At 41.7% G+C, this 63,660-nt stretch overlaps 1 protein-coding gene across 1 annotated transcript; it reads right to left on the bottom strand.

The window, feature by feature from the left end:
* Positions 1-31,779: 31,779 nt before the first annotated feature.
* On the bottom strand, positions 31,780-42,632 carry LOC135700686 (uncharacterized protein K02A2.6-like). The gene is made up of 5 exons (XM_065221264.1): positions 42,243-42,632; positions 39,552-42,045; positions 38,823-39,220; positions 38,623-38,769; positions 31,780-31,815 (listed from the first exon to the last, which is right to left on the bottom strand). Exons 1-5 carry the CDS (start codon positions 42,630-42,632, stop codon positions 31,780-31,782), a joined length of 3,465 nt encoding a protein of 1,154 aa, XP_065077336.1.
* Positions 42,633-63,660: the final 21,028 nt, after the last annotated feature.

The raw sequence follows: 63,660 nt of genomic DNA on the forward strand, positions 1-63,660 counted from the left end.
GAATTAATACATTTAGGACTTTGAATCTCACAATAGAACGGAAATTTTAATTAGTGTTCTAAACCATTCACACTATCCTGCAGTGTTAATTCTTGACAAAATAGCTGGATCCCCAGTCCCATAGAAAATTTACAAGCATGTCCATACAATTGTAACAAGTGTAAGCGTTGCGTCCAAGATTGGTGAGATTAATCGCGTGTAGTTTTCGTATATTTAGTTATTACATTCTAAGAAAATGTTTAAATGTTCGTAAAAGGTAAAACGTCCCAGAATCCTCACGAACGCAGCCAGTAGGAGACACTTCGCTATAAACTGTAGAACAATGCCACTAGCCACCACCAGAGCACGCTGTGTGTAGTCATGAATGGACGTCCATAGGGGTGGCGTAATCGGGCCATTGCGTGGAGAATTCGTGGCACGTACGACGGTTCAACGGTCACGGTTCGGGGTCATCGTCCACCAAGAGGCACAGTCAGAAGTCTGGTTATCATTATAGACTACGGTCACATAGCGTTTGATAGCGTTAATAGTTTGAAGGTGAAAACTAAAGCTAAAGTGCTAAAGTGAGCTAAGTTGGAAGTTGAAGTTGAAGAAGTTGTAGAGGAAGCTGCCACATACCATTGGACAGCCAGGTAATTACCATCGCCAAGAAAACCCCGAACCAGATCCAACCGTTGTCAGGTCGATAACCGCCATTTCAAATTCGCCTTCGCGCCCACAGGACCTCGCGGTTTTACCGTAACGCCAGTGAACTCAACGAATTTTCCGGAGTCGACCACGCCAATCGCCGATAGTGTGTCCGAATCGCAGTTCCAGAATCTGATCCCTCAGCTACAGTGTGCGCCACCAATCCAGGAAGTCCACTTACCCTTGTGGTTCGTTGAAACCCCGAGTCCGTCACCATACTCGAGGGACGCACGGGACAGGTAGAGGCGTCCACCCCTGGCCCAAGAAGACAAAGAAGAGTAGTGCTAGCACAAGGTAGGAGTAGACACCTAAGGAAGTGGGAGACCGTCCGTGAAGTGAGTGTCGTCAAAACGAATAAAGTGGGAGTTTATCTTAAGTGAACTTTGAGTGTTTTCTTGGTTCGCGGAATAATCACGAGCGTGTGCCGACCCTTAGGCTTGGAGACGGGGGTCTCATCAGTGCTGGGAGTAACACCGCACTGGCACGTTACACAATTTAGATTCATCATTCAAGATTCCATCAGTTTCTATTAGTTGGAGTACTTTTGAATACTGTCTGATAAACCTGCAGTCTGGAAATAATATATATGAGAGAATTCGTTTGTATTTTCTATCAGTTGGAGATCTTCAGAACTTGATAAACCAGAAGTATTGATAAAATACCCAAAGAACCCTGCTGCCTGCTGTTCAGGAAGAATGTCGGAAATAATATCCTGTAGCCTTTGCAACGTTCCCTTAACATCTTCAAAACTCCCTTAAGTTTTACAAAACTTCCTCAACTTCTACGAAGTTCCATGAATTTATTCCAAATTCAATATTTTTTTCCATCTCTTAATTCTACAATTACTTCTGGTAATACCCCCATCACCTACAATAATCCTTGAACACCTGGAAAATTCCTTGAAGTTTAACGAAGTTCCCAAAAACTCAAAGAAGTTCATTTGGGCTTTTTTGAAGTAAGGTATCTGACAATCTACAACGAAGCCCACTGGCCCCTTATAATACATTTGTTTGCAGCTTCTCAAAATGCTACGAAATTCCCAAAACTTCTACAAAGTTTACTGCACTTCAACGTTTCTCGTTGAGTTTCCGTGAACTTCCACGTATGGAATTGTTTGAACTTGTACGTAATTCCCTGAACTATTCCAAGTTAATGATGCTTCAAACAAGTAAACTAAAAGCATATGAAGATTCTCGAGCAATAATGAAACCAAGATCCCAAAACATAAGTAGAGTTTCAACTTCTACGCAGTTTTCTTAATTTTTTCAAAGCTCGCTGAGTTTCTGAGATTATTTTCAATGAAGTTCCCAGAATTTTTACTAAGTTTCATTAATTTATACGATGTTCTCTGAACTTCTTACAAGTCCTTAAAGTTTTGCGAATTTTCCTGAAGTTAGGAAAATCCCTGAACTCTTGGCCAATTTGTAAAGCCTGAAGACGTCATATTATGCTATCGATTATATGTAAATGCTTGACATTGTTTCTTCTAGTCTAGAACATGAAGATAAGTGAAGGAGTTGCTCACAACGCACAGTGTACCAAAAACACAGTTGGGCACACCTGGGCACACGCACTGGCACTGTTTGGCACGCATGGTTATAATTATTCATGATATTTAAAGTTCCTGGCAACACTGCTTCTGTGCAAAGCTTCGGGGGGCGTGCTGTCAAATCAGTATACTGTTCATTCTTGTATGAAGTTGGTTCCAAACGTAAACAAGCCATATAGGTTTCTTATGCCTTGTTTACATTTGGAACCAGTTATACGAGGTAAGCGACGATTGATCGTATTTGACAGCCACACCCCACCCCTGGTGCATACGTGTCAGCAAGCCCTTGTTTACATTTTTCGTATCATCAATTTTCACGAATCTTAACTCAGAATGTAAAAGATTTAAATCTTTGTTTATTATTGCTGCTTGCTGCATCAAATAAGCGAAGTAAGTGACCAGGCCTTCACAGTGTACACGGAATATTTTACGCACATTGCACACCCAGAACAAGTAGGGGAAATGACGGCTTCCGCAATACCTTAATCTATCATCGTCAGGGGGCTAAACAAAGTCCTAGAGCACTCAAATTTGCCCAATAGATGCTCAGAAACGCAATGTATCCATATGCCAACATTGAGCTCTCAAGGCCTTTGTTTACCCCCTGACGATAATAGAATAAGGTATTGCCGAAGCCGTCATTTACCCTACATCTTTTTGAAGATCTCACGATGGCAGCTGCAAGCAGATTAGACCATTAACAGGCTGAGCGTACGGTCCGATCCGGGAGATAAACGAGCATCTGGAAGCAGGCTGTAAGATTCAGTGCGCCTTGAATCATCAGAAGTGGGGTTTGACACAAAAAGGGTTCCAAGAAGTATTGGATAGATCGACTGTGGATTTGAGATATACTACCAGACCAGACTGTCAGTATCGGGGTGTTTTGAGAAAATTTGATCGCATAACTCAAGCTTTGGGGCTGTCTTTTTATTTTTGGTTTCTGGGGAATTCCACAAAGAAAACGAGTAGAGCTCGTTCGTATATGAGAGTGTAAGTGACTTTGAACGATTCTCTTAACCGACTTTCTCTTTCATTAATAATTCAGCTACCAACACATTCCTTGATTCGTGTGCCAGTCTGGATGCTAGATGAGAACCTCCTTTATCAAACTATGTGGCGGAAATAGCGCAAAATCTGTTTGTAAAGCTGTGGCTATCAAGAGAAAGTCGATGAAGAGAATCGATCAAAATCACTTACACCCCTTTCCTTCTAACCCCCTCAATATTATTTTCAACTTATAGGAGAGTGCACTGCTACTGAGTTGTAACTTAGCGCTGCTCCTATTTTTGGATGACATTCAGAAGTTCGCATCCGTTTGACAATTTGAAAGCTGTTCACCATAACTGGGGCTTTCATGTCCGGTTCCATATCATATCAAGCTGAACATTGCATTAGGTCCTAAGTAACACGGTCCCGAGGTACCGGTTTGGTAACTGCAATCAGTGGACTTTGGCCACATCCAAAGATGGCTTCAGGAACAATGCTGGGTGGCTGATATTATGCCCGGTACGAAAACACACTTTCCAGATGGCCTACGGGATATGGTGGCGTGTTAGGCTTTCCTAGACGATGCCACGCTCCCAAGATGGCGTTACTTTTAATCGCGAATGTTCTAACTTCCAATAAAGCACTTCCGAAATTTCTCGTGGATTTCACAAGGAAAAGTTACTCTTAAATGAACAACGGCGTGTACTTCTATTCTCTTTGGTAGTCTCGTACAGAAACAAGATTCTCGGCCTTGAATCAATTTTTCTTTATTTCGATTGCAAAACCGAAGATCCGAACTTTGAAAACATGTCACTTCGTGACAGTTGGCAACCATTCCGAACGTCGACTGTTACAGGACGGGTTAGCGTTCCGGCTCAAACCGCTGTCAATAAACGACAAGTAGGTGCTACGTAACAAACCCAATTAAAATAATCCGACGGCTCTGCGGATTTTAAGTGGCAGCTAAGGATGCAACCGCCAGTAAGAGTGTCCGATATACTACAGGGCTGGATTAAGTTTTTAGGTTCCCAGTGGCTAATAGACATTGGGATGCTTGTGGAGGAGCCCCAGAAAACCAGAAGTCGTATAACAATGTACAGAGACTATCGTAAATAACTACAGTTTAAGTCAAAATTGCTTATTAGTATGCAATACATCGCATTATGCTTAAGTTAAATCGTGTAAAGTCTGGAACGCGCAAAAATTGGTCAACTTCATTGGTGTATTTCTGTTAAAAATGCATTTAAAAAAAACCTGAAATGCTGCATTTGGAAGTTGAGTGTAAATACAATGGTTGCTATGACGAGTTTTCACCGTTTGCTCTCCAGTTTTCAAAATGACGTCCAAGCAAGAGGAGCAGCGTGACAATATTTTGCTCACGCAGCAAGAGAATCCGACGTTCTCACACGCCAAGTTGGCAAAATTGTTGGATGTGGCCAAGTCGACCGTGACAAACGTTTTAAAAGTGTTCGAGGAGCGTCTGTCGACCGCCAGAAAGCCTGGAAGCGGCGGCAATCGTAGTCCGGATGTGGCAGCGACGACGAAGAAGGTAGCGATGAAATATAAGCGGAATCCTAACCTCTCCATCTGGGACGTCGCTGGCAAGCTCAATGTCTCCCACACTACTGTGTAGTGGGTCGAGCCGGGTTGTCGACGTTTAAAAAGGTGAAGGTGGCGAACCGAGATTACAAACAAAACACGTTGGCAAAGCAGCGGTCCCGAAAGCTGTATACGAATCTGCTCACAAAGTTCGACTGTGTCGGCATGGACGACGAAACTTATGCGAAGGCGGATTTCAAGCAGCTTCCGGGACAGGAGTTTTATACCGCCTCAGGAAAAGGGTAGGTGGCTGAAATTTTCAAAACCATCAAACTATCGAAGAACCATCAATCAGGAGATCTATGTCCAGGAGTGCCTGCAAAAGCGGCTGCTACCATTCCTAAAGCAACATAATAGACCTGTGCTGTTCTGGCCGGATTTGGCGAACTGCCACTATGGGAAAAAGGCAATCGAGTGATACGATGCGAACAACGTGGTGGTGGTATCCAAAGACCACAACCCTCCCAACAGCCCAGAACTCCGCCCTATCGAACGGTATTGGGCCTTGGTCAAACGGAATCTCATAAAAAAAAACTAATAAATTTATGAAAAACGAGCAGCAGTTTAAGTCTAACTGGCGTTCGGCGGGGAATAAGGTCGATGAGACCACAGTGCAAAATTTAATGGAAGGAGTTAAGTGGAAGCCACGGCAGTTCGTAGTTGGCAAACCAAATGAATAAACGAACATTTTTTCCTTTAAATATATGAATTGAACTACCAGAAGAAAAACTAAGAAGATTTTTGCGATATGAATTTTAACTGAGAGAAACGATTTTTTTTGTCGACCAGTTTTTGCGCATTCCAGTCTGTAATAAAATGCATTATTTATTGTACTTCTCTTGTCTATCTACTCTTGATTTGTGCTCATGTGATTTTCACTCGATTTTACAGTCGACAGTGAGGCATCCATAAACGGAGTAATGGTGAACATTTAGGACGTAACCTCGTGTTCGTGGTTGTTGCCGCTGTTTAGGCACCATCCCAAGCGTCGGCGGGAGACGATCTATGGTCTGGCGGATCGATGGCACTGATGAATGTTGGTGGTGTTTGATGGCTTGGCTTTGACCGACTGTTGTTGGGCGGAATCGGTCGATCACGCGGTTCCTCGGAAGGACCCCTGTCCCTACGATGGAGTGACGTGGTGACGAATCAACTCCCTTCTGGTGGCAAGGTGGGGTAAGACAGGCAAATTTCGTACTAAGGGGAACGGCGGATAGAGGAAGTCGGTCGATCGATCGAGCGTGAAATGTTTCTCTCTTTCGTTGGGCTGTACCTTCTGTCTGATTTCTGATATCGCTCAAAAGCCTACGCACACATTATGAGTTTTTCCGATTATCATCTCTACGGCTTCCAATTTTTTGATCGAGCTTGAAGCTGTGTGAGGTATTCATGACGCCATCGTTTCCAGACATCCTGAAGTTGTCGCTGAACGAAATTGTGTTAGCCGGTTCAACTTAATTTTACCGAGATCTGGTTCTGGCAGAGCGTGAAGTGGGCCACCAACAATGAAGTGCGCCGGTGTTAGTGGTTCTACATCCAAAGGATCATCAATGGGCTCGAATGCAGGCATCCTTCCACCTTGGTTAACAAGGTGATGAAATCTTCGTGCTCCACTGGATTGCCACCAAGAACTCTTAGGAGATGAAAGTTTGCTGACCGTACCGCTGCCGCCCACAGCCCGTCGAAGTGTGGTGCACTTAGAGGGTTGAAATGCCAATATATTCATTAGTGTTAGCGCCATTAGCGCATTCCTTGCAAACCGTCTCACGGTGTGTTTTGTTTTTCAGCAGTGCAAACAACTCTTGGCTTCTCGCTCCCACGAAATTGGTACTGTTGTCCGAATAGACATGTGTACAACGTCCTCGGCGTGCGAAGAATCGACGTAAGGCTTGCATGTAACAGTCTGTAGACATATTCGACACCAGCTCCATATGGACGGCTTTTGTGGATATACATACGAAAAGTGCTACGTATGCTTTGAATAGTTTTCGACCTCGACCGGCCCGCAGGTATATAGGACCGAAGTAATCGACGCCGCCGGTCTTCGAAAACGGCCTCGAAACGGTTACTCTAGCAGTTGGTAGCTCCCCCATTTGCTGCTGAATGATCGAAGGTTTTGCACGAAAGCATCGCTGGCATTGATGAACGATCTTTCTTGCTATGTTTCTGCCTCCAAGTGGCCAGAATCGCTGCCGAACGGTACCCAAGAGTAACTGCACCCCAGCGTGAAGGTATTGTTGATGATAGTGCAGAATAACCAGCTCTGTAAACTTATGCTTAGCTGGAAGAACAATCGGGTGCTTTGTTTGCTGTGGTTCCTCGGAGTGAGCCAGTCTTCCACCGACCCGTAGAATGCGGTTTTCGTCAATTTGTGGATTGAACTAACGTAACGGAGAATTCCGAGCCACCGATTCACCCGACGACCGCTTCTTGATCTCGTCCGAGAATGATTCTACTTGAACAATCAGAATGATCGACCTTTCTGCATGTTGTAACTCGTTTGTAGACAGATATCCTGATAGTCTTTCTATTTCAGGGCATCGCAAGTTAATTAGGAAGCGCAACCAGTATGCGGACATCTAAATGATAAATAATCCGAAATGACCCCAGATTCCTTAGACGAAACACAAACAACAGCATTGCGTCGCACGCTATGTCTGAAGGCACTTTTTTTGCAACATTCATGTACCTCAGTTTTATCTTCACATGAAGTTAGTATTGATCCTAACAATCAAATCTGCGAAGATTTTAAAATATTTCATCTTGGGTTTTTTGAGAAAAAGTGTTTTGAAGTTTACTTAGCTGTTCACAAAGGCGTATACGGACTATTGATGATACAAAACTGTTACGGATCGAAACAAATTCAGCTGAAAATGATTCAAAAGGGGATTAAAGTTGCCAAAACACAAAGTTTCAATGATACAGTAAGATTCCATGATCCATGATTCCATGTCATGATCTCAGAATGTTTAAATTAATAAAATAATTAAAACAATGGTTTAGTCTCTAAATTTACTATTATTGAGCCATTCCATTGCAAAACGATATAGTGGTTCTCAGAATTTGGTAGGAAATGGTATTGAAGTAATGAAATTGGGTTGTTAGCGGAATGCTTTAATAAAACAGCAAAAAAAGGTTATCTTCCATTTAATTCCACTTAATTAATTTTGGTATCCATGACAGATACGTATTTCGACTACAATGTGCAGTCTTCATCAGTGTCATTCCCACTAAAGAACTTATCAAAATCTAACCCCCTTAAGTACTCATCCCCTAGGTATAAAAGTCAAGATCACAGGTATATAAATGAAACTACAATGTGTTGAATCGGAACCTACCTAACTAATTAAAACCAAAGATTTAAGTAAGCTAAAGGAGAAAAATCTATTCAACTCTCTAATAAGGAAAATCCCATAGGCTTGGTAGCCATCATAATGAAGTAATGAAATTGGGTTGTTAGCGGAATGCTTTAATAAAACAGCAAAAAAAGGTTATCTTCCATTTAATTCCACTTAATTAATTTTGGTATCCATGACAGATACGTATTTCGACTACAATGTGCAGTCTTCATCAGTGTCATTCCCACTAAAGAACTTATCAAAATCTAACCCCCTTAAGTACTCATCCCCTAGGTATAAAAGTCAAGATCACAGGTATATAAATGAAACTACAATGTGTTGAATCGGAACCTACCTAACTAATTAAAACCAAAGATTTAAGTAAGCTAAAGGAGAAAAATCTATTCAACTCTCTAATAAGGAAAATCCCATAGGCTTGGTAGCCATCATAATGAAGTAATGAAATTGGGTTTGTAGCGGAATGCTTTAATAAAACAGCAAAAAAAGGTTATCTTCCATTTAATTCCACTTAATTAATTTTGGTATCCATGACAGATACGTATTTCGACTACAATGTGCAGTCTTCATCAGTGTCATTCCCACTAAAGAACTTATCAAAATCTAACCCCCTTAAGTACTCATCCCCTAGGTATAAAAGTCAAGATCACAGGTATATAAATGAAACTACAATGTGTTGAATCGGAACCTACCTAACTAATTAAAACCAAAGATTTAAGTAAGCTAAAGGAGAAAAATCTATTCAACTCTCTAATAAGGAAAATCCCATAGGCTTGGTAGCCATCATAATGAAGTAATGAAATTGGGTTGTTAGCGGAATGCGTTTAATTAGTTAGGTAGGTTCCGATTCAACACATTGTAGTTTCATTTATATACCTGTGATCTTGACTTTTATACCTAGGGGATGAGTACTTAAGGGGGTTAGATTTTGATAAGTTCTTTAGTGGGAATGACACTGATGAAGACTGCACATTGTAGTCGAAATACGTATCTGTCATGGATACCAAAATTAATTAAGTGGAATTAAATGGAAGATAACCTTTTTTTGCTGTTTTATTAAAGCATTCCGCTAACAACCCAATTTCATTACTTCATTATGATGGCTACCAAGCCTATGGGATTTTCCTTATTAGAGAGTTGAATAGATTTTTCTCCTTTAGCTTACTTAAATCTTTGGTTTTAATTAGTTAGGTAGGTTCCGATTCAACACATTGTAGTTTCATTTATATACCTGTGATCTTGACTTTTATACCTAGGGGATGAGTACTTAAGGGGGTTAGATTTTGATAAGTTCTTTAGTGGGAATGACACTGATGAAGACTGCACATTGTAGTCGAAATACGTATCTGTCATGGATACCAAAATTAATTAAGTGGAATTAAATGGAAGATAACCTTTTTTTGCTGTTTTATTTAGGAAATGGTAGTTTTGAACCTTATCGTAGAATATTTTTTTCATTTTGTCATTAGGGTGACTATTTCAACGTTAGGGTAGTCCAAAAAAACTATTATTTTTTATTTTTTTTCAAAAATGACTTAAAAAAAAAATGTATAGCTTTTGAACAACTGTGCCAATTTTAAAGAACAAAATATCAAATGAAAGTTAATTAAAAGTACTTGTAATGATGCAATGTAATGATATTAAAAAAATTGGGATTTTATATTTGAAAACATTGATTGTATTCGTTTATTATGATTTTAATGGTTTGTAGATAGCGGGTGCAATGTGTTTTTATATTTTTCCTTAAAAATTTAGGCTTTTTTACACAACATATCGAAAAATCAGCGATGTGTTGTTTTTCATTAGCTGATGATTAAAATTTCATCCTTCAAAAACTGCACGATTATCAGGTAATGGCGTTTTTCAAGCACCTACAATGGCGACCAGTGAATCCAAATTGCGTATGCTGAGTCGCATTTGCGGCAGCCACCATATTGCGTTATTGCGATCATTCTTGGTCGCGTTGTCTTTCCTTATAGCTGATTTGAGGCCAATTTTAGCGTCTGTAATATAACAAAAGTATAGTTTAAAGTCATGTAAAATATAAAGTTATAAATATAACTGTTCCATACTGACCTTATTAACACTCAGCTTAAGATCTTTCTTAAAACTGAGTAAATCTTCGTGAGAAATCATCGGAGACGAGCCAGCCAACGGCTGAAAGTCTCCTTAATAAAGATATATTTAAAAAAAAAATTTGTGAGAAATCTTAGTTTTTTTTTCCTGACTGTTTCAAATTTAAACGCATTGGTCTTGCTGTGACGTTTGAAAAACTAACCTAGACTAGTTTTTTGCCTGCTAACTATCTAATGCTTTTGGCAAAGGAAGCGTAAAAGAGAAAGAGATATTGCAACAAATTCTCAATATTATACTTGTTTTCTAAGACATGGAGTGGGAGTTGTTCCACCAACGACCTGATGAGACAGCTTATAGAAGTAACATTCAAATTCAAATCCCTGTTCATATGTTTTTCCTTGATTTCGTTGAACTTCGATGAAATTCTTCTAACTTTCATGATGTTCTTTGACGTTCTTGTTTTTTTTCCTGAAATTCTCAGATATTTTTCAAAATTCATAGTACTTTCCTAATGTTATTAAATTTTCCTGTGGTTCACAGACCATCCTAAAGGTTGCAAAAATTTCCTCACGTTTAAAGAACTGTTTGCAGCACATCATTGAAATTCATATAATGTTGCTATGGTTCACAGAACTCTCTTGAAGTTCGTAGAACTTACCAGGATATCATTGAACTCCCCTGAAGCTCACAAAATATCCCTGAAGTTGGCAGATCTGGAGAGCGAAGCACACCTTTAAAGTTTGAAAAATTTTCCTGAAGTCTTTCCTGAAGTTCAATGAACTTCTCTGAAAGTTGTTGAATTTCTCTGCTTCTTTGGAGGAACTTATTTATAGTTTGCCGAACTTTCCAAAAATTCACTACAGTTCCCTATAGTTCGCATAATTTCCTAGAAAGTCGCTGAACCTTCCTGAATGTTTTCTTATTCAAAATATGGGAATTGCAATGAAGCTCTAGCAATTCTGTAGTAATTCAATGTTAGGACTACCTAAACTCACTGGGCAAGAGTAGCTAACCTCATGTGAGTTTCATTCCTGTATTATCGGTTGGACGATTTTCAAACCAATTCGTCATGGTTGCCAGAATTTATTTTCGATCTCGCCATTGAGTCAAACATATCTATTTTTTTTAATCCAAGTAAATTGTCCACCCCTCAGGATGTTTTGGTGGCAAATGCCACCTTCACCACCTGCTGAGTACGGGGCACAAAACTTTCAGATACCTACAATCTCCTTTATTGAACTCCATGGAGTAAAAATCTTTCAACGATCGTCGCTTCTAAAGTGGGCTGATTTTTTTTAACAGAGTCGCTTTTTCGAAGCACAGCAAGCAAACTCTCTATTTTCTTCATGAAGTTTATTTTTTTTTTTTTATTTTTCCAGATTTTCTACACGGTCTCCAATAAAAACAAAAACACTCGAAACAGGACGAAAATCAATGCCTACTATGATTACGTGGCTGCCTCAGACTGTCCTGCTCGTTTCTTTCTCTTCTACTCTTATGAGGAATTTATTAGAAGAGAAATTAATTAAGAAGTTGTTCTAGCAACAATTATTAATTGATTTTGGTCAAAGTCAACATAATCAATACGGATCTTACTTGAGAGTCAAAGAGAACTCTTTAATGCCATTTAGATTAATTCAATCATCATTTGAACATTGTTTAACTGCATTTGTTCAATTCTTAATAGTTTTGTATCGTCAATAGTCCATATACGCCTTCATAATCGGCTTTTTAAACTTCAAAACACTTTTTCTCAAAAAACCCAAGATGAAATATTTTAAAACCATCACAGATTTGATTGTTAGGATCAATACTAACATCCTGTCAAGGAAAATCTGAGGTACATGAATGTTGCAAAAAAAGTGCCTTCAGACATAGCGTGCGTCGTCTCTCCAATTCCTTGTCAGTAGGATTTCCCACAGATTTTGGCCATTCTTCCGACGAATCTTCCAACCAGATAGGTCCATGCCACCACAGATCGTTTCCTAGGATGTTGTTGGGCAAAATTCCACGAGATATTAGGTCAGCAGGGTTCGTACTTCCTGGAACATGGCTCCACTGTTTACCTTCCTGCAGTCCTTGAATTTTTACAACCCTGTTGGCGACGAACGTTGCCACGTTCCTGGCGGTGATCTGATCCAGTGAAGTACACAAGTCTACCTTCAACGATTCTGCTACCCTTTCCTAGAGTTGAGCTGCTAATAGCGATCCACATAGCTCCAACTGTGGTAGAGATTGCACCTTGAGGGGTGCTACCTTTGATTTTGAAGTCAAAAGGTGCACCGAAACCGAACCATTTTGTCCTTGACAACGAACATAGATTGTCGCACCATCGCAACCAAGCTTCCAGTGCGCGTAACGCAACTATCGAGGAATCTGAAAAACAGTGAAATTCTACGGATTCTGACGCTGAAGCAATGACACATCGTGGAATCCGCACTTCGTTGAGCGAAGGGATTTGCTCGTGGAATGTTCGCCATTCCTTACCGACCGTTTCTGTTAGTGGGTCATCCCATTCGAGTTTATTACCTTGTTCGTTCTTCAAACACCACAGCCGTTGCATAAAGATCTTCGCCGCAGTGATCGTTGCACCAGCCAGACCCAGCCAGTCGAAAAGTCTTGTGATGAAGCACAACACTTCTCGCTTCGTGAGGATTTAGGCTGGCGTGAGTGGCGGAATGGAAAATTTGAATCGGAAACAGTCGACATTGGGCAGTCAGGTTAAACCTAATGTTTTTACTTCCGCATCTTGATCCCACTGCCTTACCAAACAGGCTAAGGCCTTGTTGTCCTCTGCTGTCCGAATAAGTCGTCTCGATCCATGGCCACAGTTCGCCAGCCTCGTAGTCTGCGAAGGGTCCGCAGGTCACTTTCTACTTGGTCGATCTACCTTGTCCGCTGTGCGCCTCTTCTTCTTGTTCCTGTTGGGTCGCTTTCTAGAACCATTTTCACTGGGTCGTCGTGTGGCATTCTTACGACGTGCCCAGCCCACCGTAGTCGCCCAATTTTTGCAATGTGGACGATGGATGGTTCTCCCAGCAGCTGGTGCAATTCGTGGTTCATTCGCCTCCTCCACGTTCCGTCATCCACCTGCACTCCACCGTAGATGGCACGCAACACCTTCCGTTCGAAAACACCAAGGGCGCGCTGGTCCTCCACGAGCATAGTCCAGGTCTCGTGGCCGTAGAGGATAGTCAACTTTGTGCGGCGGCGAATTTTATTCGACCGGAGCGTCCTCCGGAGTCCAAAGTAGGCACGATTCCCTGCCATAATGCGTCCTTGAATTTCTCTGCGGGTAATATTTTCGGCGGTCAGCAGTGAGCCCAAATACACGAACTCAACGACCGTTGGCATCTTGGTCCCAATCGATTCCATTTGGATCTGGTAGTGCCAGATTCTCACATGGAATGCCCGTGAGTACGTCAGGGTAGTTCGATGCCCACTTACGTAGTTTTAATCCACCGCTGATCATCATTGCGTCGATTTGTCTTCTCAATTCGACAGCAACTTCAACGTTGTCTGCTCCAGAGATAACGTCGTCCATGTAAACGTCTTCTTCGAGCGTAGTTGCTGCCAATGGAAACTGCTCTCGTTCGTCGTTGGCTAGTTCTTTCAAAGCACGAGTGGCCAGATACGGTGCGGACTTCGTACGCCACTACCCTTCCATCAGGTGCCGTGCGAAGTATGCATTGGAGCGGTGCATCCTCCAGACTCGTCCAGAACTGTCGATACATCTTTTCGACGTCGGCTACGACCATCACCTGACGAATTCGACTTCGAAGAACGATCGACCTTAAGTCTTGTTGAACTACTGGCCCAGCATACAGTGCATCGTTGAGAGATACCGCATGCGTGATAATGTTTGCACCATCGTACATATAAGGTTCCCGTTTCACCTGTGCATACAATGCCTCATACCGTAGTAGGCTGTGTAGAAAAGAAAATGATTAACTTAGTTTGACAGTTGCACCATGACGAAGTGGCAGCGTATTCGTGATTTGTCCCACGCGCAAATGTCGCAAAAAGACATTTCAATCGCCGTGGGAGTGTCCCGGTGGACCGTCAAAAGGGTTTTAGACCGAGAAAAGAAAGGACAACTATCCGCGAAGGTGGCCACAGGTCGTCCGAGGTCCGAGGGTTATCGCTGCTATCAAAAGGAAGATTTGGGTGAATCCAGTGCGTTCAATAAGGAAAATGGTAAAGGAGCACGGGATCAGTGACTTTACGGCACGGAAGATCGTAAAGGAAGATTGCGGGTGAAGTCGAGGGTACGGAAAAAAACTCACATGATCACCAACCGCATCCGGGAGCTACGAGTCGAACGATGCAAGAAAATCTTGAACTTCCTTAAGCGAAAAAATCCGGTAATTCTGTTTATCAACGACAGCATGTTTACTGTCGATCCCGTATCAAATTCCAGAACCGACCGGTATATTAGTTCTCTTCCGGTAAAAGATGTGGCCGTCGAGCACAATAACGTGTATCTGACCAGACCAAGCATCCTGCTAGCGTTATGGTGTTTGGATTGGTGGCTTTCGATGGCAAAAAATGGACCCGGTATTCATTCCAGAAGGCAACAAGGTCAACACGGAAGCTTACATCGGGATTTTAAGTAAGTATGTTTTGATTCCCGTCTAACTGTGTTGCTGCTAGGGTGGGGTACCTAGGGGGCTACCAGTGGTGGTGGTTGATACAGCGGTTGTGATGCTGTACGGGCTGGTGGTGGATTCGGCGCTGTTAACGTCCGTCGTGGCGGCGATTATGCCGGTGACGCTGGCCGTGGTTACACCGGAGACTACGGTGTTGGTGATGGTGACGGTGGTTGAGTAAGGTCGTTTGGTGGCGCCAGTAGGTATGCCAAGTCACAATGGTGGACGGTGGAGAGGTGGCTTCTTCGGTGGGAGGTTATGTCCCGGCACCTTACACGAGGTATTGGCGGGTCCCTCTCAGGATTCTGTGACCCTGCGGGAACGATCGGGGTACGAATCCGGTTGGAGCTCGTTCAGATGACATCGAGCTTCCAACCCCTGGTCGGTGAACTACCACTGGTATAACGGAAAGGTCCAAAGTGGTCCTATCCTCCGGGCCGTCGAACGGAACTGGCTCTCCAACGGTCAATCGCCCACGGAAGACCTGTCGGCGTGATCTGGCCGAACATCTCGATCGAGCGTACTTAGTACGAAAACTTAACGGTTTTTATTTTAGCTTGTTCAACTGCTCTTCTTTAAGGTTACTTGGCAAGTCGCGGAAGAAGTTTCCGTGCTACTCGCCGTTCCCTTTCTCTGTGCTCTTATGTTCCACTGAACTCAAATTGTTGGCTCATCACCTATCCCAGCAGTTGGTAGTAAACTATGGTACTGTATAATGTACTAAAACTAGGGTTGCATTTGGCAATTATTATATAAATTCAAATGGACATGCAGAATACGATAAACATACAGAAATACATCAACAAATGTTACAAACGGTAACAACTGTACGCGCGAACAGCTCCTCACAGCGCAGTATTTGTTGACAACACCAATTTCTTCGCAGGACCAAAATTATGCCATTAACTGCTCGAGATTATCCGGTACCGCCATGTTACAAGCGTACTTGGTATTTCCATAGAGGTAACTCTAAGACCACTTGGTCCCGAAGAAAATCATTATTATTTTTGGCTCACTCAGTACCAGAACAACGGTCCCAAGCAGTCCCAAGCTATTTCACTCACCCCTGCATGTTCTGCATGAATCCACACACCCCTGATGTTATCTGTCAAACTTTCATAGCGAATCAAAACAAACATAGTGTAGTAATAGAATTTCAACTAGAATAGGGTACGTTACTCGTTTGCTTGGGTCCAATAGGCTACTAAAGTGGTGAGCCAATTTAAAATCGTTAGTTTCGTATTGATTGTTGGTATTTCTACTTTGTACAGTGACTTCACCTGACACTATCCAACCGAAAAACGATTCCGTTAGTACGGGTAAGTCCTTGTCAACTGAATCTCCCTTCCAGACGGGAAGTAACTGAAAAAATGCTTGGATCCCCAGAACTAAATCGATCTTTCTTGACCGGAAAAACTCCGGATCCGCCAGTTCGATCTCTACCGGTATGTTACATCCATTTGCCTGAACTGTAGAAGTTGGTAGACAAGCTGTAACCTTCGGTAGGACGAGAAAGTCCGTTAATCGAGAATACGATGAAATTCGAGACCTGACGACAGCCTTGATTTTACGAGTTGACTGCGTGTTCGATAGTCCGATACCAAGGAACGATATGTTGGTCTTCTGATTGGAGACATTCATCTAGACAATAGATCCCAGCTCTAACTTTCTTTGTTCTGCCCATCTTAAACGAATCCTCTTTGGCTTCGACCTTCAAGAAAATCTTCTTCGCGATTTTATTTTTGAAATTTGCAAATTTGCGACATCTAATTTGCATTCGCAATTACGTATCGATTGAGGCGTTATTATTTAGAAGTATATCGATCGGCTATTTTTAACACGGTTGGTTTAGACTATGAAAAAAGTTTTGGAAAATTTGAAAAATAATTAATAAAGAAGGTTTTTAGAGCTTTTTCTTTTCGATTGGTGTTTTTGGATTTCAATTTCATCTATAAATGACAAAGTTATAAGCGTTCAAAATCTAACACCTTTTCGTGAGGGTCGCAATTTTAGATTTTCGATTGATGTAGTTTACGCCAAGAATGTTTTTTTTTGTAATAAAACACTGTTTGAACGTAAACGAGGACGAGGTGACTGTCCCCATGGCATTGACTCGATCATCCGTCTATACAATTCATCAATCCGAAAACTGACAGCACAATGTATTCAAAGACGCGTTTTTTACATATTTTAATCCGACATTTTTCAAGCTCCGGATAATCGAGTGCCAGATTAGCGTGGGATAGGTACTGTGGTGACACTGTTTTAAAATCAAATTTCAAACTTGTGTTCTCAAACCACGTTTCAATATGGGAAACGGAAATTATAACAAGCAAACTTTATCCATTTTGCCCCGAACCGATGCCTTCATCGGACAACATCAATCAAGGCACCAATCCGCCGACGGCCAGCGTCGTTAAGGTGGGCCCTCATTGTTTACTCATTCTTAATTCAAACCAAGTTTTAAAACAGCTCACTTTTAATGGCAAAATGACCATTTTCCCTCGCCCAATAGAGATTTCACCTTCCGAGAAACTCCAATCCGACCACCGCCCCTACTTTCGGGAGCCATAAAAACATTGAACAGATTGAACCGAGCAGCACGCAGCCTTCCGAGTAAGTTGCATGGTTGCTTGGTCTGGGTTGCTATAGGTACGACAGCCCTCCATCCGACTCAGCAGTATTGTCATCTCTCGGCGCAGGCAACAACGGAGTGCTCGGTGTTTTCGGGTTCCAGGAAAAACTGAAAGAAAGCTGCCGACGTGGCATGAAGAGAAAAATGCCATAGGAAAAGCTGCCTTTTCCAGGTGCGCGCCTTGAAAGGAGATTCTTTCTTCAATCCTTTCCTTTTCCCCATTGTACCAGTGTGGCACGAACGGAGCAAGAGGACAGAAAAAAAGAACCACAGTAAGCGCTTTTCTGGCCGTCGTAAATTGTCGCTCCTTCCAACCAAGTGCTGTTCATAAAGGTGGGAACTGTTCGGCGGGGGGGTTTGGTGGGCAATAAAAATGAAAAGTTATTAGTATAATAATTTTTATAATTGCGGTGTGCCAGCAAGCATTCAGGTGGTGGGGCTGTTGCTTCCTGCTTCGGTGGATACGTTTTGGGAAATTTTCGTTTCTTCTAGTTTAACTTTTGTGTAAAGTCAGCGCTAGCAGGAATATACTTTGTCGGAAGCGTGAGGCTCAGGCCATAAAATTTCAAGATGATTTTATAACGACATTCACAGATTTGGTTTCGTGGAAATGCGGCTGAGTGTACGGGGGTAGTGGGGCGTTGAATTATGACCAACAACATCCAGTTTGGGAATGGTTTTATGTGGGGAAAAACTGCTTGAGGGTAGAAGCTACACCATTTTAATGAGGATTTACACCAATAAACTACATCCCACAAAATTGGATCCACTTCTAGGTTCGGTATAAAGTGATTTTTCCGTTTCTAAATTGAAAAGGGAAGCAACTTGAAAGTTCTTGAGAAATGATTGGCATAATGAAGCATGGGTTTTCTTGGAGGAACATTAATTATCAGTTCCACGAAGAATAAACTGGAACAATAATTCAATTACCTCGGTGGTGGATCCAAGCAACCGCACAGTATCACTCCTACACAGTTTTAATCAAATTACTTCTTCGCTTGCTTTGATCCTCGCTCTTGAAGTTACTATGAATTCTATTCATCGCTTCAACACTGAAACAAAAACCGAAACATAATTAAAATTTAAACCATCGCCCACGGGATTCTGAAGAGGGGCGAGATGCAGGGAGCAGGAAAACACACAGCAAAAGGAGATTCGTGACCATTCCTTGCTTTTTTTCCTCCCGGAGAAATAAAAGTGCACTTCGTTTTGTTTGTCTCTACTCGGCGTTGTTGGAAAAAAAAACCTACTCTTCATTGGAGCTTTCTTTATTTCAAAAGAATGTTTTTTCAAACATCTTCCAGCTGTGGTTTTTCTTCGTCCCACCTCCCGCTGCGTTGGCTGGTTGCAATCCGTTGGGTAAGCAAGAAAACCAAAGGATTTTCTGCCCTTTTGTAGAAGTGTTAATGGCGTCTTTCTTTCTTTACGCTTTTTTCCTATCCCTTGTGGCAAGCACACACACACATTCTAGTATACATATAGACCCGTTTGAAAGATGAGAGCCCTTGCCAAGTCGCCTTTATGGCGGGGAAATGGACTTTCGTTCTTGTTTTTATGCTCCCCCCCCCCCGCCCCCCGCCATCATCCTTTCCAGCGTAATGAATGAACAAATGTCGCCGCAATCCAAGCGCCCATTGACTGCGGTTGGTGTCGCACAGCAACCAAGAGTGCATGTTGCTTGATTAATTCCCCCGCCTACTACGACACGGCCTGCAACGGACGATGCGATGATGAGGATAATCAACAAACATAATTATCCTCATCATGTGTTATGTATAATCAGTCTTACACACCCGTCCGGATGACGTGGATTTGTGTAATCAGGGCCGTAAATTCATCAGAGCAATTTCCACTCCAAAGGAACATGACCAGGATGTCTGTGTATTCCTAACGCTAATTGCACCAAACTGCTGCTGCCGAACCGGCGCCGTAGACACCATTAATTAGCATAATTGATAGTTATCACCTCTGATATGGCCACGTGTCACTCATGAACTTCTTCGACATCGAGGGACCTCCCCCTCCCAACTTTCAACTGAAGTTGATCTTGCACTTTAGGCAAACAAGAAAAAGGTCGTGGCCTGCTTGGCTTGTCATCGTCGTTCTTGGAGTTTGTAATCAACTCACTGTTTGCTAATAACTGCTGTTGCACAACGCTAATACAGCCATAATCCGAGGATTAAAATCGTGTTTACCATGAAGGAACAAAACGAGCAAACGAACGCTCCTCATTCCCTTTAAGATTTTCATTAGTGTGCCAAGGAAAAGCTCGCAAACAAGGAGCGAGCGAATAATTGGAAACTGCAAGCGGATTAGTGTTTGTTTCTGTTATGGGGACATGGTGCGGTTCTGGAAAATTGCAACTTTGTGGCGGTATTTGAAGATAAGTGGAATGTGCTATGAGTTCGGTGCGCGTTGGGGGGTTTTCTTTGCGAAGTTAAATTGGAATAGATTTTATGACATTTGCCCAAAATCCATTCTTCAGAATCTATTTTTCAGAACGACAAAGTAACGAGAATTCCAGCAATCCATAATGAGCTTCCTAGGCTTATTTACACGAAGAGTCACGTCACACGAGGGGATAATTGTCACTTCATTAGTGACAGAGAGTCACCTCACCGCGGAATAGGCCTTTGACGAAACGATTCCGGGCAGTTCCTGACGGAGCGTCCTGACGTTTCCGACGTGTGATTTCGGACATTCCCGACGAGAATTACAGTGGTGCGTGGTGAGTCCAGAAGCCTGCCCCTACTGACTGGAAGGTGTGAATTTCCAAATTCTGAGAATTATTCCAAAAGGTTTCTTAATGAGGAGAATTTCAAGGTAATCCCGCGGATAATTTATAGAAATTGAAATTCGGAGCATATTTCCAATGTTTTAAGGAATACTTACTTACCTTAACAATCAGGCTAAGGCCTTGTTGTCCTTTGCTGTCCGAAGAAGTCGTGTCCACTCTAGTCGATTCATGGCCACATGTCGCCAGCCTCGTCCGCAGGTCGGCCTCTACTTGATCGTTCCTGTGGTTCCTGTTGGGTTACTTTTGAGAACCTTTTCACTGGGTCGTCGTGCGGCATTCTTGCGACGTGCCCAACCCACCGTAGTCGCCCAGTTTTTGCAATGTGGGCGATGAATGGTTCTCCCCCAGCAGCTGGTGCAATTCATGGTTCATTCGCATCCTCACCTTCGTGCGTTCGTCCTCCACGAGCTTCGTCCAGGTCTCGTGGCTGTAAAGGACCACCGGTCTAATCAGCGTCTAGTAGATAGTCAACTTCGTGCGGTGGCAAATTTTATTCGACCGGAGCGTCCTCCGGAGTTCAAAATAGGCACGATTCCCTGCCGTCATTGTCGATCCATTGTCGCCTTGACCAATCGGAAGGAATACTTCAAAGAAATTTGGATAGTTCCAATGATATTCCGGTGGTATTTTTAGAGACTTCCCGATGGGCTTTCGAAGATAATTTCTTGAATATTTCCATGGGAACTTCCGGAGGATACAAAGTGAACGCTGTGGAGAACTGCAAGTGAGTTTTTTTTGCGTTGCATTTGTAGCGGAGTAATTCGTAGATTGCATACTAGCAACTGTCATGTATGTACTTTAACGTACATATTTTGATTGCTTAAGGAAAGCTATTTGGAAGTGAATAGCTCTAGAATAAAAGTTCATAACAGGAAAAGCACGACAATTACCATTGACGGCCACGGCCCAGTGTTGCAAAATCTCGACAATACACTGTGATATTGACAATTCTGCTTTGGTCACTCATTTGAGTTAACAGTCATAGTTAAGGCAAACCATGTCAATTGTCAATGACAATGCTGTCAGTGACAAACATGTGTAGATTTTTATATTTATTAAATTTGTAACGAAATTCAATGACTTGAGCAACACAATTACATGGAGCCGTCAAAGGGAACAAGCATCTACGCCATGAACTACTTGGATAACAATAATGTGACACAGAATGTACGAAATTACACTTTTTGTTACGAGGTGAATCTTTGTCATTGACGAAAAAATGAATGATATTTTAACGAAGGTTTGTTTGAGGATCAAGTCTGTCAGTGACTATGTGACGAACAATTTTGTCAATATCGCACGAAAGTCTGTCAATGACAATGACAAATCTCAGCACTGCCACGGCCATCTTCTCCGTTACGGAGAAAGGAAGGATATTGTTGATGTAGCATCTACTTAACGGGAGGCCTGCAACTCACCGACGCCCCCATAGATGCTGCGGAGTTGGATACCCAAGCAACATTACAAGTTTTAATGAGGTTTTATAGCATACTACAAGTCTAAATCATGGTCTACAGAACCCTCATAAAACCCAAATTGTTACTTGGGTAGTTTGGTAGGAGATGGGTCAGGATGCGCTTAGGCAGGCGGTTTTATTGTTTGATTTTGGACGAGCCTGGGAGTAAACCCACGATCAGGGTTGCTTCCACTCACTTGCTATAAAAACTGGGCTTTTGGAATTTTGAAATCGTTAAATGTTATAATGATGCCTGCCCACGATCATCTACTCAGTAAGCAAAAGCGGCAACGATCAAGCTAACCGAGCTCCTCAATACGCCTTTTTAATAGAAACTAAGCGATCGATTCAGCCTCTGGTGGCGAATAGGAGAACGTCAAAAAGAGTGTTGTGAGCAGAAATGTCTACCGTGAGACAGCAAGCGAAACACTTTTTTACTTTTCCTGATAAATTGATTCGTCTGAGATGCTCCAAAACTTGATTTTCAGTTGAAAAATTTAATTCTGTATCGGTTTGGCAAAAATCCTGCTGTTGTTCAGGAATATTTTTGTTGAGAAAATGCTAAATTAGAATAGTGCCTTAAGGGTTATGATCTTTCGGATTTCTTGTGTGTACATAGTTTGAGTGCAAATTAGTTCAGATCAGTGTAAAATCATACAATAAGTCAATTACCGATGGAAACTGGCAAGATGTTGAATGAAAAATGCTTTAATTTGCGTTGTGAAAAATTCTTATTCTGATGTACACAAACGGTTTGCTTGACGTTTCCTCTCGAACTCGCGGGGCGCACTCTACGTTGGTGGTGTATTAAAAAGGCCTATTTAAATATTGGGACTTTATTTGTGAAGTTCTTAAGAATACTGATTGAATTATTTTTTTCCATTGATTTGTTTTCCGTCAATCTTGTTTTCCGTGCTGAGCACCAATGCTACCGACGCCAGGGAGGCAGCTCCCACACACCACCTATCGATCCATCACCTATCAACACATGAACCGGGGACCAACGGCTTTGCTTCCGTTCCTGTCATGCCTCAGAACATCCCGGCGGCGCCGACTGGGATTGAACCCAGACCTGCTGAGGTGAGAGGTAATTACGCTTACCACTACACCACCGGCGTCGCTATAATGTAAACAAATAAAAGTTAAGAGTCTCATCCGAATCAAATGATTCCAAATGCTACGGATTCATAGAAACTCTAGCGAATCACTAATGTGCCGGATATCCTGGCGACTGCGTGGCGATTGCGTGGCGAGTCGCCCGGTGCATGCAGTTCTCGGAGCGATATCTACCGGTATCCGCACAACTTGTGTCGATTTCTCGCCGGTGGTGGCAGCACGAACAACATAGAGTGTGGCAGAAGAGAACGAAGCGGGACGATATTGGCTGTTTCTATGCATCACCAATGTAGAGGCGATAGGCGATTATGAGAGGAAACGTCAACCAAACCGTTTGTTTACATCAAAATGACATTTTTACATATCAAATAAATGCATATTTTTATGCATATCATGCATATTTCCATTGGGAGGGGTCTTATTTTATTATTTTTTACATATTTGAACAGATGTACAGCTTAAATAACACCACATTAAAAATCCGAAAGATCATAAGATCATGATGGTTTCAAGCATCTTCGATGGATAAATTAATCAGATATGATAAAAATATTTTCCTCTTCCTATGCTTCATGGCGAAAATTTCAGCCCTCATCACTATTTTGAAGGTTCCCCTATTCACCGCCAGAGGCTGAATCAATCGCTTAGTTTCTATTGGATTTGCTTATAAGCCTTTTTGATGCACCACCAACGTAGAGTGCGCCTCGTGAGTTCGAGAAGAAACGTCAACCAAACCGTTTGTTTACATCAGAATAAGTATTTTCCCCAACGCAAATTACAGCGTTTTTCATTAAAAATCTTGCCAATTTCCATCGGTAATTGTCTTATTATACGATTTTCCACAAATCTGAACTGATTTGCACCTTAACTATTCACACACAAGAAATCCGGAAGATCATAACCACTAAGGCACGTTTCTAATTTTCCATTTTTCTTAACAAAAATATTCCTGAACACCAGCAGGATCTTTTCAAAAACGTTACAGAATTAAATTTTTCAACTGTGGATTAAGTTTTGGAGCATCTCAGATGAATCAATTTATCAGGAAAAGTAAAAAAGTGTTCTGCTCAGGGCAAAAATCTCTGCTCACAACACTCTTTTTGTCGTTCTCCTATTCACCACCAGAGGCTGAATCGATCGTTTAGTTTCTATTAAAAAGGCCTATTGGCTCGTTGGAACGTAATCCGGATGGAAATAAGGTTTGTTTCGGTACAACAATCCAGCTGTAGCGAATGCTGCACTACTCCAAACTGGTTCTATCGGAGGACCAACGGGGATGAAAGCGTGTCTCAATTGAATTTCCGCTGCAACATGGCCTTTCTAAAATGGCCTAGCCAATCATGCCGGGCTTGTCTTTTGACCTAGGGCACAATGGCGCTCGCTCCAGGACAATCACGTTTTCTTTTATCGGTATCAGTCAAACGTCAGTTTTGGGCGACAATTGGTCGAATTACCCACTTTTACTAACGATGTTTTTAAATTAGAATGACACTACTAACTTTTCGTTTTACTAACCCTAGATCTATTCCCGAGTGCAGTTGGAACAGAATTCAACTCACTCCTGCTAGCATGCCAAGTAATAACCCACAAGAAACCATGAAGTACTAGCAGACCCGAAATGTTGCTGTATTTGGATATTTACTTCACCCGTCGTTGTTTCTCTTTTTTCCCCATCTATGGACAACCTTTTTGGCAGAGCGCCTGCTGTCAATTGGTTTGATGAGAGTGAGTGGTGCCGCAGGCAAATGGAAAGGTATGGGAAAGTGAGCGACCAAAGCAGAGTTGGATTTAGGACCGAGGGGGGCGACACATCTAAATCTCAATTCTAGATGCTCAAAAAATCTCACACTAGCGAATAAATCTTTCAAAAAATCTTCTTTCATTTCTCGCATCTACTTGCATCGCACATCATATTTTTGCAGGAAATCTTCAAAATCGTAATAAATTTTCTTTCTATCTACTCAGCGTACGCGCAGCTAGCCACAGCAAAATACAATATTTCTTGCATCGTAGATAGAGTCGTCCCCCTCGTTTAGGACGACCATTCTACAACACTGTTATACAGTCAATACGGTGATCCAAGAGACGTTTCTCGGTGGAACTGACAGCTAGAAATCTAGAGTGTGTGAGTGATCTGGTGTTAATGGTGCTGAATGTAAACATAAACAAAGCAGAATTTCATATGAGAATAAACTACCAGTTCTACTGTGATCTGTCAAAAGTTCTTGGTAAACAAAAAAGTCAGCTCATCGCAACTGTCTCGTAAACAGCCTTATTATGAGTCCGCTTATAATAGAGTCACAAGCCCACATTCTGGAACCATCGGTTACAACCTTCCTTAGGCTGTGTTCCATTTGGCGACTTTTTACTTAAATTTGACAGATGGAAAATTTTCAAATAAACCTGCTATTGTACCAGACTTATTTCTGACAGACAGAGGGATTTTCCGAACATCTTAATTTATTTTCAAAGTGTCAAATTTAAGTGAAAATCAACCAAATGGAACATAGCCTTAAGCCACCATGTACATCTTTGAAGTTCTCGAAGTATTTCTGAAGATCTCTGGACTTCCGTGAACCTTTTGAAGTTTTTCATAAATTTCTTAATTACATACTCTGAAATATGTGGAACTTTTTAAATTTCCCTTCTCTTCTGGAGTGATGCCTGTGTACTTGTGACTTCCCAAGTAAAAATTTCGGTTTGATAAGGGTTCTGTAGACCATGATTTAGACTTGTAGCATGCTTTAAAACCTCCATAAAACTTGCCATGTTACTTGGGTTGTCTTTCATAAGATCTTCTCCTGCCTCGCTAAAAAAAAAGTGAAAAATTTTCACTGACGTTCTCGAGATTTTCCTTAAAATACCTTGAAATCGATAAGTTCATGGAACTGCATTTGAATTATCCAGACAAATTCATAACTTTTCTAATATTCTAGACTTTTCTAACGTAACTTAAACTGAAGATTTTTGTATTTACTTTGAAACTTTAGTTCTGTAGATTGACCGGAATGTCTAAGTATTTTTTATCTTGAATTACCATGATATTTCCATACTTTTCTCAAAGTTTTGAAATACTTCATAAACGCTCACGGCTTGAACTAACTAATTTTCTCTGAACTTCTGTGTAACTTATCTTATGTACTCGGGACTTTGCTAAATATCATAAACCTATCTAAAAGATTCTAAATTTCTTTGAAGGCCTCTGGAATTTTTTGAAGATGTCGCATTTTTTTAAATAATAGAACTGCCGTGAAGTTGTCGAATCAATTCAGTAAAATTTTCACCAATATTTAAAGTTCTTGAAATTCTCATGATATTCATAAAAGATTCTTTAAATACTCTCACATTTTTCTGGTCTTAATGTAACTTCCCTTTGAAATTTGCTGAAATGCCTTTCCATCCCTGAAACTTTTGAAGCTTGTTTAAATATCGTCAATTGTTCTGGAATCAAAACGGAAAAATTAATATAGATCTTACATTTTCAACGTAGTTCTCATATCGATCACCATAAGACTGATGCAAAATTTGACTTTTTCGCTCCACAGTGCTTAAATAGTTTCAAATCGGGTCCTGATTAGCCTCTCAAAGTTACAACTCATTTGGTTAGAAACAGACTTCGCACAAGCCATTTGAAGTTTACATGTAAATTACTATGGGAAATCTCAACTTTTTGTTCATTACCTTCTAGTCTTTTTCCATATTGAGCTGCGAAACAGTTCGATAGCCATTCTTATAGAAAATTTGAAAGCTACAATTTTGCTGAATATTGTTTCTAGGTAAAACGAGACAGGAAAAAGTTATTAATTATTTAAGAGAGTGGTAAACTTATGACACGATCAAGCAGCTGCTCTGTAGGCAACACTGTATTTTGCAGGGTGACATAGTAGCCATGAGTTGTGTGTCCTATTCAACGCCCCAGAAACACCAATGTTGCCTGCTGAGCAGTTGATTGAGCATGATCATAAGACAATAGTGACTTGAATCATTAATAACTTTTGATCCTTACATTTGATCGAAAAGTGATTTTTAACAAAGTTGTAGCTGGAAAAATTTCCTTTAAGTACAGTTGAACACTTTTGAAGCAGACCGATATGGTGAATTATAAGATAGACATGAACAAGAATCTTGGTTTTACCATAGTAATTCCCATACAAACTTCAAATGGTTTGTGCCATCTCAGTTTCTCACCAAATGGGTTCAAATTTTGAGAGGTTAATCAGGATCCGATTTGGAATCGTTTAAGTATTGTGGAGCGAAAATTTCAAATTTTGCATCACTCTAATCAACATGTTTCACTTGCCTTCTGTTGTGTTGCCTGTGTACTTAAGACTTGGTCTTCATGAGACCCCTTTCTCTCTAGCCTAATTTAAAAAAATCAACAATTTTCTTGAATATTATGGAACTGTCCTTTATTTTTCAAATAGTCTAGACTTTCTTGTCCAGAAAATTTCTGAATTTGCTTAATTTATTTTGAGTGTCGTAAATCTCTCAGTATTTTTAGAAGTACCCGTAATTTTACTGAATTTAATTGAATTACCTTTAATTTCACAAAATTTTCCCAAAGTTTTGTAAACTTCATAAACGCTCACGGAGCTTTGAATTTCTCTGAATACTCCTGAAACTTTCTATGCTTCTCTGAGGATCCCAAATATTCATAATTCCCTGACACTTATGAAGTTTTCGAATCAGTCATAGAATTCTAGAAATATACCCACAATTCCACGGCACTTTTGTAGCTATCCGCACATTTTGTTAATTTAATGTGGTTGCTCTGAAGCTAGCATGAAACTATCTAAGAGTTTCGAAATTTCTTTGAAGGTCGCTGGAATTTCTTGAAGCTATCGTATTCTTTTCAATTAATAAAGCTGCCTTGAACTTGTCTTATCAACTTAGTTAAATTTTCACCGATTTTTTAAGTTCTTCAATTTCCCATGATAATCATGAGATTCTTAAAAAACATTTTCCTGATGTTATTAAAGTTTGAAAACGCTGCAATTAAGGCATTTTTAAAAAGTTCACTGAATCAATCTAAGAGTGAATTGAATCACAGTAGGCATTGGTTGTTCATTTGTTTACATCATGGTTTCACCGGAGCAACCACGTCACGATTCGATCGTGCACGCTCGAAACGAAAATATGGTGATTTTAATCAAATTCTTGGTCAGGAATTTTACATCTCGGTTGACCGGAGGAATGTTAAATCAAAAAGAAGTCGAAATTCCCCACAAAGTTCCTGCAATCTACAGTTGAGGGCTGAAAAGCGGAACAGGTCTCGTGCAAAAGATGATGGGCCGTGTACGAAGAAAAGTTCAAGCAACGGCTTATGGCAGGAAGGAAGACTGAAGCAATGGTCTTACAATAAGCATAATAACTAAACTATTAAAAATAAAACGCATTTTTAAATCTCATCAACAAATCAACAAGATTTTCGTATCCGATTTATCTCGTGTTCAACCTTTATTACTTACGTTCTTGAATTTCTCTCGGAGGAGTAGTTCCAGGCAAATAGCGAAAAAAAAAACATGAAATTTTTAATCGACCTTCTCCGATTTGCATCAAACTCTGCGTAATTGTTTGTTTTGGGCAATGGATTCACATTTTTGCTAAAATTCGGCATTTCTTATGTTGAAAATGGCACCTGTGAATTAAAAAAAAAATATTTCATGGAAACAGCATTCTTAATCGAAATGACGTCTGAGACAAAGTTGATGAGAAAAATAATGTCTTTCTGGAACAAGTTAACAAAGAATTCTGTTTGAAAAAAAAAAACACCTAAAGTTTTCATAAGTTCTCTGAAGATCTCTATACTTCCCTGAAATTCTCGGCACATCTTAAGGATTCTCGTATCTTTGACGTAGGATTATGTCTTTCGGCAATATATTGGGGGTGCAAATAAAAAAAAAGCAAAATTGACAGCGTTACGAAAAGTGGTCAGGTTTTGACCACTTATAGCTCTGTCAATAGCAGATGGATTTGAATTCTAAACAATCCAATCGATTGGAATTTTTTGTACAAATCTGCTAAAATGAACGTTTTATCAATTTTCAATAGGTCACTATTGAAAATTATACAAATGTACAACTGTTGCAATGGTGATCAACATTATTACCGATTGCCTGCAAAAAGCGCTTTCCCTGACACAGAGTTCAAAACCGAATTCCATTTGGTCTCCCCGTACGATGCTTATTCAATCACCGTCAGTGGTGGTGTCCTCGATTCACCAAAGGAGGAAGAAGCCACACCGCTACTGATCGGATTCAGTTGCTCGTCGTGAGCCGCTGTGAGTCATCTATGCCAAGCATTTCATCTTTTTGAGTCTCCAGGATCAAATTGTCCATACCTGGAAATGTGGCCAACTAAAACCCATCATGCTAGACTGTTGCCGCTGGGTGCACTGCTTCAGGTTGGCGTTCCGCGTTGTCGCCCCAGCTGAACTCCGATGACGGCTGTTAACGGTCAGCTGAACGTATGACAGGTGACAATAAGGAAAGAAGGGGACGCTACTCCAGCGAACATTTGTTATTCTAAAATTTATCAATGCCCAAACGATTCAATTTGTTACTAGTAGTGAAGTTTTGCCTAATTAAAAGCACATACAGAAACATTCCTAAACAAGTAATAAACATAGATTTCAAGCATATCATTTGCACACGTAGAACACCGTAAGTGTAAGTAAACTAACCTATAATTTGTTAATCTATTCCTAATTCACTGAATTGCACTTGCAGTTTAAAGCTGCACTAAATCGATAAGATTTGTTTATGTGCTGCTCAAAATCCGGTGTCCGAAATGTATAATTTTTCGTTCTGCCTGCCGTAATAAATCTTTAAAACTTACGTGATGATTGCCGGTGCGAATGAATCCACGCTCACGCCGGACATGGATAAGACGGGAGGCTGCGTGAATTGCTCGCGGCCCCGTTTCTTTCGATAATTTTGTGCAGTGTGACCAGTGCGATAGCTAGTGGCACATGCGGAGTGACGAGGTCGGTAGCCGAAAGACCATGGACTTGCCGCAATTGTCTGCCTACGAGTATCAACTCAAAGTCCACCAATAAGTCGGCCCGAATTGCCCTGAGATTGCAGAAGCTAGAGGAGGAGCGCGCAATGGAAGCGGAGAAAAGGGTCATCAAACTGGAGAAAAAGCTTATGCAGGAGAAGTATATTCTGCTGGAGGAGCAACTGGAGGAAGACAAGGACAATATGAGCAACCGCAGCCGGGTGAGTCGACGAGCAAGCTTGCAACGAGTGATGCAATGGGTGCATCACCAGCCAAAAGAAGAGGCCACCGGAGGAATACCATTGCAAGTGGAAAGTGGAAGTGAACTGGTTGAGGGCAATAATATGCCAACGGGAGGTTGAGCAACTAAGAAGCCGGAAACTATGAATCATATGGAGTTGCACCACAATTCGGCGCAGCCGCAGGAAACAACGACATATCGGTCGTAGCTTCAAGGGAGTCAGCAGCGGTATACAGGCGCGATTCCCAAGGTAACATTACCCAATCCTCGCGTCCCGTACTGTCAACAGGTAAGCCACCAATTAATCCCACTATGAATCCAACATGTCCCGCTCAACCGAGCTACAGTTCTTATCAAGATCTGCTAGCAAAATTGGGGTCAATTAGACCGCTACTAAATTATACAAGTTCGGCACGACCTAATGCGACGAAGCCTATTCTTCCTGGCCATCCTACCCCTACGGTTCCTCTCTCCACACCTTTGGGGAGGAACTAAATTCAATATGCTACTCAAGCCAATACCTGTCAAAACGCCAATAATTCCAACCAAATATCTGCTTTCTCGACACCAAGAGTGCCCGAATCTGGTCATTCCCCCTCGCAGTTAGCCGCCCGACAAGTAATGGCTCGCGACTTACCCACATTTTCCGGTAATCAATAACAATATTACACTGACTTGTGGATACAACCGTGCTGAGAATCTCACTCGTCTCCAGCGCTGTTTGAAAGGCCATGCATACGAATCTGTCAAAAGCCGGTTACTGCTTCCCGAATCTGTTCCACAAGTAATCGATACCTTACGTCTGTTGTACGGAAGGCCCGAATTATTGATAAGTGCTTTGCTACAGAAGGTGCGGAGTGTTGCGGTGCCAAAAGCGGAGAAATTGGAGACCATCATCGACTTCGAAATGGCAGTACGCTGCCTGTGCGACCATTTGGAAGTGCACTTACTGAAGAGCACCTTTCTAGCCCAACCTTGTTGATGGCATTGGTGGAAAAACTACCGCCACACGGAGCGGAGCAGAACCCATCTGTGAGTCAGCGAGCCAGAAGGAGCGTGTATGTGTTTGCTGTAAGAAATTTGGTCATCGTATAGCAGAGTGCCCGGTGTTCAAGTCGTATACCGTGAACGATCGATGGAAGCTCGCACAAACAAACGGTCTATGCCGGAGTTGTCTCAACGCACACGGTAGGAGGAGTTGCAGAAGTGCGACACAATGCGTGATCGAAGGATGTCAATTCTGCCACCATCCACTGCTGCATTCAAACCGTTCGAGCGGTCAGCCTACGCCAAGGCTATCAACGGTGCAGAATCACACTCATCGACAATATAAACAAGCTCTACTATTTCGTATCGTTCCTGTCATCATCTCAGCACCCCGAGCGTCCATCAAAACGTTCGCCTTCCTGGACGACGGGTCAGATCTATCGCTGATCTTGGTGGAGCAGCTCGGTATCGATGGATGGACGAAACCGTTGTGCCTCAAGTGGACAGGGATCGTTACCAGAGTCGAGTCGGAGTAAGGAGCTGAATTTGCCGGAGCAGAGCCTTAACTACAATGATCTTGCGCAACGTTACCGTTATCTTCAGGGTCTGCCAATTGTCAGATTCGAGAGCGCTGTTCCCCGCCTGTTAATCGGCGTAAATAACGTAAACCTTACGGTACCACTGCAAGTGAAAGAAGGCAAGAAAGGCGAGCCTATTGCGGTAAAGACCAGGTTAGGATGGAGCCTCTTCGGTGGTAATGGTAAGGAGGCATCACATACGCTGAATTTCCATGCCTGTAAATGTACGAGTGACCAGGAGCTACACAATGCGGTGAGAGATTATTTCACGGCGGAGGATGCAAGTGTGAAATCAGCACCAGTGCCGGAATCTGATGAAGATAAACGTGGTGACCTTTGGAGCCACCTGTTCACCGTGAAGAACACCAACGCTGCAGAATTCGCTGATGTCTTTCCACGGGCGGTTTAAGCTATTTTGAAGGATCACTATGTGGATGACTTTCTCGATAGTTTCTAGAGCGAAGAGGAAGCGGTTCCTAAGAAGTGAGACCCATACACCAAAAAGGAGGTTTCCATCTCAGAAACTGGCTACGAAACAGCGCTATAGTGCTAAACGAACTGAAGGAAGAGGAAACTTTGGGAAGCAAGATCCTCTGCTTGAGTCCAACAGACGGATGCGACCGAGTATTAGAAATGCTGTGGCTCACGGATGAAGATGAGCTGCGGTTTTCGATGAAAATGAAGGATGAAGTTCAGGAGGTAATTTATAGAGGTGATCGGCCGACTAAACGGCAGATGCTGAAATGTGACATGAAATGGGACTTCTGAGTGTGTTCCTCGTTCACGACAAAATACTTCTTCAGGACTGCAGTGGGACGAAAAGGTGCCGGAAGCAATATTCGACCGATGGATCAGGTGGACTGGGCTGTTTCGTAAGATTGGTGACTAACGAATCCCTCGCTGTTACTTCAAGAAAGTGACCACGCAAACATACGATCAACTTCAACTTCACATCTTCGTTGATGCAAGCGAAGCTGCATTCTCCGCTGTAGCTTACTTTAGAGTGGTCAACGCTGAAGGTAAAGCCGAATGCACAATAGTTGCTGCCAAGACAAAGGTCACACCGCTCAAGCCATTCTCAATGCCACAAGCAGCAGTCCTGGGAAGTCGCATGATGTCTTTTGTACAGGAGGGTCACAACGTCGAAGTGAAGCGACGATTTCTGTGGAGTGATTCCGCGACTGTATTGGCTTGGCTGCGAGCTGACCACCGCCACTACAAACAATACGTAGCGTGTCGGGTTGGAGAGCTATTACCAACAACGGACATCGCAGAATGGCGATGGGTCCTTAGCAAACTCAACCCTGCGGATGCGATGACACAATGGGGAAAGAACCCGTGTCCTGAAGTCACTCACGAGTAGTTCAGAAGCCCGGAATACCTTCGTCTCCCCGAGAACGAATGTCCGAAGCAAACCAAGGAACTGGTGCAACCGAAAGAGGAACTACGGCCCTGTTTTGTGATACAAGGTTTAACAATTCCAGCTACCATATAGTGGATTTCTGTCGATTTTCGAATTGGAGCCGGCTATTAGGAACAGTTGCGTACGTGCACCGTATTGTGGACAATTGCAGGCGTAGAAGACGAGGAGAAGAAACACAATCATCGTTTCTGAGCCAGGATGCCAGAAGAACACATTGATGCAAATGGTACAGTGGGAGGAGTATCCTGAGGAGATGAACTTGATAATGGGAAGACAAATGGAGCTACACAAAACGATAAATAATTGAAATTGGTCCAGGGGCAGTTGAGTTATTAACGTTCAAAATCTTTCATAATTTTGTTACATGTTCCATTTTCAGTTTTCACAAAGTATAATGTTTACAACTGATTCCCGATTTATCTAAATTTCACCACTCCGAAAAGCTTCGACAATCTGCCCTCAACTGTCAAGCCTGCACCTTGAGTTGGGAAAACTGAGGTAATACGGTTTACATAATATTACCGTGATTCACGAGGCCATCCATCATCATCTTGCGTGTGAAAACCCTTGTTGAGTTGAGGTTTGGCCCACGGAAAAAGGTCACCGTCACAAAAGGTTTACCCTTCAGTCTTTCTCCGCACTTGATGTCTCTGTGAAAAGTTGATGAAGAACTTTTAATTAAAGCATTATACTTTGACAGTTTGGAAATGCATCGCTTAGTTAGCTTGATACACCTTATCAATTAATCATCCTTGCCATTTCTCCGCTACATGCTGCATTGTACTTTTATAGCAACTAGAACCAATTGTCGATCGAATTGTTTCAAATGTGAACATAAATTGAAACAGTATTCATATAATCAATTTAACATAATTTATTGATCTCCAACCTACGCCGAAGGCAGCAGCCCCCTCTGCGTTGTGACAAGGCTGTATTTGACATGATAAAATATATCGTTCAACAGGCGCCACAAGTAGGCGTCGGTTGGGTCACCGCTCGGTCGCGCAAACGTCTGGCTTGACTGGCTGAGCAAAACGAGCGCCCAGCAGTAATAACGATAATACATAATATTTTTGCGGCAAAATTTAATTTGCCCAATCCAACGATCCCGTGCACCCGGTCCAATTAATCACCCATAATTGCGGTCGCATTAATTACCGCCTTAAATCTGTCCCCGCAGCTCTTTCCGGCCAAAAACAAACAGATTAAAGCGTTCTTAAATTTTCAACAATCGATTACCGGGAAACAGTGCATCAGAGGTTGCTGCGATCGCCAAGGCTGGCCTTCCAGTTGATAGATTGGTGGTGGATTTTGGATGGAGAAAAAAAATGTCATTCTCAATGTAATCATCAAATAGGGGCCAACGCCGTTCGCTGCAATCTGACACAGAGTCTCAAAATCAAATCAACGTCAAATGGAACAAAACTAGACTAACAATCGCAATTGGGCGGAACAACCAATGGCTTTAAGCGCAAATTACTGGAGAGGTTATAAATAATCACGCAAACTAACAATGTCACTTGATAAAGGAAGTTTCCTCTATGAGATGCTGTTGGTGGATTCCTGAGAAATTTGCGTTAAACCCATTGTTTACGTTTGGTTGTTCCGCCTATTTCGATTGTTGATCTAGAAAACATGGAAGGCTCCGTTGTTGCAGCATGAGAAGGCGCCGCCGTTCCATTTGCCGTTTTGTTTTGCTTCATCCACCCGTCGACAGCTAATGTGATTAAGAGCTTTCACACTCGAACCGTGTGAGCCGTTAACGTGTTGTGAGGATAGCGGCAGCCTTAGTGGGCTTCGGAAAACTTTTTAAAACCATGGCAAATTGGGACTGTGGGACTGGATAAAGGCTAAAAGGAGTGCCTTCCAAGTCAGGTTTTCTTGCCAGCAATTTGATAGCCACTTGATTTTACTGCTCATGAGGGAAGATGGAAGCGGCTTGATTCGAGCACTTGATGTATCGGCAATTGACTGACATCCTTCATTCGATTTAGGATAAGTTCTATTCCATTTAAGATTACCATCGTCTGCATTTTTCTATTTCTATGGAACCATCCCAGCAATGAAGGTTAAATACTTTCTTGCATGCTATATCACTGGAATGACCTCCGCAGCAGGCTATAAATATTCCTCCAGCTCATTTATGGCCACACCAAGCCGAGCCCTTCGCTAACGAAGGGTAACTATGAATAAAAGAAGGAACGAAGCTGCCTGCAACCCGATACTCCCCGGAGTAGCCATCGGGCGTGTTTGCCGCCAGCTTGGATGAGGAGCAAAAAACTCCTTGCTCCTTGCAATCCTACCATTAGTGATTATCATTTGAATAATTAATCGGAGCTCTCGTTGGATGTGAGAGCAACAAAGCACAAGTCGCATCCCATCGCAACAACAGCTAGAGTACAGTGATTCACTCAGGGTCTCGGGCTTTAACTTTCCCTTTAATGAATATCTAATGAAAAGTAGTTTGTATTTGGGGGGCAATCGATTTTCCACCGGGGTTGAACGCTTTTCTTGATTGATGCCATATTTAGGACGAGGAAAGAGACAGATTGCTTTCACTTGCTATAAACAGAGCGCAGCCACAGAAGCTACCACTAAGAAGCCGAACGAGAGCTCTGACGATGATTAATGCAACACCAGAAGCACTTTGTGTCGAGGATTCGGAATAATTCGAAGGATAATATTCCGATGGATTAAATATTCATGACTGTTGCGCCTCGTTCAGTCGTTCGCCACCAGTTCCGTTCGTTTAGGTTGATTGGAGATTTTCTCCCTCTGCAGCAATCCAGTAGGCTCCGAAATGGGCAGTGTGTTTTTAAATGTTCAACCCTAACAGATCTGCTGTGCCAAACCAAGAATCAAAACATAGCAACACATGTCAACGAATAAATAAACCTACTACGATTGGAAACGAAAATATCCGACGGCAATTTTCTCACGACAGGTGCGAGACAGTTCAATTTAGAGCGCTCTAGCATTTCCAGTGGAATAGACAAATGGCGAACATTTTTCAAACTGCCTGACACTTCGCCTTCTCCGACGTTCCGCGGAAAACCGGCTAGAAGATCAAAAACAAATTTACATTGCTGTGAATTTTGACGGATATTTATGGGACTTTATTCACACCTTAAGCCTTCCTTAATGGTGAGAAAAGAGTTTTATGAACTGTTTTATTTGACATTTAACATAGTAAACAAAGCCCCCTTTCCACCCTACTCAAAGCCTTTTCAATGGACCGAATTAGTGTGCACACAAAACTGCGCTAAAACTTTCCCGGCTCTTGAAGGAATTGCAGCCAGTAGCAATCCGGTTGTTGAATCAAGGAATTAACTTTCAAGGTACGGCAATGGGCCGCAGAAACTACTACAGTATTCCCTCGCTCATCCGACGACTCAATAATCCGACGACTCGCTAATCCGACGACTCGCTCATCCGACGACTCGACAATCCGGAAAATATCGGATTCAAAAGTGTACACACGCGTTTGAATACATTGTGCTGTCAATTTTCAAATTTGTGCTGTAAGCATGCTGTCTGTTTATGTTGATATTCTAGTATGGATGTGACAGTCGGACTATCACGGCAAACCCCCGATAGTCCGGCCATGATTTTGTTGGATGAGCGGGGCAATACTGTACCATAGAGCACATGCAAAAAAATCGCGACTTCTCACTGATTGCGCTTTTATTTCGCGCCAGCTTCCAAAGAAACTTTCCGGAGTGCAATTATAGCGAAAAAAAGTTTTAATTAGATTTCCTGTACAAGGGAGAAAAATGCTAATTAAAAACGAATTGAGCCGACTTGTTCCTGCTTCCTGTTCGAATCCATGTCCTGAGAAGGTGAGTGAGTGATTTTTAACTCCAGGAAAAAAATGTTTCAATTGTGGAAACTTCGACAAACTGTCGGACCGGAGAAATTAACTGCCGTCATTGTGTTGTCACTCACGCCACAAGAAGTTGGTCTCTTGAGTTCGAGCAAAGTGGTAATCATTGCTTGAGAAAAATGCTCCTTCATCCTTTCCTGCAGGATTAATAGACGGTCTTTGATTTGCGTGAATCTACCGCGAGCGCACCGCAGACATAACCTCAAATTAGCAGTTTGAAAATCATCTCTATCATTTGAAGCAGGCTGTGCGAAAACATTACCAACGTTGTTTGGTTGGTTGGTTTGTTGGGATTCAACCGCAAAATTAGCCACGTTTTCCTGGCATGCTGAGATTTCGCTAACACTGTGGTCTGCGTTGGCGTTGGTGAATTATTAGGCTGTGCTGTGATTGTCGGTGGTCGCGGGTTGTCATTGACACAATTAATATGCGCTAAAAGAATGCAATCAAGCTTAAGGAACACATTTACTAAATCTTTTGACGTAGGACTACGTCTGTAATTTATGTATGGGGGTACACTTTGTGAAAACCAAAAATGGAACATGTAACGAAATTATGAAAGATTTTGAACGTTAATAACAGAGTTGCCTCTGAACCAATTTTAATAATTTTATCACCAATCGATCAGAAATATTTCTACACATATGATAAATTTAAGACTTAATCATTTTTCAAAATGTCACTATTGAAAATTGCACGAATGTGCAACTGTTGCTATGATAATTAAAATTATCACCAATTGCCTGCGAAAAGCGATTTCCCACGGATTTTAAAGTTGAATTCTATCCGGTGTCACCAAACGGTGTTTATCCAATCACCGCGCAGTGAGTTGTGGTGTTCTCCAGTACACAACGAAAGGCTGCCTGCAATCAGCGAGCTGCAGCCCACGTGAGCATCCATAGAAAGAGGAAGCAGCTGCACGGCTATCAGTAACACTTCGTGAGTCGCTGTGGGCCATTTATGACAAACGCGTCATACTAAAGAGTATAAACAGAGAGAACCCCGCTCAAATTCATATTATTACACAAAACACAAGCTCCTGCTGCAGTTAAAAAAAAAGATTTATTATGTAAGACTACGTAGTCCTACGTCACCATTGCGTACAACCTCATAGGGCTGTCCATTGTTGTTTTTTTCTGGAACACATTCTATGTATGAATACTGTCAATAATTTCAAGGTGTGTTTTCATTTGGTTAAACAATATTCCCTGAGTTTTCCAGAGCTTTACGGACGTTTGCAATAACGCACTTATTAAATTGATAATAGTTTTGGTTGAACAATGTTACATCCGTAATCAAGGCCAACAAGCTGTTGTTACGAGCTACTATTTATTACGTCTATCTTGGTTGGTGGTCGGATAAAGAATCAATCTCTAACTTATGACAGTCAGGCAAGGCCTACTACATCTAGGCCTACTACATCTCCCCCTTTTAGAAAATGTCATAGGAAGAAAGCCATCTTGGAATTCTTGATTCTCGTACAGAACGTCGAATAAAGTCTCCAACTGCTTCAGATGACACGGGCTTTTGTGCGGACTGAAGTTCTCCATCTTGAGCAGCAGGTTCATGATCGATTGTCGAAAAAGGATTTTCGCCAGACGTACTTGCCACTTGACCATCAGCTTCGAGTGATACGGAACCAACAGGAATAGGGACATCCTGATTGAATTGCACTTCTGGATCCAACGGTACAGCTTCATCTTGAATTTCATCAAGCAGGATTTCCCATGGTAGTTGCTGCGTCGCTTGCTCTGGATCATCAGAAGTGTGACGAGGGCGCATTTGGTTTACATGCGGACCTCACCAGCTTCGGTCTCCCGTTCATGTCCAGTGCAACGCTATAGTTTACTAGACAAGGAATCCAGGACTTGGCGTTTCTGCGATGCTGTTCAACGTAGACCAGGCCATCTTCTTCAAACTCGCGCTTGACTGCTCCATGCCGCCAATTGAACTGTTCGTTTTGTTTGTGTTTCTTGACAGCTTCAGTTACAGGAACAGGTTTCTTCAGTAGGTCCAAAGTGGTGCGCACTGGTCTTCCTAGGAATGCTTCTGCTGGAGACGTCGACTGCGGTGTGTTTCGGTTTGGGATTGAACGATACAGCGAAAGGAATGTCTGCAGGTGCTCCAGTGTGAGTGATCCTTCCCCCTTGGCTAGCTTCTTGAGGCCACGCTTGAGTGAATCAACGAATCGCTCCGCTTGGCCTGCGGGTGGTAGGGAGCAGTGCGGAGATGGGTGATACCATTTGCACGGCAATACTGTTGAAACTGCTCGCTGGTGAATTGCGTTCCGTTGTCTGAGACCAATGTGTCTGGGTTGCCGTAACGAGAAAACGTTTCACGCAGCATATTCAGGGTTGCAGCTGTGGTAATGGATTGAGTGCGAAAAATTTCGGGCCACTTAGAGAAAGCATCTACCATGACGAAATAGTAGTATCCATGGATCGGACCAGCAAAATCGATATGGACACGTTGCCATGGCTTGTCCGGGAGAGGCCATGACTCCAAGGTTGCTTTTGTCGGGGACTGAACTGACGGACAAATTGCTCCACATCGTCGTCAACGTTAGGCCAGTAGATGTAACTTCGGGCCAGAGACTTTATTCGGTCCATTCCTGGGTGTTCACGATGCAGTTGCCGAACGATCCGCTTTCGAAACTTTGATGGGACGACGATTCGATCGCCGAACATAACGCAGTTGTCGACAACTTGAAGTCCATCTCGTCTGGCGAAGAACTTCGCATTTGCTGGCCAACCTTCGTTAAGGAAATTCACCACTTGCTGAAGAACTGGATCCTTTCGAGTCTCAGCCACAATCATCTGGTGCGTGACTGGAAGGTTGCTGATGGTGTCGTCGAGAATTACTTTTGCTTCAGATTCGACGCACACGGCGGCTATGACGTAATCCTCATCTGGTCTATGCTGCGATGACATTAGCCGGGATAGAAAATCTGCATAGCCAAAATTCGTCGATGAAACGTGTTGGATGTCGTACAGCAGAAGTGTCAAGGCCCAGCACTGCAAACGGTTTGCTATGTAAACAGGAATACCTTTCTTTGAGCCGAAAACCTTGAGTAGCGGTTGATGATTGGTTTGCAGGAGGAGGAAGTGTCGTCCATACAGCATTTTGTGGAAACGGGTGACAGCGAATATCAGGGCCAATGCTTCCTTCTCCACTAGTCCGTAGTTCATCTCTGCTGGGGTCAGTGAGCGCGAGGCGTGCGCAATTGCCTTCACTTCACCGGTCGGGAATCCATGCATGATGACAGCGCCAAGGCCGTACTTCGATGAATCTGCTGCTACAACGATTTCCTTGGACGGGTCGTAGTGTGTAAGCAGCAGGTCGGAAAGTAGAATGGCCTTGAGCTGCTCGAAAGACTTCTGGCAATTCTTGGTCCAGTTCCAGCGTGCATCTTTCTTGAGGAGGCTGTCCAGAGGAGCCCTGAGTTGCTTCATCTGCTTAACGAATCTACCATAGTAGTTGACAGCACCGAGGTAGGAACGGAGTTGCTGGACATCCTTCGGAGACTGCATCTTGGAATTGGCTTCTGTTTTTGAAGGGTCAGGCCGAATACCGTCCTTATCTACGATGTGTCCGAGAAACTTGATCTGGGAGTGTGCGAAACGACATTTTTTTAGGCGTAGGTGAAAGCCATACTCACGGATCTGCTCGAGAACAGCGTAGAGACTGCGATCGTGTTCCTGCTTGGTGCGACCAGCGATGAGGATGTCGTCCAAATACGGCTTGACTCCAGGGATGCCGGCCACCATGCTGTCGATGATGCGCTGGAAAGCGCCGGGTGCCGACTTGACTCCGGGGGGTAGTCGGTTATACTGGAACAGTCCACGATGCGTGTTGACCGTGAGTAGCTTTCGCGATTCCTCCTCGACCTCGACCTGTAGGTAAGCGTCAGACAAATCGAGATGAGTGAAGTAACGTGCTCCAGCTAGTTCCGCAAAGAGGTCGTCAGGATGAGGCAGGGGATGATGGTCACATTCTAGCGCGTTGTTCAGCCCCGTCGAATAATCGCCACATACACGGACTGATACATTGTCCGACTTGCGTACGACGACTATTGGTGCTGCCCAGTCCGAGAATTGAACTGGAGAAATTATACCGTTTTGCTGGAGCCTCTCAAGTTCTGCGTACACCTTGGCGAGTGCAGCGTACGCTACTGGTCGTTTCGGGCAATATGCAGGACGTGCGTCAGGTTTGAGGTACAACTTCACTTGCGCTTTTGTGCATCTACCCAGCGTGCTTCGAAAAACTTCCGGAAACTGTTGCTTGAGTTGATTGGTGAACTGATCAGAACGTTGGTGTACGACGTTGACCAAGCTGCTTATCGGCACAGACCACAAATCGAACAGATCCATAGTCTCGATTCCTAGAACGTTGAGTTCAGCGCTGCTTGAGATGAAATTGGTGATCTCGGTCTGAAACTCAGCGAGAAGGTTGAGATTGCCACCAGAAGCTGTAACTGCAGATTCTTCCGTCGGTTGAGTGGGTGGCTGTCCGATGCTGATCCATGTTTCTTCTGAGATTATGGTGATGTCGGACGCCGAGTCGTGTTGAAGTTTGACTGCTACACCATTGAGCTCGACCGGGATGAACTTCCGCTTGCTTCCGATGTTGCGAACCGTGTAGATGCTTTTTGTCTTCACGTTCTCTTTGGATTTGGCCTGTTTGAACGGTTTCGACGGCACATTCTTGTTGCTGTTGCAATAACCTTCCTTGTGTCCTTGTTGCTTGCATCTGGAACAGGTGTGCGAAGCGAACGGACACTCACGAACATAGTGCTGGTCGCCACACTTCCAACATGGCGTTTTCGGCACTTTTTGGTTCTTTTTTGAGGCAGGATTATTCTGGTTGCGAGAAACAATGTTGACGTTGCGTGCTTCTTTGTTCTCCACCATCAATGTGTCCTGCTTGAGATTGGCCACGCGATGGCATTCTTCCACGAGATTCTCCAGGGTTACCTTGCTGGTGGCTTCTCCCAATTCGTTGACTGCGGTTTGGTCGGCTTCCAATTTCTAGAACAACCTAGCTCGTATGTCCGCATTCCGTGGTGATTGGAGTCCACAGACGAAACGGAGAGCTTTGAATTGGTTCGGTGTGAGCTTGGACAGCTGAAACGCTTCACATTGTTTGTTCACTATGGCAGCATACGATGTGAAGTCATCCGCGTCACTCTTTGCATACTGGAGGCACTGTAACGGGAATAAAAAACCGACTTCTGTCGACCGAACAGTTTCTTCAGCTTCGTGACGGTTTCGTCCAGGGTGAAGTCCCGGAGATGCTTGGGAAGAATGGTGTTGACGTACTTCTCGTGCAGAGGCGTGCTTAACTTGCGAATAAGCAATCTCACACGAGCGGCGTCATCCAGGGATTGGCCGTCCTTTGTAAAGACATCCTCGTACCTCGCATACCAGCCATCGAAGAAAACTCCTCCGTCCGGATCGTACTGGAAATCCTGGATCCCGCTTGCCAAGGACTCAATAATCTTCTCACTGCCAGCAGTCGGATTTCCCCGATTTTCCAGGTTTTCAATCTGCTGCTGCTGCCTCATGATGAGATTTGTTAGCTGCAGGATGGCGTTCCGAAGATCCTCGTCAGACATTTTCTTGCTTGAGTTTTCTTGCTTCGAGGTTCGAGGTGCTTCCAAAATTTTCCTCGTCGCCAATTGTTATATCCGTAACCAAGGCCAACAAGTAAAACAAGCTGTTGTTAAGAGCTACTATTTATTACGTCTATCTTGGTTGGTGGTCGGATAAATAATCAATCTCTAACTTATGACAGTCAGACAAGGCCTACTACATCTAGGCCTACTACAAACAACAACAAAGGCAACCGTTTTTAAAACATAACAATCAGTTTTAGATAAACAGCTTTACAATCAAATCCATTTCAGATTGAAATTTAACATATATTTAATTCAAGTAAGTCGAAGATCTCATAATATTCAATGTCTTGAAGTTTCGTGTTTCAAGTACAAGTTCAATAAACGGTGAAAACAAGGGGTAGGTCACTCCACTCACCAATCTTGGGTCATCTTTTTTGTCAGTGTGCCGCAAGTGTGCCGATTGTGCCGGTCATAGAGCAAGCTTCGTTTGTTTGTAAAATATCCATCCCGGCAACCCGGTATTTCTGACACCTTGAATGATTTGGTTTGAAATCGCAAGGATAAATCGGACTGAGGATGACGCGGGAAGTGTTGGGTCTCCGAAATGTTGGTGTTTTGTGTTCATAGGATAATTAAAGTCCTGTGTTTTAGGGCTTTATAATGCGCTCAAAGGCAGACCAGAAACCTTTCGTGATATGAAAGCAACGGTCTATCAGCGGCCGGAAAGAGTTGGAACCGGTGAGGAACATTGTTGGAGACCGACTATAGAGGATGATGAATATGACCTCTGTAGTTTGTTTTGTGTGAGTTGTAGCATTATTTGAATTAAGGGTACTAAAGGGGTCTGATTAACTGCCTCTTTTTCTTGAGCCCACTCTAGAACCTACATTTCGTATTTAGATCTATAAGTGAACTACTGGTCTAAGTTCCTTTGGTATATTCAATCAAACAGCACGTAATGTTGTGAACAACCTTCAATGACAGTTGTCCAGTAGTGCTCACAATCCAATGCCTACGAGATTGTGCCGAAGGTGTGGCGATGGGTGTACCCAAGCTGTGCCGAATCTAATTTCGGCCCAATCTGCTGAGTGACTTACCCCTTATTGGGGTTTAAAAATGCGTTTTATTTCTCACAGTTCAATGTTATACATAGTGGTTCTTATGCTTATTGCAAGACCATTGTTTCAGTCTTCCTTATTACCATAGGCCATTACTAGAACATTTCTTCGTACACGGCCCATCATCTTTTGCACGAGCCTTGTTTCCAATTGTGTGGCTGCCAAATTCCATTTCCACTTGAAACCCTTCAGGTCAGTTGCAGTTCCACCCTTTTTCTTCAGTATGTGCTTCACAAGTGACCAGTATTTTTCAATTAACCTTACATCCGGAGTATTGGCCGGACTCATCTACATCACCACTGTGACGCCATTTTTGCTGTACCACTGTTTGGTAGCATTTTAGTACCGTGGACCTTCTTTAATCTGAACAGCACTAGTTTCTGGTAGCCTTATTTGCTGTTTTGTTTTGACTCAGAGTTCCATTTCGCTTTACTCTATTCCATGTGCTAGATGACATTTGATCAATTCAGATTAAGAACGATCAGATTACCGGGGGTCCACGGTAGTGGTAGCTTGCCAAGTCCGGTCAAATTAGGCAATCCACCTCATGCTGCTTCAGAAAATGCAGTAGTCTCTTCCGTAGGCACTTCTCCTGGTAAATTTGCTGGTCTCAGAAGTAACAAAAGTTTCGCTTTTCAGCCCTCAACCGCAGATTGCTTGCCAGACAAGGAACTTTTAGGGGACTTTCGACTTCTTCAGAGTTGGTTGGAAATGCTATCTAACCTGAAGCTTTAGTGTGATAATTTATTAGCTAGGGAATGAACTTAGAAGAGGGTAGGTGGATAGTTCCGCTAGAGTACGGCAGTATGAAAATTGAATAGAAGTTGAAAATGAGCGAAGGGCCATTAATACGACAGTACAAAGTCAAACGCACACCATTTGCCTAACCCGTACGATGTACGCGGAGATTTGAAGTATGTCTTCAAATCTACAGGCAAAAAGTGTGCGTCCGCCTTTGCTGCGGCTGTGGAATAGTTCTAGCGACGTTTCATCACTACCTAAAGTCCCACGATGCCGAGAGCATTTCCAGTCGATGGTGTGTTATAATGCAATTCTTCTTTACCCAACTATTGTGTTGCGAAAATTCTGAAAAATTCGAGACCTTCACAGAGGTCCAGAAAAATTCTGAAAAGTATAAAAGTTATCAAGATATTTTGTAGAATTTCGTGCCTCAGAGGAGCTTCTCTGATCTGGACAGATTGGAGAACCAAAAGGCAGTTCAAATAATTTCAAGAAAATTGCAGAATGCTTTCAGAAGTCTTGAGAAATTCTGGAAAATTCCGGAATCTTTAGGAAAGCTCCGAGATCATTCCTAGAACGTAAGGGAAGTTAAATTAACATCAGGAAAATGTGAGAGTATTTTAAGAATTTTATATGAACTTCCAAAATTGGTGAAAATTTATTTGAGATCATCAAGGCAGTTCCATTTAAAAATGCGATATCTTCAAGAAATTTTGAAACTTTTAGATAGTGTCATGATATTTTACAATGTCCCGAGTACAGCAGATAGCTTCACAGCAATACCATGTAATTAAGAAAATTTGCAGAGATCTACAAGAAGTTCCGTGGAATTGTGGGATATTAATCGATATTCATTTCGGGATCCTCAGAGAACATAAAAACTTCAGGGATGTCCACAGAAGTTCAAGGATAATTATTGATTTAAGGCAAAGTTTCGTGAGCGCTTATGATGTTTGCAGAACTTTGGGAAGATTATGGATAATTAAAGGCAATTCAATTAACTTCAGTGGAATTGCGGGTACTTCTAAAAATACTGAGAAATTCAGGACAGTCTAGAGTACTTTTAAGAAAATTCACAAATCGTTTGGACAGTTTTCATAACATCAGGCAAGTCTAGACTGTTTGAAAAGTAAAGGGCAGTTCCATGAACTTCAGGAAAATCTTTGATTCTTTTTTTATTTTGAAAGAAGGTCTTATGAAAGCCGTGTCGGTCAATTTAAAAGTATCGTAGTTGACTATGCGCGCCACCACCTGTGGCGCGCATAGTCAATTCCCTTGCGTTTAACGTTTACACATTACCGCCATCTATTCAGCGTACTACCCACCACAGTGTACTCAACAGATGGCGGTAATGTTTAAGCGACGATGTTTTACATTGATAAATATTCAATGTGTTATGTCTGTTTTTCTGTGCAGAATCTATATAAATAATTTCTTTTTGATTCCAGAAAATATGAGGGAACTTAAAAGAGTTTCCGAAATTTCAGTGATGGACAGACATTTCAGAAAAGCTTCAAAAGCTTCACAGAAGTCTAGAGATCTTCAGAACAATATTGGGAACTTCATAGAAGTCCATGAAACTATAGGAAAGATCCGAGAACTTTACGAATATTTCATGAACATTAAGAAAATGTTCATGAAATATTATTCTAATCGAATCTAACACCAACACAGCCAGTTCATGAAAGCATCCTGGAAAATGATAGATATACCTCCATCCTTTTTCTTGTCTATTTGGTATATTTTATACATCAGAGATGCGCAAAACATATCAAAACGGCCAGGCATACTGTGCAGCATTTAAGGGGCAAGATGATTCAGAAACATCGGGCCTGTTTAAATCAAAGATTTAAACACGATGCTTCAGAATCCAATAAATGGATGAAACGTGGACATCTCGTACCGTACGTTCCGTTGTTATAAATGATTGGTCGTTGGGAGCATCTAATCTAAAAAAGTTAAATGATGCTCCATTTTTCTCGAGTGGTTGGGACATGAGCACTAGCTCTTGTCTTAGCCCTACATGGCTAATGGTTATAGCGCCATTACTCGCTTTCTGAAAAGAAAATGTGCGTAAATTTAAAAAAAACGGGTCTCTAATCAATCTACAGGAAAAGTTCGCTAAAACTCACAATGACTCGCGAACTTTCCCTTTTGTGTGCTTCATAAAACCTCGCAAAATTTTCCAACGCTGAACAGGAACAGGTGAGAGCTAGACTTCAGAAGAGAGCAAAAGAACGAAAATATATTATAGATTTATAAACATATAAATGAAAATAAAGGGAATATCTCAGCAAGATTAATTAAATTTGCACTCTTACTGTCCTGCTGCACTACTGGAACTTTCAAGACTTTTCCGGGTTATTGCGAAACTAGTTCAAAAATTCTTCAGGCAAATCATGATCACAAAAATGGATCTTTAAGGTAGCGTCTAAAACCAGAAAAAATCACTAGGACGACTCTTTTGCCGAATGAACCAATTGGTAAATCTATGTTGGAGCTTGAGCATACCCACTCGTTCCCAATCTTTGACAATAGCGTACTCGACATTTGATGTCTCATCAAAATACAGCACGAAAGCGGCTCTTTGAAATGATGTCTAGGTCAAAGTTGTAGAAACCGCAACAGGTGAATATATAAACAGGAACGATCTCACCAAATGAACGATGGTTTGCCCGTGCAACAAAAACTTGGAAGACTGTTGGATCTCCTAGTTCTAGCTCAACACTTCAAACCATTCCATCGGATGTTCAAAGAAACTCTTGCAAAATCCGCCTCCAATCCAATCAGAATCATCGGGCCAATCGCCTAATACTAGTTCCGACGAAAAGGATGCTGATAAAAACACTTTGAATTTTACCCAATCACTTGTACTTGATTTGCACTAAAGTTCTTTTCTAGAACTGTGTTATCGGGTGGCACATTGTTTTGAGCTAATAAGCGATGAAAAATCAATGTCAGAAAAAAATTAAGCCTAAAACTTTCGAACCCATGATTTTCTGCTCAGTAAGCAAAATTGGTCGCCACAAGGCCAACGAGCTCCTTTAATCACAGAAAAATTACGATCAAGTTCCCGTTCAACTTGCTGTCACTAGATTTCGATGCCAGCGGTGATCTTACCGACGTCGACAACAACTGCTCTTGAGAAGGATTTTATATGTAATTCCGATCAATACATTAGCGTTAGCGTCAGCGTTGCTATGGTATACTTCGGATACTAGTGACACTCACGTCTCTTTTGAAATTCTTAGTCAGAATGCGTTCAGGAATAATGCTAGGAAGGTAGCATTATTTCCAATCTAAACAACGTAAACTAGGGATAGGAAAGGAAATGTTGATGTAGTACTTACTCAACGAGAGGCCACCGAATTAGTGACATCCGCATAAGTACTACGGAGTTGGAGTATTGGGTACGGTATTAGGTCAGGATACGCCTCAACCAGGTGATACAACCGAAAGCATATGATTGTTTTTTTTAGGAATTTGATAATAAACCCACGATCTAATGCACAGTAAGCAAACCCAGCAGCCGCTAAGCTAGCCGAGTTCCTCAATTTTTTTTCTTAGTACTGTATTAGTGAAATTTATATGGAACATAATGTTACGAGCTAAATTAATAAAAAGGAAGGATCTCACCCGAATAATCCCGGTTAAAGTTCTGAAAAGTTTTTTGGATCTTGATTTTGGAAAACCGCTACTCGTTGCCAGCCCTCGGAAAGAGATGCATCAAATGCAACAGTCCAGCATCTCTCGGTATCACTATAAGCCTGCATCGTGATCATCTTGGGATCTTCGTTGCCCATCAGCTAAGACAGCTCCCAACAAACACCGGTCCTGGATCTTCCTTTTTCACTTATCAACCGCCATGGTCTGACCTATTTCGATCCCGTCCATGAGATTTTGAATAATTGAACAATCGGAAGTTTGTTAATATGATTAAAATGGTTGAAATCACCAAATGAAAATCAGCAGCAAAATTAAAACCGTATCAATTTTCCAGCGCGACCTACTTCGATCCCTACCGATACATTTGCTTGAACTTCTTAAGAAAATGTAGAATAATTTACATGAATATTAGTTAGTTAGAAAAACTCTGGGACTCTAGAAAAGTTACATAAATTTCACAAAAGTAGCGGGAAGTTTTGAGATGTTCTCAAAGTTTCAGGGAGGTTCCCTGATTTTCACGATACTTCAGAGATGTTAAAAACACTTTAGAGTTCTTCATAAGTTCAGTGAACTCCACGGAAGCTTAGACAATTTTAGGGCAGTTTAATAATACTCATGAAAGCAACTTCCGGAAAGGAAATTGAAGTAACTTCCGCAAAAGAAGTTGAAGCAACTTCCAGAAAGGAAGTTGAAGTAACTTTCAGGAAGAATGTTGAAGGAACTTCCGGAAAGGAAGTTGAAGCAACTTCCGGAAAGGAAGTTGAAGCAACTTCCAGAAGGAAGTTGAAATGATTTCCGGAAAGGAAGTTGAAGTAACTTCCTGAAAGGAAGTTGAAGCAACTTCCGGAAAGGAAGGTGAAGCAACTTCCAAGAAGAAAGTTAAAGCCTCTTTCAAAAAGGAAGTTGAAGCAACTTCCGGAAAGGCAATTGAAGTAACTTCCGCAAAGGAAGTTGAAGCAACTTCTAAAAAGGAAGTTGAAGTAACTTTCAGGAAGAATGTTGAAGGAACTTCCAGAAAGGAAGTTGAAGCAACTTTCAGGAAGAATGTTGAAGGAACTTCCAGAAAAGAAGTAGAAACAACTTCCGGAAAGATAGTTGAAGCAACTTCCAGAAAGGCAGTTGAAGCATCTTCCGGAAAATAAGTAGAAACAACTTCTGGAAAGGTAGTTGAAGCATCTTCCGGAAAAGAAGTAGTAGCAACTTTCAGAAAGGAAGTTGAAGTAACTTCCGCAAAGGAAGTTGAAGCATCTTCCGGAAAGGAATTTGAAGTAACTTCCGGAAAGGAAGTTGAAGTAGCTTCCGCAAAGGAAGTTGAAGCATATTCCGGAAAGGAAGGTGAAGCAATTTCCGAAAAGGTAGTTGAAGCATCTTCCGGAAAGGAAGTTGAAGCATCTTCCGGAAAGGTAGTTGAAGTACCTTCTGGAAAAGGAAGTTGAAGCATATTCCGGAAAGGAAGGTGAAGCATCTTCCAGAAAGGAAGTTGAAGCAACATTCAGGAATGGAAGTTGAAGCAATTTCCGAAAAGGTAGTTGAAGCATCTTCCGGAAAGGAAGTTAAAGCATCTTGCGGAAAGGAAGTTTAAGCAACTTCCGTAAAGGTAGTTGAAGTATCCTTCGGAATAGAATTTGAAGCAACTTCTAGAATGGAAGTTGAAACAACTTCCAGAAAGGAAGTTGAAGCGACTTCCGGAAAGATAGTTGAAGCATATTCCGGAAAAGAAGTAGTAGCAACTTCTGGAAAGGTAATTGAAACATCTTCTGGAAAAGAAGTAGTAGCAACTTCCGGATAGAAAGTTGAAGTAACTTCCGAAAAGGAAGTTAAAACATCTTCCGAAAAGGAAGTTGAAGCGACTTCCGGAAAGGAAGTAATATCAACTTCTGCAAAGGTAGTTGAAGCAATTTCCAGAAAGAAAGTTGAAGTATGTTTCGGAGTGAAATTTGAAGCAACTTCTAGAAAGGAACTTGAAGTAACTTTCAGAAAAAGTTAAAGCATCTTCCGGAAAGGAAGTTGAAGCAACTTCCAGAAAGGAAGATGAAGGTACTTCCGGAAAGGATGTTGAGGTAACTTCCGGAAAGGAAGTTGAAGTTCCTTCCGCAAAGGAAGTTGAAGTAACTGCCAGAAAAATTTGAAGCATCTTCTGGAAAGAAAGTTGAAGTAACTTCGGGAAAGGAAATTGAAGTAACTTCCGGAAAGGAAGTTGAAGTAACTTCCGGAAAGGATGTTGAGGTAACTTCCGGAAAGGAAGTTGAAGTACCTTCCGCAAAGGAAGTTGAAGTAATTTTCGGAAAGAAAGTTGAAGCAATTTTCAGGAAGAATGTTGATGGAACTTCCAGAAGGGAAGTTGAAGTATGTTCTGGAAAGGTAGTTGAAGTATCTTTCGGAAAGGAATTTGAAGCAACTTCTAGACAGGAAGTTGAAACAACTTCCAGAAAGGAAGTTGAAGCGACTTGTGGAAAGGTAGTTGAAGCATATTCCGGAAAAGAAGAAGTAGCAACTTCCGAAAAGGAAGTTGAATCAACTTCCAGAAGAAAGTTGAAGCAACTTCCAGAAGGAAGTTGGAGCAACTTCCAGAAGGCAGTTGGAGCAACTTCCGGGATGGTAGCTGAAGCATCTTCCAGAAAGAATGTTGAAACAACTTCCAGAAAGGAAGTTGAAGCAACTTCTAGAATGGAAGTTGATACAACTTCCAGAAAGGAAGTTGAAGCGACTTCCGGAAAGGTAGTTGAAGCATATTCCGGAAAAGAAGTAGTAGCAACTTCCGGAAAGGTAATTGAAACATCTTCTGGAAAAGAAGTAGTAAGAACTTCAGGATAGAAAGTTGAAGTAACTTCCGAAAAGGAAGTTGAAACATCTTCTGGAAAGGAAGTTGAAGCATCTTTTGGAATGGAAGTTGAAGCAACTTCCGGAAAGGAAGTTGAAGTAACTTCCAGAAAGGAAGTTAAAACAACTTCCGAAAAGGAAGTTGAAGCAACTTCCGGAAAGGAAGTAGTAGCAACTTCTGGAAGGGTAGTTGAAGCAATTTCCAGGAAGGAAGTTGAAGCAATTTCCAGAAAGGAAGTTGGAGTATGTTCGGAGCGGAATTTGAAGCAACTTCTAGAAAGGAACTTGAAGTAACTTTCAGAAAAAGTTGAAGCATCTTCTGGAAAGAAAGTTGAAGTAACTTCCGGAAAGGAAATTGAAGTAACTTCCGGAAAGGAAGTTGAAGTAACTTCCGGAAAGGATGTTGAGGTAACTTCCGGAAAGGAAGTTGAAGTTCCTTCCGCAAAAGAAGTTGAAGTAACTTCCAGAAAAAGTTGAAGCATCTTCTGGAAAGAAAGTTGAAGTAACTTCCGGAAAGGAAATTGAAGTAACTTCCGGAAAGGAAGTTGAAGTAACTTCCGGAAAGGAAGTTGAAGTAACTTCCGAAAAGGAAGTTGAAATTCAGGAAGAATGTTGATGGAACTTCCAGAGGGGAAGTTGAAGTAAGTTCTGGAAAGGAAGTTGAAGCGACTTGTGGAAAGGTAGTTGAAGCATATTCCGGAAAAGAAGTAGTAGCAACTTCCGAAAAGGAAGTTGAATCAACTTCCAGAAGGAAGTTGGAGCAACTTCCAGAAGGCAGTTGGAGCAACTTACGGGATGGTAGTTGGAGCAACCTCCGGGATGGTAGTTGAAGCATCTTCCAGAAAGAATGTTGAAACAACTTCCAGAAAGTTGAAGCAACTTCCGGAATGGAAGTTGAAGCGACTTGTGGAAAGGTAGTTGAAGCATATTCCGGAAAAGAAGTAGTAGCAACTTCCGAAAAGCATCTTCCAGAAGGAAGTTGAAGCAACTTCCAGAATGGAAGTAGAAGAATCTTCCAGAAAGGAACTTTAGGCAACTTCCAGAAAGGAAGTTGAAGTAACTTCCAGATGGAAGATGGAGCTACTTCCAGATAGAAGATGGAGCAACTTTCAGATGGAATACAAAGCAATGTTAAGGAATTAGACAATAAGCGAAGACAACAAATCAAGTAGACTGGCAACTTTGCCAGAATCCAAGCGACAGATACAATGGCGCTGTGCTCTACACGGCGAATGAGAACGACCCAAATTTGAGTTTAGTTAACTCATAATCGCCAAAAGTGCAGGAACTCAGCGATGAGTAAAATTTGTCTCATGGTTTCCTGTGGAAAATCTAAAAAATCTGCCGGAAAATGAGGAAATTGACGAAAATTTTATTCAGTCTCGGAGTAGTACCAATAGACTGAGTGAATCCAATCTTTACTTTTCTCAAATTCGGGAATTTTTCCCTGGAAAAACCTGGGAAAACATGAGGCAGATTTAATCATCGCTGAGTTTCTGCACTTTTGGCGATTATGAGTGAACTAAACTCAAATTTGGGTCGTTCTCATTCGCCGTGTAGTGAAGGTGGAAGCAACGCATAGAAAAATGAGCAAATTCACAAACCCTTCTTCTGAGGATGTAAGCTTTGCTATCAAATTCGTTCGAAGCATTTACCTTTGAGCGGCAGATGACGTGATTGTACCTGTCTCATAGCGTTCGTATGAGAAAATGGAAGAGTTGCCAGTCTTCTTGATTTGTTGTCTTTGCAACAAGCCAATATGGACATAATGGATGAATTGGCCTCATCTTTTTGTTTTCTTTTTTACGTAGACTCCATCTTACGGGAAGGTACAGCGGGTAAATCTAAAAACTTAAATTTCAAGCGCCAAGAAAATGTGTTAGGTTTTGAACGCTTATAACGTTGTCATTTATAGATGAAATTAAAATCCAAATTCCAAGGTAGTTCTGAATTCAGGGAACTATAAAGCAAATTAGATGGAATTTCAGCATTCTTAGGCAATTTGTTGGAGAATTCTAAGTGAATTAAATCTGCGAAAAAAATAATAACGATAATGATAATCCCACCAAGCCTTAAATGATCACCTATCGCTGAAAATATCTTAAATGCTAATCAATTTAATAGAATAATCGAAGATTTCATAGAGCAGAATTCTGGGGAGTGCTTCAAATAACCTCCCTACCTCTTTGCATTTCAAGCTTATTGCTTATAGCATATTAGCTTATTGCGAGATGATTCGATGCCTGTACCATTTTTGCATTAGTATAATTGTGTGGCAAGTAATTTCCAAGGAAGTCAAAACATTTTCCAACCCGAAAAATTCCTAAACTGGACCGGGAATCGAACGCCTCCAGCATGGTCTTGCTTTGTAGCTGTGCCTTTACCGACTGAACTAAGAGAGCTTCGCAAAAGGAATTTTATTCTGAATATAGCTATATATTTGCAGAATTTCAAGTAAGTTTCAAGGTAATTCCTAAGAGAATTCATAAAAAATTTAAGAAAATTTCCGAGAGAGTTTTCAATAGTTGAATTCACATGAAAGCTTGAGCATGTTTCCAAAGATATTTGGCGTAGCGTACTAGACTATTCTGAAGAAATTTCCAAGGGAATTCAAAGAAGAGTTTCAAGTGAATTAAAAAAAAAACATTCAAGAGGTTCTCTTAAGGAAATTTTGATCCACCCTGATAACTGAATCCTGCTTATTTTTAACTAATACTGTACTAAGCAACTACTTATTGGAAACCAGACGTTTGATTTGAGAAAAGTCACTTCTACTTCCACTGTATTTAAAATCAATATCAAGCAAAATGCACGAGAAGTTCACAAAACGGCAACGAGTCTTGTACACAACCCCACATTTTTTTGTATCTGGGAATATCGAAGAATGCTTGCTCTTTACATCTGTTAAATAGTTAGCTACGAGAGCATCGAAGAGCTCACCCATTATGTAATTCCATTTTTAAAGCCTTTTGATGTTTTTAATTTCAGCGATAAATCTAGTGCGCAGTGATCTAATCGGTGAAAACCGCAATCGTGTGATATTACACCAGAAAGTTTCCTTGTTTTTTTTACAAAGGTACTTCATATTTTAATAATCCGGAAACCCTGATCCTAAGCAAATGTCAAAGTTAAATTGGAGCGCGGAATAGCCGTCGTAAAAGTTTTATCATGAGTGCACCAACAGCAGCTCATTCGCGTTGGACAACGAACGGGTGCAATAATTAAACCCCATTTTAATATGAGTGCTAACCTGACATATGCACGAACGGTCATCAACCGTCACACGGACACGAACACGGTTACTTCAAAAAGGTAGGACCTGATGCTGGGACCGGGAGTTTTCCATGCCATCGCAGCAGCCGTGTGGAAAATTTATGTCTGCTGCAGCGAGCGCTCGGTAAATTATGCGCCGTCTTTCGGGAAATTTCCCACAAGCTGGACGTTGTTGAAAAACTCATCAAAAAGTTTAATCTACCAATTCGACGACCGCGCAGATGTGGCAAATTGATTAGATCATGAAATATGAAAAAGGGGGAAGCGCTTCAAGTTTAATAATTGATGTTCGGCTGCGGAGTCGAATGTTTGTCGGTTTAATTTGCCTGTGTTTCCGTTTACGCCCGTGGACCACAATTAGTAATGGCCGGAGGGGGAACCGTAACAAGTGTCACGTAGGGTGGAGAACGGCTTTGGCCCCCTGAGACCTTAGTGTCAGACACATACATTCTACGGTCGGATTTCACTGTGCCTTCCCACATACCTGAGTGTAGGAATTCGGATCCGGACCAACATTCGAATCATCATGGCCAACTGCCGCTGCTGCCAACACCGAGCTGAGTTTTGACGGCGAGGTATAAAATTACATTCATTACCGTACACGTTCCGTAGCTTGCTTCGATGGCGGTGACAGGTCAGGTCGTGTCTGGTTTGCTCCTTTTTGCTTCCATTCAGTACATCTAATCGGATTGTCGGAGACTTCTCAGGTCAGATACGGCGATCAACGAGCACTGCTAAATGAATCGGAAAATTAGAACGTCACATGCAGCCAACCAGGTACGGCCCGATTGGTTGCTTACCTTCTTTCGTCCATCTAGGCTTTTATCGCTTGATTTTTCTTGTTTAAATTGAATAAATTTTGTTTAAATTTTGAAAAAAAATCTTATCGTTTGCAAGTAATTTGGCATCACTATTCGCCATTCGGTGAAACTCAAACCTTCGAATCTAAAAATCTGACCAAAAAGCGACGAAGGACATGGCCTCAACACCTGACATGATGGAAATGTCACGTGACGCTTTTCTGAGGTGTGGATTCGTCGTCACCCGCTGCGAACCGCAGACGAATAAAAACAATAACGGTTCGTCGTCCATAACGTGCTGGTCCCGCACGAATGTCACGTAAACCGCAAGTTTTTATGGCCATTAAACGCCCTTTTTCGGAAGGAAAAGCGAGAGGATAACCGACAACAAAACCTCAGAAACGGCTCTTGCTGCACCTTCCGACCGCCACCACCATCATCATCATCATCATCATCTTCATCTTCATCGTCGCCATCCGAGAGGTGGATGTCACATTTATGAGCTGTCCCTCGCACACACGGAACCACGTGGGATTCCACTTCATCATTTTTTTTTTTCAACTGGCTCCCCGGGAAGACTTAAATTACATCTAACCCTCAGGGATGTGCTGTTGTAGGTGGTAGCAAAATGGAATGAAAGCAAAGATAACCCTCCATTACGATCGTGAGTGCCGGAAGGGTAGACGGCATGGCCACGGGTGGATTTATGGTTCAACAGCAGTAGTAGGCTAAGAATTATTGTCGCAATGAAAGTTCATGTCAGCGCAGAGGAAATTCCACCCCAGAAAAATATGAGAAAGGTAATAAAAGTTTTTAAAGGTTAAGGATGGTTAACACCTGCAAATTACTAATAACATTTTACGGAAGGAACGAAAGGTTCCAAATCACCCTGCTTACGATGACTTGGCTTGATTCGTAGAGCATTTTTCGGTTTATAAATGTCATCTTGGGTTCATTTTCTACTTGGATGACACAAATTCGATTGCTCTCGATTGCTAAGCTCCCGTGCCGCTTTTCTCTCAATATTTTTCATCAATACGATTATCCCTTCTTGCTCCTCTTCTGGAGTCCGGACTAACTGTCACACGGCATTAAGAGGCTGATAGATATATTTCCACTGTAATTCGAAGATAATTTGTCTCCCAGTGTCCTCTCCTTCCAACCCATGGCCGATGCGATGAAAAGTGGAAAATGGATCATCGAGAGCTGTTCGAGTCCGGCCCGTATTGCGCTTCTCTTCGGAAGCTTACATTTTATCGGGGATTGTAAAAATTGTTAGCCGTATGATGCTCCACTGACAACGAGTCCAATCGATTCCGAATTGATGTTTGATTACATTTTTGATGATGATTTTTTTTCTCACAAGGATCAACTAGACGATGATCAAGAATGACGTGTAATTAACGTTCAACTGACGGTGTTTATTTTCACCCAACCAAACTGTCCATTTCGACGGGATTTACGAGCTAAAATATGTGCCGGTACTTGTGGGTCGAAAGTGGACAGTGTCCCAATGGCAAACAAATCAGCAACGAGCACATTCACAACAAACATAATCACGTAGAAGGCCATGCACCACGGTTGCCATTTAGCATCACAGTAGGCACTGCACTGTCAAACAATGTTACTCCGTACGGTAGCGTGGATCGTGGTGAAATTGGGAAAGCACACTGTTTCAATCCCGTCATGTCCAATTTACGCGTGTTTTACGCTTAAAACGTGCAGCGCAGAATGTGCCCTAATGCCCGCTGGCAATACTCGTGTGCCGGATCACGCTCCGTAGATCACGCACCAGGCATGAAATCGCATTGAAAATTTGACATGGCGGTAAACAAATGCTGTTGCAGTCGCGTGTATCCATTATTGGCTCAGTTTGACTGAAATATTATTTGGAAATGGGAGAGTGCCCCGATGAACGATACTTTCATTTGATTCATTGAAGGTCAACGTTGAAGTGGTCCTAAAGTCGCGGTGACCAGTGAACCGGGAAATCTGTAGAACCGGGGAAATTCCCGGAATTTAGATAACAAATTGGCAAAAAAATAGATTCTGGACCGTTAAACAATTTCAAGACCCTTGGACTGGACAAGGTTTTCAGGATCCAGTCAGTTTGATGATCTAAATATTAAGATAATTGTGATGAGACTTTAGAATGAATTATGGAGATAACAACAATGTACAGCAGAGAAAATTACCAAGAGATTTTTTTTTTTGAATAACTCCAAGAGAGATTTTACAAGAACTCCAAGTCATTCGTGGCAGTTCAGATGTTCAGAGTAGAATTTATCGATTGTTTTTTTTTCAAAATCCATGACGGTTGTGAAGAGGATTCCAGCACAGACAAACAGACATAACTCATTGAATATTTCTCACTGTAAAACATCGTCGCTAAAATATTACCGCCATCTATTGAGTACACTGTGGTGGGTAGTCCGCTGAACAGATGGCGGTAGTGTGTAAACGTCAAACGCAAGGGAATTGACTGCGCGCCACAGGTGGCGGTACTACCAACTAAAATACTTTTAAATCGACCGATAAAAGCTTGTTCGATGTACATCTTGCGAGTGTTATGTCTGTTTGTCTGTGATTCCAGGTTTCATGAATATTCAAAATAAGTTCTGAGAATAATTTTAAAAGATTTGTGATGACCATGCCAAAGGAATTCTTATATTGTATATATTTATATATTTATAGATAATTTCAAGTGAATTCTAAAGAGAGATGCAAGGAAATCTTGTGAAAATACCAAGGGAATGGCGTGGAAACAATTCCAAAAGAATTCTGCCATAAGTTTTATGAGAATTCCGAGAATAATTCCACACTAAAATATGTTTTACGCAAGGGGTAGGTCACTACGCGCTCCAATCTTGGGTCATCTTTTTTGTCAGTGTGCCGCAGGTGTGCCGATTGTGCCGGTCATAGAGCAAGCTTCGTTTGTTTGTAAAATATCCATCCCGGCAACCCGGTATTTCTGACACCTTGAATGATTTGGTTTGAAATCGCAAGGATAAATCGGACTGAGGATGACGCGGGAAGTGACGAGTCTCCGAAATGTTGGTGATTTGTGTTCATAGGATAATAAAAGTCCTGTGGTTATGCCCTCAAACGCAGACCAGAAACCTGGCCTTTTGTGATGTGAAAAGTATTGGTCTGTCAGCGGCCGGTAAGCCGCTGTTTAAGCCAGTGGGGAGTATTGTTGGAGACCGACTGTAGAAGATGATGAATATGACATCTGTAGTTTGTTTTGTGTGAGTTGCAGCATTATTTGAATTAAGGGTACTAATGGGATCTGATTAACTGACTCTTTCTCTTGAGCCAACTCTAGAACCTACATTTCGTATTGAGATCTATAAGTGAACTGCTCGTCTGAGTTCCTCTGGTAAATTCAATTAGAGGATGTGCCCAAATATTCAGTCAAACAGCACGTAATGGTGTGATCAGCTTCAATTATAGTTGTCCAGCAGTGCTCCCATTTTATTTACAACAATCCAATGCCTACGAGATTGTGCCGAAGGTGTGCTGATGGATGTGCCGCATTTAATTTTGGCAAAATATGCTGAGTGACTTACCCCTTGGTTTCAAGCAAAGTCTGACGTTTGCTTATGGATTTTACCATAGGAGTGAAGAGCTGCAGAGCCATCGTCAAAGCCAATCAGCAACATTTTTTTTCTTAAATCTTGGAGAAACAATTGAAAAGGGCCTATAGTTTTAAACATACTGGAGGGAAGTATAGAAAGATTTTGGAAAGTTTTATAAACTTCAGGAAAATTCTGTCTGAAAATTTAAAAAAAGTTTGTGAACTCCAAAAAATTCCGCAAGCTTAAAGGAAGCCTATGAAATTTTTAAAAATCTACTCTGGAATTTCACAAATATTCTGTTAACTTCTGCCTTAATGGCAGCGTTTTTCATGTGTCCGGAATGTTTCGTGTTCAACCTTTATATAAAAAAATGTTGAAACTTCAGAAATATTCTGCGAACTTCAAAAAAAGTCAGCACCCTTTGGGGAAAATTCTGCAAACTCCAAGTAAATTCAAAGCCTCCAAAAACATTTTGAGAATTTTCGAAAAAAAGAAAAATTCGGAGATCTACATGAAATTTCAGGGAACTTCAAGAAAATTCTACGACTTTCAGAAAAAATCTGGCAACTTCTGGAAAGTTCGCCAAATTTCTGAAAATTTTAATAAACTGCTGAAAAGTTTTGAAAAATTCAGGAAACTTTTATAAGCTCGAATAAAATTCTGCGAGCTTCAGTAAATTTCAGCATATTTTTGAAAAGTCCTGCAAACTTGAATTTTAAACAAGCCTGTAAACTTAATGAAACTCCAGAAAATTTTACTAAATTTGTAGAAAGTTTGCGAGCTTCACGGAAATTTGCGAACCTTTACAAAGTGCGCAAATTTCTGCGAACTACAAAACTATACTGCCAATTTCAATAAAGTCTTTGAGCTTCAGGAAAATTTCGCCCTTGAGCCTTATTATTCGCCCTTGGTAAGTGTAAGGCACCTAGGCAGGTTCACATTCACAGTTGGTAAGGGTTGAACGAACTTTATTAAGCAGAGATGATCCAGGATAATCAAATCAATCAATTTAAGTGTCTCCGAGTTTCGCTGAGTATTGAGTTCTGTAAATATGTTTTTTTTAATGTTATTTTGATTGACAGCAGCTTTTCGGCTCTACAAGAAGGTGCACCTTCATGTGTTGCTGTGATGTGAAAAGTGATAAAGCAGATGACAGTGATCTTTCTCACTGAGCAATGTGAGTTACTCGAGGTGCATCAAAAACAACTCAGCAATTGCTCATGATTAGGATTTTTTTTTTTTAAGATATTTTTAGCCATAGGGTAGTTCATCTCTTCTCATGATTAGGAGCTGGTTGCCCCTAGGCGTAAACAGGTGAGGCTCGTCCCTTTCGTTCTCCGGCTGATTAAATGGATGACGGAGTTACGTCACATTCCTTTATCCGTTTAAACAGCGGGAGAATGAAAGAGATTAGAAATTCACTGAACCTTACATGACACAAACATGTGTCACTCACACTACACGCTAGCTTGAAAGTACCCATTAATGTGTAAAAAGGCCCACTTTGAAGAAACGTGACTTAACTCATTAAATGAGCAAATTTTTTACCCATTAATGAGAATCTGTTACGCATATTGAGTAACTGTAACTAATTAATGGGTATACAAATTTACTCATTAATGAGTGACAGTTCTCAAACAGATTGTTTACCATAAAGGCAGGCAGTGCTGGTAGTTCTAGTACTACACTGCAAATGTTTCAAATAATAATGCAAATGAAATAAAGATCGTTTTTCCAATTAAATAAAGTTTTGGTGATCTTGAGTGCCAACTCCGCCGATTTTGCCGTTCCGTTGTTTGGTGACTAATGTCCGTGTGTGACCCCGAAATAACCCGCCGGAAAATCACGATCCTGCCCTAACAATGAGTTAAACCACTTTTTTTCAAAATGGTTATCATTTTACATATTAATGGTCAGTTTCAAGTTAGTGTGTATGCCGTGCTCGTTATATTAACAATGAGAATAAGATGTAAATCTATGATAGGCTATAAAATTTATAGTGATGTGTGTGCGCTGGTAACCAGTTTATAGCAAACTATTGTTGTTGTTGGCAGAATTTTACGCAAGAAATGTGCTTTTGGCACCGATCGATTATTGCCCTATTCCAATATTGCAAGAGAACCTCGAGTAGAATTTCTAGGGAATTCTAAGGAGAATTCCAAGTGAATTTTAAGAAACATTTAGAGGGGAGCTCCAAGATAGTTATTAGCAGAATTGTAAGAAGGAGGAAAAATCTCACATGAAATTTATTTAACTAGACTCCTCAGATAAAAAAAAAATCCCAACTCGAAACAACTGGTCATGTTCGAAAGAAGGAGAAACTACCTATGAAAAGACGTAGGCTAAAATTTCCCAAGCAGAAATCGTTTCTATATGCATGGTTTTGATTTTTTACATGTCTTCAAAATTGGAATCTTATATAGTTTACCAAGGGCAGCTATTGAAACGTAATATTGAATCGACGAAATGCTCTTTTAACTTTAGAAAAATGCTCTTTCTGCTATTCAGATTTACTGTCCTGCCCGTGTTTTTGTAGTTAGAGGAGCGGAGCGACGGGCAAGCGTCTAGAATGAGCTTCAAACAGAAGCTTCGTTTAGAATCTTCTTAAGAAGCTTCTTGAAGACGCTATATCGTTAGAAGCTTAATAAGCTTATTCTAGACACTAGCCCGTCACTCCACTCCTCTAGCTAAAAAAACACGGGCCGGACAGTAAATCTGAGTAGTTTAAAAGAGCATTTTTTCCACGAATATATGTTTGTAAAGAAACGTCAAGAAATCTCAAGTCAAATCGTCAGAGCATTAATTCGTTCATTGAAAAAATACAACCTTTTGCTCTCAATAAATCCAATCTAGCCTGTTAATCGTTCCAGCGAAACAAAAAAAAAAATCCCCAATAATTGCCAGCAACAACAAACTGATCCCACCCGGCGTCCCCGAATTTTAATCGAATGAAACGTGTCCAAAAAATAATCATCTTCCGAAATGGAAAGGACTGATTAAAGAGTAATTGCCTAAAATCAATCAACAATGGCGACGATGGCATCAACAACGGACAGAGGAAAGGGGTTTACGACACGACGACGAAAAAAAAAAACTGTTCCATTCCCAATTTTGCAATTTCACAATCAATTTACTAAAATTGAATTTTGGCTGGAGCTCCAACCTCCCCTTCCTCTCTTGGGGCCCTCGATCCAAGCAGCCCAGCCATCAGCAATGTCACGTCCACGCTGCTGCAAAACGACAACAACGACAACATCGTCGTCGTCGTCGATGGCAACGTCCATTTGATAGCAGGGTAGAGAGATCAAGGTTGCAAATACTCATTTCGGCTAAAATAATGTTTTTCGGAATAATAAAACCAAAAGATGGTATGATGGCATGTTTAACTTGTAACTTACAAGAAGAGGTTACAAAGTATGCGTTTGAAACATAAAACCTGTAAATTTTGCTTTCTATGAGTCACAATCAGCGATTTTCTGATCGCTCAGTGAGTGAGTGAGTGAGTGAGTGAGTTTGTGAAAAATCGCTGATTGTGACTCTCATGAAGTGAAATAAACAGGTTTAATATGTCAAACACATTCTTTGCAACCTCTTCTTGTATCCTACCAATTCAAAATTTGATCATGGCATCTAATTATTTCATAATTTAGAAAAACATTGTTTAAGCTGAAATGAGTATTTGCAACCTTGAGAGAGATCAAGATTAAAAATGAAAAAGTACCGAAACAACTAAAAACATTCCCCCTCCCCCACTCTCGCCCGCACCAGCTGACTGATTCGGACCAATTTTCCAGCTTACCCATTGCGAAACGAGAAAACATGTTGTCATTCGAAATTTTCTCGTTGTTGCTTTTTATGTCGTATCGATTCAGTGCTTAATTAACGTACGGGAACGATGTTCGGGATCTGGGAGTTGATTAATCATGAAATCGATTTCGCACGAACTTGCTTCCACCAATCTGTCATCTGCGAAGGAAGGCTTTGGCGGTGCCTCCCTTTTCGTGCGGTAAATCAATCCGGTTTCAATCGAAGTAGCCGACTCTCTCTGCACATGTGTGTGCACCGAATCGTCAAGTAGGTGTACGTGATCACAATGATGACAGTTGGTCCGAGAAAGGTTTTTTCGTTGGTGCATTATTTCATCACGAATGATGGGAAAAATTCTGACAATCTCTCAATTTAGGCGGCACTGCGCCGTATGAATACGCAATTGAAGCAATCGTTTGAATTTAAATTTTGCATCAACGATTCGCACGGCCACGAAGATAAACGACGAAGACGTCTTTTATTGATATTCCCTTCATTAATTCTCGCAAAGTTGAGTACCTTGTGAAAAATGTGGAAACTAACGCTGAACAGTACTTGCTTCTCTTCGGCAACGATTAATTATCCTTGTTTTCCCCCGAAGAGCGACGTATCTTATTTTTTTCTTTCGCCGTAGGGGAAATTCGGGTGAATTGAACACTTGACTTTTTCAACGGTGAAATAATCAACATTCTGTAAATGTAGACAATTGAAGGGGTGGAAGACGCCCTTAAAAACGTCAAGCGTTCATTTGACCCGCATTTCCCCTACACCAGAATTAATGGCTCAAGTGCGCTCTCCACGAACATCAAGTTTCGGTTCACAGACTTTCGGAGAGCTCATCAAAATAAAGCTCATCATCCAGAAGTACTTTTGCTTTCTTCGAAAAATGGATCCAAGCCGGCCATGCCAAAGTTCCACCGAGACCGAGCGATGGGCGGACGTTGAACGATACATGCCACTTGCAGTGTGAAGAGCAAGCGAGCTAGCGAGCAAACAAAGATGCACAACTCCGGGCAGAGGTTGCTTTTAATACTAATAAATTGTTTCTCATGGCGATCCTCTTCAACCAATAATGACCGTGGTGTACTTGTTTCGGGGCAACGTTGGTTGCTTTGTTTTGGAATCATGGGTTGTTTATCCTCATAAAAGCTGCTGCGGTTAAGTTTGAACTTGTTTCTAAGGCTGTGTTCCATTGGGTGATTTTTCACTTAAATGTGACAGA

The sequence above is a fragment of the Ochlerotatus camptorhynchus genome, unplaced genomic scaffold (genome assembly GCF_037179485.1).
Source record: "Ochlerotatus camptorhynchus isolate MF236.1 unplaced genomic scaffold, CSIRO-AGI_Acam_v1.1 ptg000141l, whole genome shotgun sequence".
NCBI lineage: Eukaryota > Metazoa > Arthropoda > Insecta > Diptera > Culicidae > Ochlerotatus > Ochlerotatus camptorhynchus.

What these genes read in the sequence shown, in the direction of transcription:
- LOC135700686 (XM_065221264.1), bottom strand. Translation starts at nt 42,632, where the DNA reads ATGTCTGACGAGGATCTTCGGAACGCCATCCTGCAGCTAACAAATCTC. An exon ending in TGTTCGGTCGACAGAAGTCG is followed by an intron (nt 42,046 to 42,242) that starts GTTTTTTATTCC and finishes AGGTTGTTCTAG; the next exon opens with AAATTGGAAGCCGACCAAAC. An exon ending in TGAACGGGAGACCGAAGCTG is followed by an intron (nt 38,770 to 38,822) that starts GTGAGGTCCGCA and finishes CTGATGATCCAG; the next exon opens with AGCAAGCGACGCAGCAACTA.